This window comes from Trachypithecus francoisi, unplaced genomic scaffold, assembly GCF_009764315.1.
Source record: "Trachypithecus francoisi isolate TF-2019V2 unplaced genomic scaffold, Tfra_2.0 Lachesis_group2, whole genome shotgun sequence".
Taxonomy (NCBI): domain Eukaryota; kingdom Metazoa; phylum Chordata; class Mammalia; order Primates; family Cercopithecidae; genus Trachypithecus; species Trachypithecus francoisi.
Genome location: NW_022681465.1, coordinates 128,329,614 through 128,401,702, shown reverse-complemented (window position 1 = coordinate 128,401,702; position 72,089 = coordinate 128,329,614). Strand labels below are relative to the sequence as shown.

General features: G+C 37.2%; 1 long non-coding RNA gene across 1 annotated transcript; it reads right to left on the bottom strand.

The window, feature by feature from the left end:
* Nucleotides 1-27,994: 27,994 nt before the first annotated feature.
* On the bottom strand, nt 27,995-63,413 carry LOC117064554. The gene is made up of 4 exons (XR_004429527.1): nt 63,331-63,413; nt 46,513-46,649; nt 28,601-28,677; nt 27,995-28,230 (listed from the first exon to the last, which is right to left on the bottom strand). It is a non-coding gene; the product is annotated as an uncharacterized LOC117064554 (long non-coding RNA).
* Between the last annotated feature and the right edge of the window lie 8,676 nt (nt 63,414-72,089).

Below are 72,089 nucleotides of genomic sequence, written 5' to 3'. Positions count from 1 at the left end.
TTTGGGTGCTTACTCGTCAGCCATTATCTGTTTTCCCATTGCTAGCAGAGACTGCCTTACACTATAAAGGTTGAAAACATCAGATTCTCACCTTCTCAGATACCCCCGAAGTTCAGATTTGGGCATATAACACTATCCTGCTCAATGGAATATGAGGGGAATTCTGCTAAGAGGTTCTGAAAATGGTTTTCATTCCTAATTAAAAGACATGTAAGGAAACTGTCCTCGACCTTCGTTTCATATACACCTCATGGGTGTAATTGTATGAGGACATGATGCCTGGAGCTCTAGAAATCATGCAGCAGCCATGATGGGGTGGTCCTAATAATAAAAGTTAAATCACCAAGAATGGTCGTTCACTAATGGATATAGAAAGCATCATCCTTCAAAGGCATCATTGAGCTGCTGAATTAGCTAATCCTAAAATCTGTCCCCACATCTAGACTTTTTATTAAATGGATAATAAATATCCTCATGGTTTCAGCTTCTTTTAGTTTTACCTTATGTTAGAGTGAAGAGCACCATAACTATATTATGTCAAATTATGCTACTCCATTAATTTGTTCTTTCTCACTCCAACTTATGTTTGTCTACCTAAACCTGATCTATATATTAATCATAGTTCAATGACATTTTCAACACCTGAAAACCTCATTCCAAGGGAAGAGAGTCCTACTCTAGTTCATTAACCTTTATTACCTATAGCATTAGTTCAAACATCTCCCAGCCCATCAGAATCATTTAGGAACTTAAAATATCCAGCTTCCCAGGCTCTACTTCAGACTTATTAAATCAGTCTCTGAAAGAAAAAAATCGGGAAATTTGCATTTTTAACAAGATACTTGGATGACTGTTGTTGTAGTCCTCTATATTTAGGAAGCACTGATCTACATTGCATTAATACTTAGTCTGCAGGCTCATTTTCTAAACTCATAACCAGGGATTTGTTAGTTTCTAGAGGACAGAAACTAAGCCTTGGGGGTGATGATATGTTTCTGTTTTTCTAGCATATTTTCTATCTTCTGAGGTAATATTACTTAAAGAATAGCCCACATCCATGACAGGTGTAGAGATTATTTTAGTTGGGGAATTTTATGAAATGGATAAATGTGATACGCTTAATTTAAAAATACTGCCTAGAATCCAATTTCAAAGTAATTTTTTTTTTGAGACGGAGTCTCGCTCTGTCGCCCAGGCTGGAGTGCAGTGGCCGGATCTCAGCTCACTGCAAGCTCCGCCTCCCGGGTTCACACCATTCTCCTGCCTCAGCCTCCCGAGTGGCTGGGACTACAGGCGCCCGCCACCTCGCCCGGCTAGTTTTTTGTATTTTTTAGTAGAGACGGGGTTTCACCTGTTAGCCAGGATGGTCTCGATCTCCTGACCTCGTGATCCACTTGTCTCGGCCTCCCAAAGTGCTGGGATTACAGGCTTGAGCCACCACGCCCAGCCCAAAGTAATTTTTAAGAAGCAGTGGGGGTAAAATCACCTACAGGAAACTAAGTAAAAGAGTCCTGTAAGAATCCTTTGTTCCATTAGACACCAGGAATTCTTCCGATTTTATTTTTATATTTTCATTCTGTTTATTTTATATAATGGTAACTTAGACAAAAATAGTATGTAAAAAGGGTGGAGGTGGAACTCAAATGGCTAAATATTGGAGAAGATTGTTCTGTGGGATTGTAGCAAATAGATAAAGTCTTAATTTTTGTTGCTGTGATGGTAATCTCTTTAGAAAAAAATCGAAAGAAAATATATCTTTCTACTTGCTTTAGTGCCTGGCACTAAGTGTTGCACAGAATAAGAAATGCATTAGTAAGAAGAGAAATAAAACCACACATTTTCTGCCCTGGACAGTGGGGAGTGCATCTCATTCACACATTCAGTTCTTCATTCACTCAACAAGTATTCACTGAGCATCCACTATACAGCAAGAACTTTTCTACTGGCCATTTGGATGCTGCAGTGATTAAGCAATAAAACCTGGACATTTTCATTTTTACTAAGTAATATGGTTCGGATGTTTATGCCTTCCAAACCTCATGCTGAAATTGATCCCCAGTGTTAGAGGTGGGGCCTGATGATGAGTGGTTTTTGGGTCATGGGGACAGATTCCTCATGAATGGTTTGGTGCCCTCCCCGTGGCAATACGTGAGTTCTCACTCTCTTAATTCACTGGAGACCTGGTTGTTTAAAGGAGCCTGGCTTCTCCTCCTCTCTCTCTCACCATGTGATACACCAGTTCCCTCTTTGCCTTACACCATGATTGGAAGCTTCCTGAGGTCCACACCAGACCCAGATGCTGGCACCACACTACCTATACAGCCTGCAGAAGCATTAGCCAAAATAAACCTCATTTATTTATAAATTATCCAGTCTCAGGTATTCCTTTATAGCAAGCATGTCCAACCCACAGCCCATGGGCCACATGCGGCCCAGGATGACTTTGACTGTGGCCCAACACAAATTCATAAACTTTCATAAAACATGAGTTTTTTGCAATTTTTTTATCTCATCAGCTATCATTAGTGTTAGTGCATTTTATGTGCGGTCCAAGACAATTTTTCTTCTTCCAGTGTAGCCCACGGAAGCCAAAAGGTTGGACACCACTGCTTTATAGCAATGCAAACAGACTAACACACCAAGCCACTTAGATGATTGTGACAATCCTTCAGATTTCAGAAGCACCAGTCAATATTACATAGGTATTTCATTCATGTTCATTAACACTCATATATTTTCCATGCGGGAGAATATAGACAATAAACAAATTATTAAATAATGCATGCTATAACAAATAATGATAAACACTATACAGAAAAATATATCAAAGTAGTAGCAACTTAGGACAAGTGATATTATTTTACATCCAGTAACAAGAAAAGGTTCCACTAAGGTAACAGTTGAGCAAGACCTGCAGAAAGGAAGTAGTAAGTCATGGGATATCTGGGAGAAGGGTGTTCCAGAAAGAAGAATCAAGGAAGTCCCTGGAGCAAGAGCTTAACTGGGATATTTAAGAGACAGCAAGGAGAACAGTATCACTGGGAAGCTGAGTGACAAGGAAAAGAGTAGAGAATCAGGTTAAAGAAGCAGTGGAGGGGCTGATCTTGAAAACCTAGTAAGCTATTGAAAAGTCTTTAGTATTTATTCTGGATGAAAAGAGAAGCCAGTTGAAGAATCTGAGAACGGCATGATCTCATTTATGTTTAAAAAATATATTCTGGCTGCTGTGTTGAGTGTAGACCATAGAAGAAGTGTGGAAGCAGGAAGATGAGTTGGATGATGAAAGCAGTGATGTGGGCAGGTTGAAGTATGATGGTCATGATGAAAGGGAAAAGAAAGAGATCAATTCTCTGTGTATGCTGACAATAGAGCCAATAGGATTTCCTGAAGGCTTAGAAGTGGAATTTTGAAAAAACAAAGGAATAAAGGATAACCGCATGGTTTTTTGTTTTGTTCTTTTGTTTTGCTTACTTTGGGGCTTTTTTATGTGTTTTTGTATTTTGTTTTGTCTTGTCTGAGCAACTGGAAGGAAAGAATTTCCATTTATTAAAGTAAGAATGACTCTTAGAAGAGTAATGTTGGAAAAGAAAGGGCAAAATTGGAGTTCACTTTAGTATCTATAATATTAAGTTTAATATGTCTACAGTTCATCAAAGTGGAATGACAAGTAGACATCTGAATATATGAGTCTGGAGATGAGGAAAGAGGTCAAGAGCGGGACAAATTTTGGAGTTGTTAATATTTAGAAGATATTAAAGTCATGAGATCTAAAAGATTCACAAAGTAGGGCAGTCTGGATAAAGAAAAGTCAATGGTGTAAAGATTTAGCCCTGAAGCAACACAAATAAGCTGGGGAGATAAGGAGAAACTAGCAAAGACTGAAAGAAAGAGCCCAATGAGGTACAAAAAGAACCAAGAAAATTGGTATCCGCAAAACTAAGTTGAAAATTAGGGCATGAACACTGGTGTTAAACGATCTGAAAGGTCAAATGAAATAAGAACTAGGGACTGAATATTACATTAAATAAAAGGAAAATCACTGATGATCTTGACAAGCACAATTATGACAGATTGAGGGGGGAAAGGCCAAGAGTGAATGAGAGGAGTGATCTTGGGCACAGCCGATAGAGATAGGTATTTCTAGAAGTTTTGTTATAGAGTTCCTGAAGAATGGGATAGGAGTGAGAGGAGGAAATACAACTAAGACATTTATTTAATGGGTAATTCTCCATCATGTGATTGTGCTGATCAAAAATTCCAGTGGAAAAATTGATTTACAGGAGAGAGAAGAATGTCTACATAATATCCTTGAAAAATCACAGGAAAATGGGAGGTAATGTACCAGAAGAAGTGTTAGTCTCAGGTAGGAAAACAGACAGTTTTCCCATAGTCAAAGAAAGGATGTCAAGATAAGTAGATAAAGATGCAAGTGGCTCATGTATGTAGTAGCAACAAATGTACTAGACTCTATCAGACTTCAAAAATCCTAAAAATCTGCATTTTATTTAACAAGAAAGAAAAATATATCATGATTTTGTTTTTACACTAATAGCCTTTATTAGAGGATTTTAGTTGGATCCAAGTACTAAACATGGTTTCACAAAGGTATTCTGACTCAATTAGTTGGAAAGGAAAAGTACAAAAAAGTTAATATTCAGATATGTAATCAATCAAAACCATCTTGCATTCAAATGCCTCCTAATAATAAATGAGGGTCTGAAGTTTGAAAACTTTCTTCCACTTTAGTATATTACTCTTACTATTTTTAATATTGGCCATATGATTAATAATAGCATAACTCAATGATGTATAATTTCCTTCTTAGTTGGTCCAAGCTACAGGATGAGGCAATCAATTGTAGCCCAATATAGTCAATGATGACATATCTTTATCAACGTTCCCAAACAATTTGACTTAACAGTCCCCAAGTTATAATAAATTTGACATTGAAATGATATTTTCAAAGCCTGGAAAAACTGATAATGCTACTAAATGATGCACATCTGGATGGCATCCAAAGGTGATTAACTGCTTACTCTCTTACTTCAGGCCAAAGTCCATGGAACGCTGAAGCATCAAGTTCTTAGATCAGGGTCAGACTTGATTAACACCCAAAATAAATCAATAATATAGGAAAAGTTGAACAAGATTGGCTGTTAAGCCCCTGAGAACAACTGAGGTTTGCATTTCTCATTCTGATGAGCTAACAAAAAAAGAAAAAGAAATACTGAAATTACTCAACCAGTTGCAAAATGCAAGTGTATTTTTCCATAGACTAGAAGTATATATAGCATATTCTCATATGAGAATATATGCCCTATTTCCAATACTCAATAGCACCCCTAAGTGAAAAAAAAAAATCTTTGCCCTATTTAAGACTATCTGATATTTATATGTGTAAATACTACTATCTATATTTATGTACATATATATTATACGGATGTTTATATGAAACCTTCTCACATTTGGCCACAAAATTATGGCTGAACCAAGATCTGCAATTACTTTATTTTTGTTACTTGTTGAGAATCAGTCATTCTTCTGCTTCTGATGTATTATATTATTTGTATCTCTTTCCAAATTAGCAGACACAGAGTCTCCCTAAAAGCAGAACAATTCTTTTTGGCAGTACAAAATTAAATTGCTTACTTCCAAATACTGAAAGCTTTTAGAAGTTGAACCTCAACTTTATCCATCATATGGTAACCTATCCTTCAGTATGGTCAAATGAAAATATAAAATACTTTGCTCTGAAAGGGACAAATGTCATTATGTAATAGGCAAGATTGACATTTTTTGGTACATTACTTGCTGAGTCATTAATAAATAGATAAATCTGCATAAGGTGCATGTCCTTGAAAAACCAACACAGGTAATTTGAAAGAAATGCAAGCACCTGACAATCAGAAGAGATGGTTTTGTAAAGGACAATTGGAGCCTTTCAAGTGTTCTAACCTGCATGAATCATTAATATTTCTTCAATGATTTAGGATACAATTTTTAGTTTTTACTGAAGGCATCATGAGAAGATTTCTAATAGCTGTGCTTAGTGGTTACAATACCACTTCTATTAACCTAAATGAGAATATCTCATTTTATATATGTGCCCACAACCACATCTCGATACTAAACATCAAATGCAAATTTCAACAGATTTTTTTAACATTAACCAGTTTCTCTGTATTAATCTCCGGAGTTACTAAAAACACTTTTACATTTTAAAATACCTGTGTCACAAGGAACAGCAGCAGAGACAACTAGAAATATAATTGGGCCCACTATCATTAGCTGATTTATAATTCCACATGTAAAATATAATAATATACATGCATTAATGGTTCTAACCATAGTTTTCTACCTATGGACCCAAATGTAGCTTTTCTCATTTTTTTCCTAACTAGAAATTTCAGGCTGAATCAGAGCTAGAACTCAAAATAAAGCAGGGAAATTTAGGCAGGAAGTCTTTGAAACAAGCTATTAAAAAGTACCTAATTTTCTTATCCATATTAATAGGAAACAATTCTCTCTATATAATTTCATCTAATACTATAAATGCAAAGTAATGTCATCTGTAAAATAGACTTTCATTAACATTAGAAGCATTTCTTCATGATTCAGGCCCCCCCAGCTCCTTGTTTTTGAGTCAAGATCTCACTCTGTTGCTCAGGCTGGAGTGTAGTTCCATAACTATAGCTCACTAGAACCTCAAACTCCTGGCTCTAGCAATCTTCCCACCTCAGCCTCCTGAGTAGCTGGGACTACAGGCACATGCTACCACGTGTGGCTAATTTAAAAAAAAAAAAAAAATTAGAGATAGGGTCTTTCTGTGTTGCCCAGCCTAGTCTTGAACTATTGGCCTCAAGCAATCTTCCTGCCTCAGCCTCCCAAAGTGCTAGGATTACAGGTGTGAGGTACCACCCCTGGCCAGGATCCACTTCTTCACTCTTTGCATCTTTTTTGTGGTTGGGAAGCACATAAAACGTACAGAATCCTCACCCTTGATTATACGTAAGAACAAGCCCTGTTTATCTGAAATCTATCTTTTTCATCAGGAGGAATGCAATTCCACAACTCGCGAGGAATGCATGGCTTAGATTTCATTATTTATGATTTGTGTTCTGATTATGAGGCAACATTCAGAAAGCAAGATAAATGGAAGTGTTTTTGAGTTTTCATTAGTGACAGCAGCTTGTCATGTCCCTGTAGCAAACCCCAGCAGTTGTTCACACATGGCATAAATGGTAGAAGTTAGTTACCACTCCACAGTTTACCAAAATGTGAACGTTATTTCTTATCCTCTTGCTTTCCACTCTACCCTCCAGTAAGGTTATAGCCATTAAATATTCAGTAGATGACATATTCAACAATTCTATAGACCCAAATATACTCAAACAGTATCTTTCATTAAAAAGTAGGAGTGTTTTATTCCATTTATCAATAATGCATTAAAAATGTGTTTCTATACATTCTAATGGCAATATAGCTTAGTAGAGAAAAACAAGGCGTTAATCATTGAAGACCTGTAGTCTACTCTAAACCACTAAACATTTACTATTGCAATTCTGTCATTTTCCAGCTTCCCTTGCTAGGATATGGGACTGGGACCTGATTACAAATAAGGGCTGTGAGATTTTCATTGAGAGAATGCTAGATACATAGTTACAACAGACAGTCAAGGGCAGCACGCACTTTCCAATTCTATCATCACGACACTCCTCCCCATCGGGGAATAGGCAATGACATAATGAGATAACAAGTTCAATGGAGAATGTCTTTGGGATTGAGTAGGGTCTCGAGGCAGAATTTTAAAAAGTGTGTATCCTGGCAATCCCAGGATTTTTACAGTCTTTTCCTTTCACTTGTTTAAACAGAAGCAAGGATCCATCTATTACCTTCCCAACCTGCCCATCGTGGCAACTTCAGAAACCAGAGTTCACATCTAATTGGCTTATTCATTCTGAGAGCAGAGACACAGAAAGGGAATCTAATTTCATAGCACAAGTTGTGTTTTTATTAACTTGTGCATTGAAGAAAAGTCCAGCCGTTTTTTAAAAATCTATAAATAAGTACAAAGCACAAAGCAGTTCCTTCTCTATGAACACTTTCCTCTGGAAAAAAATTTCATAACTAACTTTCAGCTAAATTACTCACTAGATTAACAAACCCACTCTATTCCCTCTGATAAACTGAGGAAACTGTCTGATATCCATGTCATAATAAAATTATAGGAATCTGTAAGCGATAAGAAAACGAGTGTTTTTCCTCCTCTCACACACTGAACACAGCACACTTCACCTCTGGTCACCAAAGTGTTATGGGGGATTTCTTCCCAACACAATCAATTCTCTAGCACATACCAACTGGTTGTCCTATAATTCACTTCAATTCCAATACTACCTGTCTGGAGATAGCGTCAGGTCTCACATATTAAGAGCTCAGTCCCACAAGACTGCTCCCACTTCAGATGTCATTGTAAGCCACAGGTTGTGACCTGTGCTTCTGACCAGCTAGCTATAAATCAAGGCTCCCATGACCCCCTCCTTGAGTTTGATTATTTTGCTAGAATGGCTCACAGAACTCAGGTAACACTTCCATTGACTGGTTTGTTTAGAGGTTATAACAAACGATACAGATGAACAGCCAGATGAAAGAGGTGCAGAGGGCAAGGCGTGTGGCAGAAGCAAGGAGCTTCCATGCTCTTTCTGGGCACCTCACACTCCAGGAACCTCCACATGTTCAGCAATCTGGAAGCTCTTGAGCTCTTCAAACCTAGTCCTTTTGGGGTTTTATCAATGCTTCCTTATGTAGATAAGATTGATTAGATCATGTGCCATTGGTGAATGACTAATCTTCAGCTCCTATCCACTCCAAGAAGGTTGGGGTGTTGGGCTGAAAGATCCAACCCTCTAATTCTGCCTTTCTCTCTGGTGACCAGCCTCTATTATGAAGCTATATAGGGGCCCCCAGGCACCAATCATCTCATTCGTGTTCAAAAAGATGTCACTTTGGATGTTTCAAGAGTTTTAGGCACTGTGTGCTAGGAACAAGAAGCAGAGACCAAAGACATTTTTCTTATTGTATCACAATATCACGGCATCCTCCTAGCACCCTACCCAATTATGGACCCACCAGTTGGGCTGTAAGAGTCAGTTGTGTTTGTTTGTTCCTATTGCCTTTCTACCAGCTGCACTTGTTGAGGTAATTAAAACATTTTATTGACTATTACGTAAACCACTGAAATAAGAGTTCAAAAAGAATGAAAAGCTGTTTTGCTATGAAAACTAAATTGGATGTTTCAAAAACATGTTCTAAATGTGACCACTATCAAAAATTGCCATTTAATTTGGTGTGAATGAGGTGGAGGCATTACATCCTCAAAAGTCTAGATGGAGAGTGGAAGCTGGCAGCTCCACAAAGATTTTAACATTCTGACCCTTTTTGAAGAACTAGAATCTGGAAACAGGATGTGAGAGAAAAAGCATCATGGGTGTAGTTTAGCCACGAAAAAAGATGCAGAATGTCAATCATCGAGGCTCATCTCAAAGGAAGGCCTCAAATTATTTTAATGAAATTGACAAAGGAATAGAAAGTGTCGCATTCTTAGGATGGTTCAACTTACAATTTTTTGACTTTCCAACGGATTTTCTGGGTATTAAATGCATTTCAACTTACGATACTTTCAATTTACCTTAAGTTTATTAGGACTTAGCTCCACTTTAAGTTGAGTGTATGCGCTTCATTTTTTTATGATTCCCTTGCCAAATAACTCTGTCAATTAATCCACCACCCATTGCTCCTAATTGCCTCGAGTAGGAGGGCTTCTTTTGTTTTCCTAATCTAACCATGTTTCACTTTCTCCTGATGCTCATTTTGCTTCTCCCAAGCCAAATCCGACTGAATTGTATTTATTAAGAAATCTCCCTATAGCAGGACTGAAAATGCTGGCAAGTAAAAAGGCTGAAAGGCTTTGCACTCTAACAGGGAGTAGTGATAAATTCTATCAACCTGAATGAATCAAGGTTTCATCTGGCTTCCATTTACTTTTTTTTTAATTATCCTACTTTAAGTTCGGGGATACATGTGCAGAACGTGCAGGTTTCTCACATTGGTATGCACGTGCCAATGGTGGTTTGCTGTACCTATCAACCCATCATCTACATTAGGTATTTCTCCTAATGCAATTCCTCCCTTAGCCCCAACCCCCTGACAGGCCCCAGTGTGTGATTTTCCCCTCCCTGTGCCCACGTGTTCTCATTGTTCAACTCCCACTTACGAGTGAGAACATGCGGTGTGTGGTTTTCTGTTCTTGTATTAGTTTGCTGAGAATGATGACTTCCAGCTTTATCCATGTCCCTGCAAAGGACATGAACTCATCCTTTTTATGGCTGCATAGTATTCCATGGTGTATATGTGCCACATTTTGTAGCCAAGTTGTTCATCCAGATGTAATTTATGGCATTTTAAACTGAGTCTAGAAGTTAACAACTTTAAAATAATGCACCTCATACTGAGTTTAATCAGGGTTTATTAAAAGATGGGTGATTTATACATTTTTGTCCTTCATGTATCATCCTTTAAAAACAAGTTTACCAGGAATTGAATAAAAACTTTCATGGCACTCTCAATATTTTCTGAATTGTCAGTTTAAAAAAAAAAAAAAAAAAAAAGCTTGTCAGAACTTAAATGGTTAAAAAAGATTCACCAGCTTACCTATAACTCCTCCTCAGGCACAATATCAGCAGAAAGCACATTTCTCTTCACTCTGAAATTGTAGAAAGTGACACCGTTGTGAAGCCTCTGGGACTCCTCACTAAACATGAATATTCAGCACCAAGGACAGAAACTTTGGCACATCAAATTAAATGTAACCTTAAGAAGGCTTATCATTTTAAAGTCATTTGCATCTTATTCCCCCAGATTTCCCTTCCTAACTGTCTAAGATGACTCGGCATCTCAACCCAGTCAGCATTCATTTCACATACCTGAGGCGGAAGGAAAGAGAATAGCTCTCTGGCTGAAGCTCTAGAATGAGGAGTTTGGGCCAGTCACCTGCAACAGCCATGCAAGCAACCACCAAATATTCGGTATTAAATCAACCAAGGCTATTAGGAGCAAGCCTTGCATACTATTCAAGTCCTTTGAGGGTAAGAATGTATTAGAAAGTTTCAGCTAGAATTCTTTGATTGCAAATATCAGAAACTCAAGTTAAGCAACAGCAGGAATATATTGTTTCACTTATCCTAGAGGTGGGGGGGGTGGCAGTGAGGTGGCCTCAGGCACAGATAGTTGACAGATTCAAACAATGTCATCATGTATCTCACTCCTTGCCTAATCTCTACTTTTCTAGTTAACCTGCACTGTATAAATACAGAGATGATGTGTATATGGTCCTCAGAACCTGCAAATTCAGTAACAACAGCACCCCTGAGTGTCTATGTCAGTTATTTGACTATATCACCCCTATTTGCTTTACATGCCCATGCTTTGGTAGGAAACTCAGGACCACATACTTTATTTTATTTTATTTTATTTTTTTGAGGGAGTCTTTCTCTGTCACCCAGGCTGGAGTGCAGTGGCGCAATCTTGGTTCAAGCGATTCTTCTGCCTCAGACTCCTGAGTAGCTGAGATTACAGGTGCGCACCACCATGCTTGGCTAATTTCTGTATTTTAACAGAGATGGGGTTTCACCAGATTGTTCAGGCTTGTCTCAAATTCCTGACCTTAAATGATCTGCCCACCTCAGCCTCCCAAAGTGCTGAGATTACAGGCTTGAGCCACTGTGCCCGGCCAGGACCACATATTTAAGAACCCTTTCAGAATTGCAGGATGTGGGGTCCAGGCCCTGTGGCTCACACCTATAATCCCAGCACTTTAGGAGGCTGAGGCAAGAGGATCACTTGAGGCCAGGAATTCGAGATCAGCTTGGATAACATGGTGAAGCTCCTTCTCTCCTAAAAAATATGTACAAAAATTAGCCAGGTGTGGTGGCGCATGCCTGTAATCCCAGATACTTGGGAGCCTGAGGCAAAAGAATTGCTTGAACCCGGGTGGTGGAGGTTGCAGTGAGCCAAGATCAGAGCATACTGCCTTCCAACCTAGGCAACAGAGCTAAACCCTGTCTCAAAAGAAAAAAAAAAAAAAAAGAATTGCAGGATGTAGGGGAAAAAAAGACAGTTCATAAAATGAACAGATGCAGAACAGATCAAAAAATAAACAAAAAAGTAGCCAACATCCACATATATCCCTTATCACAGTGAACAGGGGAGGTAGGTAGGGAGGGTATATGTGGGGTAATGGAAAGGATGCAAGTTTTGCAGGCAGAGTTCTGTCTTTGAAAACTGTTTCCACCACCTACAAGCTGTGACTGCCTGAGTCACTTTTTTTAGCCTGTTTTCCCATCCACAAAGCAAGTCCTACCGTGGAGGGTTATTTCAAGAATCAGATGTCCTCCTTGTGAAGCACCTAGCATGGGGCTTCCCATATAGTACATGGTCAGTAAAAGACAGTTCTTATTATTTGGGTGGAGCAAAAGAGCCAAGGTTAATGTTAAATCTCAACCAAAAAGAAGCAGAGAGTTGGAAAGATATTTAAAACATAAATTTATCCTCTTTTATAGCAAGTAAATAAATTACCATAATTTCTTTTAAACCTTTCAAATTAGAATTAGCATTAACTGGCTGGGCACAGTGGCTCACATCTGTAATCCCAGCACTTTGGGAGGCACAGGTGAGAAGATCACTTGAGGTCAGGGGTTCAAGACCAGCCTGGCCAACATGGTGAAACCCCACCTCTACTAAAAATACAAAAATTAGCCAGGCGTGGTGGCACATGCTTGTAATCCCAGCTACTTAGGAGGCTGAGGCATGAGAATCACTTAAACCCAGGAGGCAGAGGTTGCAGTGAGCCGAGATGATGCCACTGCACTCCAGCCTGGGCTACAGAGCAAGACTCTGTATTAAAAAAAAAAAAAAAAAAATAGCATTAACTTATAAAATATGTTGTATTTCATATAAGAATCTTTTTTTTTTTTTGAGATAGGGTATCTCTCTATCACCCAGGGTGAAGTGCAGTGGCAAGATCATAGCTCACTGCAGCCTCAAACTCCTGGGCTCAGGCACTCTTCCCCATCCCAGCCCCCCAAGTAGCAAGGACTGTAGGTGCACACTAGCACACCTGGTTAATTCTTTTATTTTCTTGTAGAGAAAGGGTCTTGCTATGTTGCCCAGGTTGGTCTCAAACTCCTGACCTCAAGTGATCCTCCCACCTCGGTCTCCCAAAGTGCTGGGATTACAGGCATGAGCCACTGAACTGGGCCTTAATATACTGTTATATGGTGTTTGTTGAAGTATTACAGTGGCTCATTTACAAACAAAGCATGTGCTCAGGGTGTGCAGTTGCAATAAATATGTTGGGAATGTTTTCAGTCTCAATATTCACAGCAATATTTAATACACTGAATAATTAGCACAAATCAAAATGGGATAAGTATGTTTCTAAAACCAGCACTAAGTTCAGGAAAGAGCAAAGCCTTAAGGGTATGAAGTGAAAGGCTATTTAGTATTTTAAATCCCATTTCTGACTCTCACACTAACCCCCTGTAACCCTGACTGACTTCTCAGTGCTCCTCTAGCTGCGAAAGAGGAAGCTGCTGGGCCCCAATCACCTCCAAAAGATTGTTTGTGTTTGAGAACACGGCATGGAAAAAGAAAAAAAATTATTTCAATTCTGAAATTTCACTCACCTCTCAGGACAATTTCAGTAAGTGAACACTTAGTATGTATCTATCCCTTTTATTATACACAAAGATTATATAGGTTTTAATGTATAACACCAAATTTATTAAATAGCTAGATTTCATAGTTAATGTAGGAATTCAAGCTCACAGAATCACAGAATAATACAGCCAGAGGTAACCCTAAAATTGAACTACTCCAATATCTTTATTTTATAGATGAGGAGAATAAGGATAGAGTTCATATTTTCTAGGCATAAGTACAGAGAACTTTCATTTTACCATCCCACATAAGCAGGAAGTTGTTAAAGGTTTAAAAGTAACTTTTAAAGCAGTATTAGTTCTTTCAACTATAAAGAGACAAAGAATATAAATAAGAAAACAAATATGTAGGAGAAAGCACTGAACACAGATACACAGGTTAGGGTCTAGAAACTGGTTGAAAAGATTCAGAAAAACCATCAACCAAAGAGATGAATAGGACAGGAGGAGAAAGACAGCCTCTGAGACTTTTCACTTTATAACTTCTGCATCTCACAAAGATTGCACATGACTATCTCCAGAGTAGAGTCAGACAGACAGAGTAGGACAGAGTAGAGTCAGACAGACAGAGGGGGAACTAAATACTAGAATTACATGAAAAATTTCACCATACTAACCAATGTAAAGTTACTAAATTAGCATTTGATAAGGAAAATGTTAAAGAAAATGTCATCATATCATATAGCTGTTTTGGGCAACTATGAGCAAGTTCTAAACAAAGAAAAGGCAACTACTAGTGGGCAACACGTGCCAAATGCCTAGAAAGCCAACAAATTGATTGTGTTCAATGACAGAAATTTTCAAGAACACAACAGCTGCCAAAATGTGACTGGATTGAACAGGACTTTGGGATGGTGGAGAGAGGAGTTCACCAAATCCTCTTCTCAAAAAGCAATGATAAAACTGAACAAAATTGTCCAACACTAAGATTTCAGGATTCTGGAATAGACCAAAGGTACAATTTCTTTAGAAATGGACCAAAGGCATAAAGCAAAATAAGACATTTAGATTCAAGAATAAAAAAAGAAAACTAAACCCTGGATAATAACAGTGGGAATCTGTGGGGTTTTAGCCTGAAGCTGCTCCCTACCTGTCCTTCCCAGCACCCAATAGCTTAGTAGCTCTATAAGGTTGGCGGCAAGCTGTGAAACCAGCAGCTTTATTGCCCAAGGAGGGGATGTCTTAATTTGGAGCAAAGGTCAGAAAAAGAAACCCACGGTCCTGGGCTCTGTCAGAAACAGCAGCCATAGTGATGTTAAAGGAACAGGGAAAACCAAAGGTCACAGCTCTCCTGATGTAATGATCCTGGATGGGTCTAGTAACAAACTGGCAGACTAGCCAGAAATTTAACAGGAAGATGCAGGGGATGAGTGAGCCTTGATAAGCAATTACACATCCCTGGTAGTCTGGAAGGTTGTGCGTGAGGCCATGCACCCATGCAGAGGTGAAACAAGCAGACTGAGCAGAAAGTAAAAGCCAGGGAAGACTTACAAATTGACTGAATTCTGAATGCATCCCCCAAACCACAGATACATCCATTAGTAAAAAGTGGAACTGTTACTGGCTTGAGATGATTAAACATGACCTCTGACCAATCACTGGCCCAATACCAAGTTATGCTCACCCAAGGTTACCCCTAGAAAGCCAGATTAAACAAAAAAGAAAGAAAGAAAATCACTCAGAAGAGACAGCAGCGTCCACTGAGAGGGAGACAGGTTTCACAGAATTAGCACAGGCAACTCACTAAATAAACAAAATAGCAGCAGCAAAAAACCCCAGCTAGGGAAACATCCGAATCCAGAGTTGCTACAGTATGCCAAAAATGTCCAGTTTTCAACAAGAAAAAAGTGACATCTGACAAGAAATGTGAAATTTTGACTGCTAGGAATGAAAAAAAAAAAAAAAAATACACTGAAACTGTTTCTAAAAGTTTCCAAATGTTTAACTTAGCAGAAAAAGACTAACAGACAATGATCATAAATATGCTCTAAATACTAAAAGAACCATGTTTATAAGAATTAAAGGAAATTATAACAATGACACATTAGAGAATCTCAATAAAGTGACTAAAATGAATGAATTGATGATAGATAATAGATACCCACACACATACATACAGTGAGGGTAAGTATAATTCTTGTCACTTGCAAATATCATACATTGAAATCACACCTAGTAAGCTAAAACAAATTCTATGAGTCCTTGATATTCCTTACAGTACGGGACAGTTCAGTTAGTCCTCTAACAATTTCAGCTCATGAGTTGAAGATTTGGGAACTGAGCTGAATAAAAGAGACAAGTGAGGCAAGAGGATTTAAAGAGAAACTAAAAACATAAGTCCCAATATATGGCATATAGTAATAAGATCAAGATGACACATAGATACTATATTTTATATTATTTCATATAAATAATGTGTAAGGTAGATGATACTTGGATTAAATCATACATGTTGATATCTCCTCATCCTATATATTTCCATGAGAGACACCTAACAACCAAAAATAATCTTAAAGAACAGTTCTAAGGGCAGAAAAATTAAATATGCACACTACGTATTTTTCTTTCAGTCATAACCAAGAGACTGATAAACTGTGAAGTTTTTGAAATCATTGTTTCCCCACATAAAGTGCTACAAAAATCCTTTTCCCACCATCACAATAACACTTTACCTTTGTTTTTTTTAAGATGAGTACTTTTTTTTCTTCTTTCTGAAGACTGGCTAACACTGAAGAAAGTATGTTTTTCTTGTACCCTACATGAATTCAGAGAAAATTATATTTTTTAAGATTTATTGATACTGGTATAACAACCACAAAACTTAAAATATTTTTATAGTAGGCACCGGGGAGTCCAGAATGCTTGGAAACTACAACCTAATTGGCAGGGTTGTAGATCACAGAGTGTCAATAAGAGCAAAGGTTCCCTGAAAAGCAAACTTCAAAAAGCTAGTGAAAACTGTCTCCTAATTAGCAACTTCAGTTGCTTATGGGATATGGGTTGTTATGGAAACTGGAGTAAGAAAGAAAAATTGGGAGACTGAAAAATATTGTCATTATGGGCAGGAGCTCATCCATAAACTCTTTTTTTTTTTTTTTTTTGAGACAGAGTCTCTCTGTCGCCCAGGCTGGAGTGCAGTGGCAGGATCCCAGCTCACTGCAACCTCCATCCCCCGGGTTCGAGCGATTCTCCTGCCTCAGCCTCCCAAGTAGCTAGTATTACAGGCATGAGCCATCACAGCCCAACTAATTTTTGTATTTTTAGTAGAGACAGGGTTTCACTATGTCGGACAGGCTTGTCTTGAACTTTGGACCTCAAGCAATCTGCCCGCCTCGGCCTCCCAAAGTGCTGAGATTACAGGTGTGAGCCACTGTGCCTGACCATCTATAAACTCTTTATAAAACCTTTCTTCTTCGAGTTATCAAGTTGCCAGCTTGATCGATCTCACGTTATCATCAAATTCAAAATGTCTTTCAAGTTGTAGGAGTGAGTCTGATCTCTAGTCCAGAATTCTTAAGAGCCTGAGTTACAGGATATTGGGGAAAGTTTTTTGGTATTAGTAACAGATTGATCTTATTTAACAAGCTTAGGGGATTACAAAGATCTTGCTGTACATGCTAGTACATACATCACATGCCTCATAGGCCTCTTTTTTTTTTTTTTTTTTTGAGACGGAGTCTTGCTCTGTCGCCCAGGCTGGAGTGCAGTGGCCAGATCTCAGCTCACTACAAGCTCCGCCTCCCGGGTTCACGCCATTCTCCTGCCTCAGCCTCCCAAGTAGCTGGGACTACAGGCGCCTGCCACCTCGCCCGGCTAGTTTTTTGTGTTTTTTAGTAGAGACGGGGTTTCACCATGTTAGCCAGGATGGTCTCGATCTCCTGACCTCGTGATCCGCCCGTCTCGGCCTCCCAAAGTGCTGGGATTACAGGCTTGAGCCACCGCGCCCGGCCCTCATAGGCCTCTTAATTCTCCACCCAAGGGTGTCTTTTACTATTATAATGAGCATAAGTCAGCCTAAAGACACTAATCATGGTTTTCGGCACTTGGGTGAATTTGAAGATTTTCCCTTCTGCTCTTTTACCTCCTTGCTGCAAAGTGTTCTAACCATGAGCCCAAAATGCAGTTCATACACTGCGGAGCAGATGGTTATCTCCATCTATTTGGCAGGTTTGCTCCCCTTTATCTACTTCAAGTGGAGGCATGTCTCACAGAAACCTTGTATTTCTCAATAAGCGTGTCTCCTCTCAGCACAGGTAAAGAAGTGCAAGCCTCTGTGTTCATCTAAATTATATCTAGTCTGCAATTTCACGACATCAAAAATGACTTACTTGTTTTTCACTATAGCATATTACTTCCTGGTGTTTTCACCAGGTGTTTTTAGATGTCAGTGTTACTATTATTATCATTTTTGAATGACTGTTTTTCAAATCATGAAGGTAGTTATAAGATATATATATATAAGATATGGCCGGGCGCGGTGGCTCAAGCCTGTAATCCCAGCACTTTGGGAGGCCGAGACGGGCGGATCACGAGGTCAGGAGATCGAGACCATCCTGGCGAACACGGTGAAACCCCGTCTCTACTAAAAATACAAAAACTAGCCGGGCGAGGTGGCGGGCGCCTGTAGTCCCAGCTACTCGGGAGGCTGAGGCAGGAGAATGGCGTGAACCCGGGAGGCGGAGCTTGCAGTGAGCTGAGATCCGGCCACTGCACTCCAGCCCGGGAGACAGAGTGAGACTCCGTCTCAAAAAAAAAAAAAAAGATATATGTAAGATACATAAGATATATATAAGATATATAAGCAACAAGGCATTTGCGTTTATTTCAATCTTTTTGGCTACCTAGGAAAAACAATACTTTAGTCCAAAGAGGTTTGGGGTCAATAGACTTAAACAGAAATCTAGACGTTGTCACTAACCAGCTATGAACATTGGGCAATTTCCTTTACCCTGAGACTGCTAAATACAAAATCTTGGCAAAAATTCTGGAAGAAAAAAAAAACCCATAGATTACAAATAAAATTAAGGCCAAGTATTGAAAAAAATAAACGAAAATTCTGGAAGAACATAGCATGGTTGTGGCCCCATGACATTTCTTAGAAATCCTACATTTTAAGTAGTGGGAAGTTGAAAGTAAAAATAAGCCGTTTTAACAGATTTGCCCCTGAAATTATCAATAGTCAGGTAATTTGTAGAACAAGTTTATTACTAAGTGGACTTGTTACTTGAGTGACCTTCAGGTATCAAAAAGTCACAGAAATGTTATCTCACAGGCACTAAGAGTCATTTTTCATGTCTGTCTGTTTTTAAAGTTTAAACAATTAACAGTACTCAAGAGACAGGGACTCATGAAAGATGACAGTCTATCGGCACTTCTCAACAAGGATTCCAGGAGAGCATTAAGCCTTGATGGCCCAAGACATCCATCATATTTAAGGAATTAACTTATCTCCTGTGTATATAGAATATTACTAGCATACCATCCTTGGGAAAACTGAGAAAAGAGTAGCCCGATCATGGCTTAATTTTCTCACAGATCACCAGTAAATGAAAGCTGATAGCTACGGGGTTGAAGGACCTAGGATTTAGTCACATTTTCTTGACAAGCCCTATAAATGCTCTACTCTCTGTCCCAAGGATCATCTTGATATCTATGATAGATAATAAACAAGGTCATACATACCTTACTAGGCAATTTTGGGTTTTCACCAACATTTTATTTTTTTATTTTTTATTTTTTTTGAGATGGAGTCTCACTCTGTTGCCCAGACTGGAGTGCAGTGGAGCGATCTCGGCTCACTGCAAGCTCTGCCTCCCAGGTTCACGCCATCCTCCTGCCTCAGCCTCCCAAGTACCTGGGACTACAGGTGCCTGCCACCACACCTGGCTAATTTTTGTATTTTTAGTAGAGATGAGGTTTCACCATGTTATCCAAGATGGTCTCGATCTCCTGACCTCGTGATCCGTCTGCCTTGGCCTCCCAAAGTGCTGGGATTACAGGTGTGAGCCACCACACCCGGCCACCCATTTTATTCTTTAAAAGATTTAGACTAACAGAGTTATTTAGCATTTTGAGTTGTGTGTTTTATTTAGCAAGTGAGTAAAAATATTGGAATACTGAAGTATTTGCATAAAAAAGGAAATGATTGTGTTTTGTAATCTCTATTTTATTTCCTATTAAAGTTTTCTATGTAAAAAAACTGTCTATGGAGTGTGAATTACAGACAGACTAGGATGAGGCTACAAAGAACCCACAGAATCGTCACAGCTCTGGAGTCAGACACCTACCAGCTGTGAAACTTGGGGCAATGATTTAATTCTCTGAGTTTTAGTTCATGTGTAAAATGAGTATAAGTAATAACTTCCTTCATAAGGCTGATGAAATGATTAAATGCAATAAACCTGGTTAAGTGTTTAGAAGAAACTCATTAAACAACAGTAGATATTATGTCTTCTTACTGTTACATCTAATTCTCAAAGTCTTCCAGAAGGAAGAACTACCCTGCTTTAAATGGAGCATACCTACCAATCAGAGTCCCAAGTGAGTAGGATATCTGGAAGATAGGAATTGGCTTAGAAATGGAGAAAGTAATTGGGAATATCTTTTGGCTTTTCAGTAAGTCACAGAGTCAAATAATTCAAAGATTTAAAACGATTAAGAGTCACTGCTCTTATCATCCCTTGCTAGAAAAATAATGTGATTTAATAATGCATGAATTTCTGAAATAATGATTCAAATCTAAGTAGAAGGACTGGAGGACATGGGTTTCCAGAGAATAAAGAATTGGATGTTCAAGAAAATTTCATTGGTAATTAGGGAAATGCAAATAAAGTATCAATAAGATATTTTTTACACACAGTTGGTAAAAAGTAAAACTAAATAATAAATGTCTATATTTGACAATGGTATGGAGACCAAAACTGTCACACTGGGGGAAGTAGAAATTGGTGCAGCCTTTTTAGAGGGTAATTTGGCATCTATTCTACATATGCATGTCTTTTTTACTCAGAATTCCACGTCTATGAATCTATGCTACAGGATTCTGACATGTTCAAAGATAAACATTCTAAAATATTATTATTTCTTTTTGTAATTAAAATGAAACAAAAATTTCACCAATAGGAAAATATGTATATTAATCATGATTATGCTATGCTATAGATGCAATGCAGCCATTTTAAATCATGAAACAATTTCTATATGCTGATTTGGATAGTCATCCCAGATATATCACTAATTGAAAAAGAAAAGAAGAAATAAAGCAAGTTCCAAAACAATCTTCAGAGTACGATATTATTTATTTATATACATATATGTATATATAGCATTGGGAATCATGTGTGTGCACATGTGTGTACAAATGCACCTATCCACATGAATGATTTACGCACCCTATCCACATGAATGATTTAAATATGTGAAATAGTAGAGTGTAAAAATTATTAACTCCCGTTTCACAACCTTCAGTCAATCCGTTCCCTTCTCCAAAGAGAATCACTATCATCTGTTTGGTATATATCTTGCTCTTTCTCTCCCTCTCTCTCTCTCTCTCTGTGTGTGTATCATATATATACACATATATACACATATATATGGCATTTCCAATGCTATATATATCATATATATGTTATATTATAATATATAATATGTATATGCTATACAGAAATTGCTTCCACTAAACCAAGAACTCCTTGAGGCCAGAGGCTATATGTATTTTAATATTCTCTCAATACCAGGCAACTCACACTGATTTACAGACTGCTAGTATTAAATTATTGGTTCATGATTTAAATTTGTTGAATTTAAATTGAGGACATTCATTTTGTATATATAATATATATATTATAAATATGCTATATTCCCAATGCTATTAATAATTTTTATACTGAAGTACTTCACATATTTAAATTTCCCATCAAGCACACATTACTATTGTGATTACAAATATTTTAAATCACTAAACATGGTGGCTGTTGCCTGTAATCCCAACATTTTAGGAGGCTGAGGCAGGAGGATTGCTTGAGCCCAGGAGTTCAAGACCAGCCCGGGTAACATAGAGAGGCTCCATTTCTACAAAAAAATAAAATTTTATCCAGGCAGGTGGTGCATGCCTGTAGCTACTGGGGAGGCTGAGGCAGGAAGATCACTATAGTCTGGGAAGCCAAAGCTGCAGTGAACCATGGTCACACCACTACACTCCAGTCTGGGCAATAAAGAGAGATTTTTGTCTCCAAAAAACAAAAAGAAGTATTTTAAATAATTGCTAATGAATTTAATATCTGTCTTTGTCATTTGGTCAAGGTACAGCCCTGGAGGTTTGATCTAATAATCAAAACTTCTTCTTGATTAATCATCTACTATAAATTAATCAGGTAGCAAAAATAGAGCTAAAGCAAAAAATAAGAGAAATGCTAGGAGAGTCATAAAAACTACAAAATGAATGTCCTCAATTTAAATTCAACACATTTAAATTGTGAACAAACAGACTTAATACTAGTAGCGTGTAAATCAGTGTGAGTTGCCTGGCATTGAGAGAATATTGAAATACGTATAGCCTCTAGCCTCAAGGAGTTCTCAGTTTAGTGGAAGCAATTTCTGTATAGGCAGATCATTTCAATATTCCGACATAAACTCTGTGCTTAAGGGTATGTTCAAAAGCTTATAAAAACAATAAGAAGGAGTCCCAGAAAGGAAGTCTGGATAATGTTTGCTACTAGACTCTAAGGATTAATCTTAGAACTGAGGCTGTCATCCATCTGACTGCAAATAAACCAAATCAAAAAAATAAACAAACAGGCAGTGACTTCTTAATAACTGTCCTATATATTTTAATTTATTGTTTTCCTTAAGAAGTTAAAAATTAGGTATCTATGCCAATACCATGTTATATTTTAGTTTACTATGAACAAACTAGAAGATTTAGGATTGCATCATTTATTTATTACTGAATTCCCACCAATACTAGCCACCGACAATTATCTAATCATGCATAATATACAGAGTACCTATGTGTATATCATTGCATTTTATCCTTACAACTTTTGTGTTAGGCAGAAAGAATTTTCCCCATTGTACAGATTAGGAAATAGACATTCAGAGATATTAAAATAGACTGTTCTTAGACAGTGCAATTATGCCATAAATGGGGCATTTTTCTCTACCCTGAAGAAGATTCTAGATTTGCAAATACCATATTTAACAATTAGGCAAAATATAACAAAGTGTTCCTGTTTTCTCCACTATTAACTGCAGGACCTTTTTAGACCATGCTGATTTGATTTACAGTAATTATCACAGTAACAAGAATAGAACATATTGTAAAATAAGGGGAAAATATCAACCTAAACTTTCCTTAGAACTCCTAGAAGTGCTCAAAATGGCACCTTATACTATTCAGATCAGAGTTCTCTTCCTGTAATTGTTTTCTCCATCCAAAACATTTTTAGTAATTTAATTCTTCGTGTCCATGACTTAGTTCAGTAAGATACTGCTTCAGCAACGAGACTTCCAGGAAATTCGGCACAAATAGCTTATTTTTTAAAAGGATGTTATTGAAATCATACAATTGACACTCCAAGAATATGTTTGCTTCAGGTATGTCTTGATCCAGCAGTTCAATGACACAAAGACCTAGACTCCCTTCATCTACCGATTCCACTCTCCCAGAGTACAAAATGGTTACCAGCAGTTCCAGACCACAGGCTTGCAGGTTCAAATCCAGTAGGCAAAGTCCACATATCTCTTTCCTTAGCTGCTCACATAAGTTTTGTTGCGCCTTATTGGCTCTTACTGAGTGACATACTTATTCCTGAACTTTGGAAGAGTTTAGGAGAAAAGTGATACTTTGGTTAGGTCTAAATCTCAAGTCAACCTTTTGAACTGGGAATAAGTCAATGTCATGCAAAGTACACAAAATAAGAGAAAAAGGAGTGGATCCCAGAGGAAAATCAGTATACCCTTACCAGAAAAAGCTTAATAAATTATGGTTCATGAAAACGAGTCATTTATGACAATTTCTTATAGATCTGATATTAATAATCTAAGTACAATTTTATATTGACTGAAGGCTGAGAATTTGTTTTGTGGCACAAAATTATATAAGGGTAAGGAAAGGTGCTGTTGATTAACCTTCCTGGAGAAGAGACTCTGAAATAGAAATGTGCAGGCATGAAGTTCATTAGGAAGTGATTTCAGTATCAACATTTGTAAGAGAGTGAAAGAAGTGAGCAGTGGAAAAAGTTGAACTCTGAGAAAGCTGGCCACAGACAATCCCTTGGAGATCTCTGAAACTAGCCTACTCTTCCAATAGTCTAGTCTTCTACGTTGTCCTGAATTGAGGCAAGGGGACCAGGCCCTTACCCTCTTGCTTTGTAATTGGATGTAGATTACTCCTGAAGAGCAAATGTAAATTTGGGTGAGGCAAAGGCCTCCTGCTGAGGGCATTTTGGGGGACGAACTCAGCTGTGCCCTGTCGGCAGTTAACACTTCCAGAAGCCAGGGGAATAAGTGCCTTGAAACTAAAGTGAGTGATCTGGGCAGCACTCCACCACATTCATGGGTCTACCCCTTGTTCCACCCATATCCATCAGTAGTAATTAAGTCCACCACATCCTGGAATACTTCCTCCAGGATTTGGTCATTCTCTTTCCTGGGGACACATACAAGTGAAAGGTTAGTGGGATAAATGACAGTCCCTCCACCACTGCAGCTCTTCTTGGTGTCTCAACTGATATTCATCATCTCTTTCTTCTGTTGCCAATCCTAGATTTCCCCCACACTCAGTTAGCACCTCTGCCAGTCTAAGCCGCAGGATGTAAGCCCCTGCTTACCACAGCATTTTTATACTGTAGTTGCTGCACTTGTCGATTGATGATCACAAGTGGGCAGAGGTGTACCAAGAAACACCTAGTGGATCCTCTGGTGTTCACTGAAGGACAATAGTCCTATCCTCTTCTGATGATGAGGGTCAATTGTCACTGCTACATGCCTCCTTTACTTGCCTTCTGATTTCTTGGCACAAAGATTCTAAAGTGTTTTAAACCTCAGCCATAAAATTTAACAGGATCCTTGCTGTCTCTCCTGGTGAAAGCACTCTCCCTCTGGGAGTCATAATCTCTAGACTCATACAGCCCAAAGTTGTGGAGATAAGAAAGACAAATTCTATAACAGAATCACTGAAAGTGATAGGAAACTGGTCAATTCCTTCTACCACTTCTTTGTTTCCCAGACTTACGTAGTCTAGAATATTTATTAGGGATACAGCGAATTATAATGATTATTGATTAAGGACATATAAAATGTTCTATGCCCTGACTAAGCTGCTCATTTATCACTCTGCCACTCTGGCAGGCCAGTATTTTCTGGATGGTGTGGTATAAGATAGAACAGTGGATATCATAGCTATGTGCTCACAGTTACACTTTGTTTGCTGTAAAGTGGATTCTTTTGTATGATGATGCATTATGTTAAATTCTATATCCATGGACCAAATACTTCTAACCCCTTGGATAGTGGAGCTAGCCTGAGCCCTACGAACAGGAAAACCTATATCATCACCAAAATCAATTCCAATTCCAGTCTACATGAATCTCTTCTCACTCCAGGGTGAGAGGTGTCCAATATAATTAAATGGCTAGTTAGTCTTGAGGAATGGTGTCATATTAAGGGCTCAGCATTTGTCTATTGCTGGCAGGTTACACCGAAATAGTGTCACAGCTGGATTAACATAGGTGAGCTGAAACCCAAGCTGTGGGCTCATGAATAGCCTTTGTCTTTGCCAGCATGGCTATTCCAGCACCAGAGTGGCTAATTTGACATCAGCTGTTCAAAGTACGTTGTCTATTTAGTTGCTTAGTGCCACTGCTGCACAGGCTCTTTCTTGTCTATATTCATGTATAAAACAAAGGACTTCTAATTTCAGTCAGGATAAAGTCTGAGACTGAATCGCTACTCCCACCTGAAACAACCAAAAAAAGAACTGAAAAATAGTAAGTAAAAATAGTAAAATAATAAAACAGTAAAATAGCAAAAAAACAGTAAAAATACTAAGGCTTTTACACTATTTTCACTATAAACAGAATGGTATTTAAGTGTTAACTGTGATAACTTAAACATTTGTATTTTGAATTCTAAATCAACCCCTAAAATAGCAAAGAATTACAGAATAATAAAAAATAAAATTAATCCAAATGAAAGTAGAAAAAGAGGAAAATGAAACAAAGAACACACGGGCATATAGAAGATAAACAGCAAGAGAAAAGATCTAAACTTAACCATATCAATAATCACATCAAATGTAAATGCTCTAAAGTCTTCATTAAATGGCAGAGATTGTAAATCAGATAAAAAAGGAAGCTGCGGCCGGGCGCGGTGGCTCAAGCCTGTAATCCCAGCACTTTGGGAGGCCGAGATGGGTGGATCACGAGGTCAGGAGATCGAGACCATCCTGGCTAACACGGTGAAACCCCGTCTCTACTAAAATACAAAAAAAACTAGCGGGCGAGGTGGCGGGCGCCTGTAGTCCCACTACTAGGGAGGCTGAGGCAGGAGAATGGCGTAAACCCAGGAGGCGGAGCTTGCCGTGAGCTGAGATCCGGCCACTGCACTCCAGTCCGGGCGACAGAGCGAGACTCCGCCTCAAAAAAAAAAAAAAAAAAAAAAAAAAAAAAAAAAAAAAGGAAGCTGCAACTATTTGTACAAGAATTCACTTTAAATATATAAACAAAAATTGATTAAAAAGTAAATGGATGAAAAAAGATATGCCTTGCCAACACTAACCAAAAGAAAGTTGATTAGATATATTAATTTTGGCATCATCTTCAAGTATTGTGTTTTGCTAGCTTTTAATGGGATGGAATGAGCTATTTCTTTTTTTTTTTTTTTTTTGAGACAGAGTTTTGCTCTTGTTGCCCAGACTGGAGCGTAATGGCACAATCTCCACTCACTGCAACCTCCGCCTCCCAGGTTCAAGGCATTCTCCTGTATAAGCCTCCAGAGTAGCTGGGATTACAGGTATGCACCACCATGCTCAGTTAATTTTTGTATTATTAGTAGAGATGGGGTTTTACCAAGTTGGCCAGGCTGGTCTCGAACTCCCGACCTCAGGTGATCCACCCGCCTTGGCCTCCCAAAGTGCTGCTGGGATTATAGGTGTCAGCTACCTCACCTAGCCAGAATGAGCTAATTCTATAGGCCCAGAAGTTTCACGGAAATCAGAAGGTTTTTTTTGTTTTGTTTTGCTTTTGAGACAGAGTCTCACTCTGTCGCCCAGGCTGGAGTACAATGGCATGATCTCTGCTCACTGCAACCTCTGCCTCCTGGGTTTAAGCAATTCTCCTGCCTCAGCCTCCCGAGTAGCTGGGATTACAGGCACCCACCACCACGCCTGGCTAATTTTTGTATTTTCAGTAGAGATGAGGTTTCACCATGTTGGCCAGGCTGGTCTCGAACTCCTGACCTCACGTGATCCACTTGCCTCGGCCTCCCAAAGTGCTGGGATTTCAGATGTGAGCCACTGCGCACAGCCAGAAATCGGAAGTTTTAAGTTGCAGGTACTTTGACTCAAATGTCCCCAGCCCAAATTCAGCATTCCATTCCTTCTCAGCCGAGATTCTTACCTTGAATGGCAGAATTGCTGGCCTTGAGAACTCAAATTCTCTGCTGTCAGGAAGCCCAGTTCAGGTCCTGATATTCAGCACTCTCCTTTCTCTGGCTTTGAGAAATTAGAATTTCTTTATATCTTACTACTGAGGTCCTTTGGCTTTCACAGATGTCACTGATCAATCACCCTCAGCCTTTTGCTGTCTGTCTCCACTGTATCAAGGACACTCAGCAAGAGACATTCAGTTCCACAGACCTTATGATTACTATTTCCCCAAAACCTGTTAAATACTGGAAAATATTGAATCTTGTAGTTTATTTCCTTCTACCAGCATCTGATCTTGGTTTACTACCAATGGAAGTTTGAATAACTGGACTGCTATATCATGCCACAAGCTATTTACATTCCACATACCACCAGTAATGGTGTCCTTATTGTCAGTTGCCTTGCACGTAACTGTCTCCAGGATCTCATTTAAGAGTACAACCGTCATTTAGAATTTGCTGATACCAACTGTCCTAGGTCAGGTTTCCTAGGAAACAGACTCTGAGATTAAGGTTTTCAAGTGGTTTATTAAGAAATACTTTCAAAATAAAATCCAAGAGCAGTGATGGGAAAGATAGAGTCCTGGATAAAACGAGAACTTGAACTGTGATGGAGTTGTGACAGAGACCTCAGTTGATACCATGGGGTCCTCTGTAGTTGGAATGTACCAAATAAAAGCAAGGGGGCCAAGCCCTTATGCCCCACATTGGCCTGCCTTTGGATAGGATGTTCCTGAAAAGGAGACATACTCTTGGGCAAGAAGACTCGCCTTAGGTGAAAGTAATTCCTTGGTAGGCACTCAGCTGTGAGCTGTCAATAAAATAGAAAATAATGTAAACATGTGTACTATAAATCTTAATTCAATTTTTAAAATAACAGCTAAATGAATGAGTGCTTTGATGTTAAATGTAGCAAATGCCAAGGAAAAGGGGAAGAACAGGCAAGAAATTTGGGTAGCACACCATAAATCTACCACAAAAAGCAACATGAAATGAAAGGGGGAAATAACATAGTTAATTTTTTTTTCTCGTCTTAGTGTTCCATGAGGTAGATTATAAGAAAAAGTTCCACTATTAACTCATTTACTTGGGGGAAGGGAGACGATAGGAAAAAACAGTTCAGTGGAAATTTTGGGCACCTTTTCCAAAAGATTCTTAAAAAACAGATCTCCTTCACTTACAGTTGTCAAATAGTCACACACATATTATAGATGCACAGTCTTTTTATTTCTTCAGGTTGACAGATGGACACATCAATCTATCAGGGATGGAAAAGAAAAGGCCAAGGGAACAATGAATCTAGCTGTTACTTATTTTCAAAACAAACAAGACGATTTGCCAAGTGCTAATCTGCTTAATTTTCATCATGAGCCCAACTCTTCTATTTCATTCTCATGGGACCCATCCACATTGGAGAATTTGTCTACTTAATGCAACAATGATCAATCAAAGTCCATTTTTATGTAGACAAAAAAAAAAGTCCAGGTTTTTCCAGAATCTCACGTGGGATAAGTATTACTGGACCACAACTGTCTTCTGCCTCCCCTTAATTCAAATGCTCTTATAAAGAAGTTCTCTTTTAGAGTTAATATGAGAAAGACCTATCCAAAAGCGAAGAGTTAATAACAGACAGACCTGTCTCAAAGCAAAGAAATGTCCAAACACCAAATGTATCCGTTTCATTTTCCTGACTAAAACTAGTTTTACTTCAAATGTATTTCAAACACGACTCATCAAGAACTCACCTTATACATTCTCACATAGTACCTGACACAGTCGTAAGAAGCCATCCCCATACGACTATCACAGTTTCCGACTACACCTCCAAAGTAAGTTTTAACAAAGTACATGCTACGAAACCCATGTCAACGGAGCACCACATTTTGAAAAAGACTAAAAACAGAAACAATATCTGCCTTTATAGTCCAAATAATTATTGTAGAACTCTGATTTTTGGGTTCCTAACATCAGAGTGGTGAGATAACTAAAACACTCATAGATGAAAGATTATGCACCCTCTTGGCCGATATTTCAAGGCTGTTTTCAGTACAGCAAATGAATGCCTGCATTTGCTGCCTCATTTTACAAGAATTAAAATTGGTGACAAAAATACATTTAACAACTACTTTTAAACATATTTTAATGACAATAAGTAACTGGTTAGATATATACTTTGTGTGCTACAATCTAAAACTTCATTTTGTATTTTAATTGGATACTTTATCAGCTAATCTAAATATTTTGCATTATACAGAAATCTCAAACATTGAGAAACTATGGTTAATTAAATTATCTGATTAGCTAAATATTAAGGCAGAAAATCTTTTAATGCAACAATTTCTGAATACACTCAATAGATACCTAGCATAATTTAATTTTTCTTAGTGGCTCAGAATCTTATGAGGCTTCAATAATACTTTGACCAGCAATAATATTATACTGTAAATGTAGATGGTCAACATTATGTTGTTTTATGGATATAAAGGAGTAGGCTTATGTATTTTTTATCTTCTAAAAAGAAGACAGAGAAATGATTTTGAGTATTCCACTAAATCTATGTAATATATATTGATAAAGAACATGTACAAGCCCAGCCAATCAAAGGCATTAAAGTTACCAAGAGAAGCACCCATCTGTTATCTAAAATGACAAGAGCTTGTCGCAAATATTCATAATATCATAAACTAGAAGGTAAAGGTAATATTACTTGCAATAGCATAGTCATGCTGGTTCTATTTTTCCCAGCCGTAGAATATTCTGTAGACTGTGGTAATAACTGTAAACAGCTGTTAGATCTTTAAAAAAAAACAACAACAACAACAACAAATTTGAACTAAAAGGTCTACATTATCTTTCTCTTCCCAGTATTTATGCTTTCCTAAAGTGAGGCCATTTAGTATAAGAAGTTTGTATTAAACCACCCACCTCTCTATTCATTTTTAATCCAGAACCAGCTAGGAAATGTCAGATTCCCTTCATATTTATCCCATACATAGTTCTCAGTTCCTCGCCCCATATATGTTTCCTAGTCCCTTGTCTAGCCATCTGTGTTATCTAACAACTATTTCTATCTCCCTAACAGAGCATTCAGCAAAGATGGCAGGAACTAAGGTAGAAAAGTAAGTCATTGGTGTGAATTTCTCAAAAGATAGCTCTGTGTGACATGGGAGTGAGAATATATGCAATTGTTCATGGAAATATTTTTTAAAATTCTAAAATTTGTGGGAACCACAAAAGACCCCAAATAGCCAAAGCAATCTTCAACAAAAAGAACAAAACTGGAGGCATCATTTCAAAAGCTACCACAAATCTATAGTAACCAAAATAGCCTGGTATTTGTAGACAAACAGACACACAAACTGATGGAATAAAATAGCCCAGAAATAAATCCAAATGTGAAGGATCAATTGATTTTCAACAAAGATGTCAAGAACATACAATGGGAAAAGAACAGTCTGTTCAATAAATGGTACTGGGTAAACTGCATATACACATGGAAAACAATGAAATTAGACTTTCTTCTCACACCATACACAAAAATTGACTCAAAATGATTAAAGAATTAAATGTGAGATTCAAAACTGTAGAACTGCTAGAAGAAAACATAGCAAAAAAAGCTCCATGGCACTGGTTGGGGCATGATTTTTGAATACGATCCCAAATGCACAGGCAACAAAAGGAAAAATAGACAAACGGTATTATATTGAACTAACAAGCTTCTGCACAGGCAATGAAACAATCAACAAAGCGAAGCGCTCACATAAAGAGTGGGAGAATACATTTGCAAACCATACACATCACAAGGAGTTAATATCCAAAATATATAAGGACTTCAAACAACTCAATAGTGAGAAAACAACCTGATGTTTTTTAATGAGCAAAAGGCATGAATACAAATTTCTCAAAAGAAGATAAACTAATAGCCAACAGGTATACATAAAAAAAAAAATGTTCAACATCACTAATCGCCAGGGAAAAAGCAAATTAAAACCACATAAGATACCACCTCACACCTGTTAGAATGGCCATTATCAAAAAGACAAAAGATTCTGGATATTAGCTCTTTGTCAGATGCATAGACTGCAAAAATTTTCTCCCATTCTGTAGGTTGCCTGTTCACTCTGATGAGAATTTCTTTTGCTGTGCAGAAGCTCTTTAGTCTAATTAGATCCCATTTGTCAAACAAATTTACAAGAAAAAAAAAATCAAAAAATGGGCAAAGGATATGAACAGACACTTCTCCAGAGAAGAAATTTATGTAGCCAATAGACATATGAAAAAATGCTCATCATCACTGGTCATTATAGAAATACAAATCAAAATCACAATGAGATACCATCTCATGCCAATTAAAATGGTGATCATTAAAAAGTCAGGAAACTAAAGCTTTTACACTGTTGGTGGGAGTGTAAATTAGTTCAACCATTATGGAAGACAGTGTGGCAATCCTCAAGGATCTAGAACTAGAAATACCATTTGACCCAGCCATCCCATTACTGGGCATATACCCAAAGGATTACAAATCATTCTATGATAAAGACACATGCACACGTATGTTTATTATGGCACTATTCACAATAGCAAAGACTTGGAAACCAACCCAAATGTCCATCAATGATAGACTGGATTAACAAAATGTGGCACATATACACCATGGAATACTATGCAGCCATAAAAAAAGGATGAGTTCATGTCCTTTGCAGGGACATGGATGAGCTGGAAACCATCATTCTCAGCAAACTATCACAAGGACAGAAAAGTAAACACTGCATGTTCTCACTCATAAGTGGAAGTTGAACAATGAGAACACATGGACACAGGGAGGGGAACATGGCACACCGGGGCCTGTCAGGGGGTAGGGGACTGGGGGAGGGATAACATTAGAAGAAATACCTAAAGTAGGTGACAGGTTGATGGGTGCAGCAAACCACCATGGCACGTGTATACCTATGTAACAAAACTGCACGTTCTGCACAGGTAACCCAGAACTCAAAGTATAATAAAAAATAATAATACAAAGACAAATGATAACAAGAGTTGGCAAAAATGCAGAAAAAAGCAAATCCTTGCACATTGTTGATAGGAATGTAAATTAGTATAGCCATTGTAAAAAACAGTACAGAGATTCCAGAAAAAATTACAAATAAAACTACCATACAAATGTTCCATAAATCACACCACTGGGTATATATCCAAAGAATATAAAATCAGAATGTCAAAATTACACCTGCACTACCATGTTCATTGCAGCACTATTAACAATAGCCAAGATATGAAATCAACCTAAGTGTCCATCAACGGATGAGTGGATAAAGAAAATGTAGTGTGCATACACAATGGAATACTATACAGCCTTAAAAAAATGAAGAAATTCCTGCCATTTGCAACAGCCTGAATGAACTTAAGAGGACATTACATTCCATTAAATAAGGCAGGACCAAAGAGACAAATACCACATGATCTCATTTACATATGAAATCTAAAACCATGGAATTCACAAAAGCAGAGAGTAAAGTGATGGGTATCAAAAATTGGTGGAGTGGCAGTGTGGGTTGGGGTCAGGCAGAGTTGTCCACAGGACATCAAATTTCAATTAGACAGGAAGAATAAATTAGAGGGATCCATCGTACATCATGACAACTCTAGCTAATAATATATTTTATACTTAAAAATTGCTGAGAGAGTACATTTTAAGTATCCTCACTGCAAAAAAAAAAAAAAAAAAAAAGGTAAGTATGTGAGATAATGCATTTGGTAAATAGCTGGATTTAGCCATTCCTCAATGCATGCATATATCACAAAATCATGTTTCCCCTCATAACTATATGCAATTTAACTTGTGAATTAAATGAGTGATTTTTTAAAAAATAATTGATGTGGTAATATATGACAAATGTTGCTATCAGTAAAATATTAAACTTTTTTTAAAAATATATGAAGTCTAATAAGTCAGGTTTGGATGTAATGAAGTTAACTCACAAGAATTGACTTGACTGGGTTTCTTAAAGTATGAACCCCACAAGAACAACACCCTCTTCCAAAGACCTTTTCCACTAACTGCACCAAACAAAACAAACATAGTCTTTCTCTTTTCCAGAGTCCATTTCTTATATAGCAGCCAGATTTCTCCCTACACTATTCACAACTCTCCCACCCCAATTTTATTTGATCATTTTATTCTCTGAGCCAGTAATCAGTAAGATTCTAATTACTTTTCATCCTTTTTTGAGGCACGCATTCATCCATTAATCTTCAGTAATAATGTCACTTAGAAAAGTCCTTTTATATTTCATACATCCTAGAGCTCATTTTGAAATTCTTGGCTATTTGCATACATGATTCTTGAGCTGGCTGCTAAAATGTTGCGAGACACAGTGGACAAGATATAGAAGTACATATTCATATCTGATCCCACTTTCCCCCACTCTGGGATAAGCAGTAAGCTTATGAATTGTTCACTAAAACTGATAGATAAAGATTCCTTCAGTAGTATGTGCCCAAAATAATTTCACACACACACACACACACAAATTGGTTAACAGTTGTAGGTGGTTAATATTTGTATTAGTTTGGCTTAACTTTAAATGTATGAAATAAATTTTATATATATATATATATATATATATAGGATATATATATATATAAGGATATATATATATAAGGATATATATATATATAAGGATATATATATATATATCCTTCCCCAAAGCAAGATGAAGTACAATAGGCAATTAAAGTATGGTCTTGGTTTGGGGCACTCAACTTTGAATTTTCACACTCTTGTAAATTTGCTGTGCTGAGAATCTTTTTCTTCCTGTTTAACATTCAGGACAAAAGCAATGTACATGTCTATAGGCCTATTTGTCAAGAAATAAAAGTAATAAATGAGAGACACATTTGAATAACAAGAGTGAACTAGACATGAGAAAATAGAACAGGCCTAGGCAGCTTCAATTCTCCATCTTAAAATTACTCACTATTGTTGAGAATAATAGAATATCAAAAGAAGAAATTCAAAACTCAAATTAATTCTTATCCTCCCAGGAGAAGCTGCCTGCCTGATTCTGATCTGTCTTTCATGCGTTGTTCTCACTCAAACTTACAATTTCAAGGGCTAGAGTGTCATTCCAATAAGCAAAGAGGCACTGGCATTAATAAGAGTTATATTTAGAAATCCTTCTACTGTGAGATAGAATATAATATTAAACTTGTGAATTTTAAGGTCATGACAAGGACACACTGACTAGCTAAAGTTTCAAAATTATGTAAATTAGCTCCTTTGGTAATCACAGGCTCTACAAATGTTCTGTCCAAATTAAAAGGGACAAGTTTGTTCATTCTTCCTGCAAATAAGGAGCATCAGGATGGACACGTTATATTCTGGTAACAAACCATCCCAAAATCTCAAAGAGACTTTTACAAACAAAGGTCTGTTTCTTTCTCATCCCACATGGCCACGATTTTACTCTTGGTACCAGCTGACAGAGCAGCAACCATCCTAAATATTGCTGATCATTATGACAATGGGAAAAAATAGTCTAAGACTGCGTTACATCAGTAATTAACTGTTTCTGTCTAGAAGTGCCTGTCACTTCTCTCACAACTTATTGGCTGAAACAAACCATGTGACCCCACACAATTGTAATGGGATAAGGAAGTACAATCTCTCCAGGTATCTAAAGGAAAATAAGATGACAACCAGAGCAGTAAACACAACAACAACAATGGGCTTCTTTTCTCTCTAGCTTTCAGTTAGCATCCATCACTGAGAAACACAGGGGGAAATCAGACGGAGGCAGAAGAGTGGAGGCCCCACTCCCTTTAGGATGGTGTTGCTGCTGGCTGGCTGCATGCCCCAGCTAGGGTTCAAAGTCCTATCAGGTAGCCCACACCGCATCCATTTCCTGTCTTTCCAGAGAAGTAGTCAAACCCTCTCTAGTTCCTTCAGGTCTAACAATAACTCCCTAATGTTTCCAGTCCCAGGGTACTGAAGTATTCCCTGTGGTTTTCCTAATTGTTGTGGACTGAATTGTGTCCTCTTAGCATTCCTGTGTTGAAGCCCTACCCCCACAGTGTGATGGTATCAGGAAATGGGGCCTTTGGGGGGATAATTAGGTTTAGAAAAGGTCTTGAGGGTAGTATCTTCATTAGGGAATTACTGCCCCTAAAAGAAGAAACACCAGATATCTCTCTCTCTCTCTCTCTCCTCTCTTCTCTTTCTCTCTCTCTCTCTCCCCCTTTTTTCTCTCTCAATTCTGTCTCTTGACTCTCTCTTTCTCTCATTCTCCCTGTCTCCCCCCATTTCTCTTCTTGCTGTTTGAGAATATAGTAAGAAGGCAGCCATCTGCAAGTCAGAAGTTGGCCCTCATTAAGAATCTAGCCATGCTGGCACCCTGACCTCAGAGTTCCAACTTCCAGAACTGCGAGAAATAAATTTCTTTTGTTTAAGCCACCCAGTCTTTGGCATTTTCTTATGGCAGCCTGACAGACTAAGACATTGATCCCACCTATACTCTTAGAATAATCCCTTTATTAAACTCTTCTCAAATTACCTAATATGAATATGCCATCTCTTTCCTGCTGAGATCCTTACTAATGCAATATGTATTTTTAATTTTCCGTTGTTTGCACCTATAATTTATCTCAAACTTGTAATTTCCTATATACATGACAGCTTAATTATGACTTAGAAAATTAGAACAAACTTCTGTTTAAAAGGGAGAAATGTTTAAGTAAATGTACCATTTATGTTTTATTCAAGGCATTGTAAAGTAGAAGCCACAATACAGCATAACCATTCAGGGAACAGAACTTGGGTTTAGGCAGACCTGGAGTTTAGTCGCATCTCTGCACATTGTAGCAAAGTTATTTGGCCATGTTACTTAACTTCTCTAATGCTCTTACCCCTTACCTGTCAAATAAGAATTATCATTTGCCTTATAACCAAGTTACAGAGTTGTAATGGCCCAAAACCTGGAGCAAAGAAAAGCTATTACTATTACTCACTTACCAAAAATGCTTTTTTGGTATTGCTATTTTTTGTGATATTGCTACTACTGGAAGCTTCTCGAAACCTGAGCATACCTATGAGTGCCAATTCTCACAACCATCACAGTCTATGGGACTTTTACATTAAGGGGAATAGAGAAGCACCCATCACCAAGATCTAAAAGCAACATGAGCTAAGGCCAGGAGGCATCCTGCATTTGCCTACAGAACATTATCTTCCACAGCAAAGCTAATCAAAGCTTTATTATCTTTAATGAAGTTCTCATATTAAAGGCAGGACACTTGATATAATTTATCTTAATCAATTTTTAATGCTTAGAGGAAGTTGTTTGACAAATTATTTGTTCTGCCTGCACATTCTCTCTTTATCATTTTTCTTGCCTGCCACTACATTAAACATAGACATGACCTACAGAGCGGGGTGAAAAAAACTAACAAGCATTAAGCCCCTACTTCAGCAACTAACAGGAGACTTATTCACACAAGACATCACTTAATTTTTCTTTAGCAACACAGATTTTTCCATGGCTCAGTCAATAAGTATCTCACAGGAAAGTCAAACTGGGCTCTGGAGTCTCCATGTATTAGGAGCCTTTGCAATAGGTAAAAAAACTTCTCGGCAGGCACACTAAATAGTGAAAGGTCTGAAAACCAACAACTGTGGTCAGGCAATCAGAAATTTCTGCTTCCTAAATCCCATGCCCAAAAATAATTTCTAATAAATTGCTACTTACAAATGACCTTGAAAGTATCTAATCAACCTGTAATTGCAAGATGAAAGTGTTAGGAAAATGAGTTATATAACCTTAATCAACTTCCTTAACCTTTTTAGTTTTAGACTCCTCATTAAAATGGGGGAAATAATAGTACAAAGGGCAAGGGCTGCTGAAAAGAATGAAATACAATAAGGCATGCAAAGTATAGCATCTGATATAGAAGAAAATAATAACTGTTAGGTATTTTATTATTGTGATATTTGATATCCTTTCTAGCTATGAAATATTAGGATCCACTGCCATTTAGAAAATTTGATCCATCTTGCAATAGAAAGAGGTTATTCTTGTCATACAACTACTCTTAGAGTTTAAGGCTTTCCTCTGATCATCTGCATCCCAAAAAGATTTGACACTTTCCAGTTGTCAAGGCCATCCCAGGCAGGTGAAGATGACTAGCTTGTTAAAATTCCATATCAATAAGCCAAACAGCTTTTTCTGATTTCTGGTTCATTGCAGTATGGAATATAATAGAAATAAGATGTGGTTAATATTAGGTGTCAAATTGATTGGATGGAAGGATGCCTAGATAGCTGGTAAAGTATTGTTTCTGGGTATGTCTGGAAGGGTGTTGCCAGAGGAGACTGACATTTGAGTCAGCGGACTGGGAGAGACAGACCCACTCTCAATGTGGGTGGGCACCATCCAATTGGCTGCCAGTGAGGCAAGAACAAAGTATGCAGAAGAAGGTGGAAGAAGCTGGCTTGCTGAGTCTCCTGGCTTTCATCTTTCTTCCATGTACATGCTTTTTGTCCATTCCTCCTGCCCTTAGACACCAGACTCCAGGTTCTTTGGCCTTTGGGCTCTTGGACGTATACCAGTGGTTTGTCAGAGGCTCTTGGGCCTTCTGCCAACAGACTGAAGGCTGCACTGTTGGCTTCCCTACTTTTGAGGCATTTGGACTCCAACCAAGCCACTACTGGCTTCTTTCTTCCTCCGCTTGCAGATGGCCTATCATGGGGCTTCACCTTGTGATCATGTGAGCCAATTCTCCTTAATAAACTCCCTTTCACAAATGTCCTGTTAGTTCTGTCCCTCTAGAGAACCCTAATACATAAGGTGACCTTTACCCTAGGTGGCCTTGAGAGCCCCAGGAGACCAGGTTTTAAATATTAAACCTCAAATATCTACTAATTTGTTTCAAGGGTTCACTTTAACTGTGAATTTATAATCTTAAAAAAAGAAAAAGGAATAAGGAAACAAGAAAAGAAGTTCTTATTCATGTTTTAAGGTTTGTTAGTTTTCTTTCTTTTATAATTTCTTTTATGACTCAAAGTATGCCTTTAAAACGGGGAGGGAGCATTATTCAAATGTCCTTACCATCATTATCAATTCATCTACAAATATCCTACCATACAAGGCAATATTTCTAAAGGGCATCCATGCCAGAGAGCTGGTCATCATTACTGGGGGAGCTAGTCAAAAGGAAGGTATGTTCATGGAGTCAAACATTTCACAGGCCATTGTTTCTTCCCAGTCAGGGCCCAAAATGTAAGAAATAAAGCAAATGGAACTCTAGCCCTATGAAATATTTTTCTGCTTAGTTGATTTCCTTGGAAAAAAGAGAGAGGTCTTACAGCAGAAATAGCCATTTTTACTCAGAAATTGTTGCCACATTAGCTTAAGAGGGTGAAGCGTATCATATAAAAGTGCAATTCAACCCAATTTGGCATGCCACTCCAGATACTCCACTTCTATACTGAAGTCCAAAGCTGGGTGAAATTTGAGTTTTCTTTTTTTTTTTTTTTTTGAGACAGACTCACTGCACCTCCGACTCCCTGGTTCAAGCGATTCTCCTGCCTCAGCCTACCGAATAGCTGGGATTACAGGCACGCATCATCATGCCCAGCTAAGTTTTGTATTTTTAGTAGAGATGGGGTTTCACCATGTTGACCAGGCTGGTCTCAATCTTCTTGACCAGGCTGGTCTCAATCTTCTGGCCTCGTGATCCACCCACCTTGGCCTCCCAAAGTGCTGGGATTACAGACATGAGCCACCACACCCGGCCAATTTGAGCTTTCTTATAGGATTAGAATTTTTTTTTTTTAAGGTTTAATACTGATTATTTTTCCAGAATAAATTTTCATAAAACAATCTCGCTATTACAGCATGGGCAGATGCCTCCTCCCTTGTATCCATCCTCATCTGGAGTTGACAATCAGAGAATCCACAAAGTAGTCACTGACTACCTACCAAAGACTATAAAATAAAAGGGCCCATAAAGTGTACTTTAAAACACCTTCAAACACTCCTGAATACAAATTGTTCTACATGGTGACTTTCTTGAACTCTTCAAAAGTGAATGTCATGAAAACCAAAAACAGACATACACCAAAAAAATAAAGCAAGCAAGACAGTAAGAACATAAGCACCGAAAAAAGAAAGAAGAAAGATTGAGGCACAGCCATTATAATGGCTAAATTTTTTTAAAAACGTAGCTTACCAAGTATGTTGGCAAGAAGGAACTGGAACTCTCTCCACTGCTGGTAAAAATGTAAAATGCTACAACCACTTTGGAAAACAGCTTTGCAGTTTCTTAAAATGTTAAACATATACCTACTATATGATTCAGCCATTCCAATCCAGAAATAGACTCAAGACAAAAAAAAAAGCAAATGTCTATACAAAGACATGCCCACAAATAGTCACAGCAACTTTATTTGGTAAAGCCAAATCATGGAAACAACCCAGATGGGTATCAGCAGGTAAATGGATAAACACATTGTGATATATCCACAAGATGAAATGCTGTGCAGCAACAAAACGATGAACTATTGACACATGCAAAACATGGAGGAATCTCAAAATAGTTACACTGAGGAAAAGAAGCCAGACACAAAATAGTACATACTGTATGATTCCCTTTACATGAAAATCTACAAAATTCAAATTATCTCTAGTGACAGAAAGATCAGTGGTTGCCGGAGGATGAAGGAGGAAAACAGAGTGAGGGCAACGGAGAAAGTTTACAAAGGGGAACCAAAAAGCTTTGGGGGTGACATATACATTCATTGCCTTGATTGTGATGATAGTTTCACGATGTATACATATTTAAACTTCTCAAATTATACACTTAAAAATATGCAGTTTTACGTCAACTATACCTCACTTTAACATGTAAAAAAAGATGGAGGGACTTCTCTAGATTAAAAGAGGTTAAAATTCATCCAAATATGTGAACATCGGACCCTTCTTTTAGAAAAATCGCATAAGATAATTGCAGGACAATTGAGGAAACTTACATATGAATTGCATAAGTGATATGGTACTTGGGTTATTTCTTCTAAGATGTAACAACAGTACTGTGGGGAAGTTTTTTCCTTTTTATTCTGTTATAGCAGCCCAAACTGACTAAGACATCATTCCTATTTTGCAGACAAAAAACTAACACAAAGATTAACTAGCTTGCTCAGAGTTATATAGGATAATTGGAAGGGCAGGTACTTATACCAGGACAGTGTGAGTCTAGAGCTGGTACTCAAGTCTGAGCTCCCAATGTCTCTGAGTTATATAGGATAATTGGAAGAGCAGGTACTTATACCAGGGCAGTGTGAGTCTAGAGCTGGTACTCAAGTCTGAGCTCCCAATGTCTATGAAGGCCAGGCAAGAAAATAATGAGCAGCTGGCGCCTGTGACAAACTGGTACATTCAATTCCCGCTCCTCAGCCAATATTGTCACGTGTTTGGACTATTCAAAAAAAAAAAAAGCCAGAAATTTGAATTTAAAGGCAAAATTTCTTGGTTGCTTTTGTTTGATTATTTGTTTACATTGGAGAAATTTCATTTTTTAAATATAATACTGATAAGAAGTAGACAATTTGAAAGAGAAATTCTGTCCATAAGCCATCAATTTATAATCTATATCAAAACTATTAAAGCCCTTTCGCACTGCTGCATTAAGAAATATATTGAGAATTTCCAAGAAATTCTATCTTTATGGAATCCACGATCCAAGCCAAAAGTTAAAATATCTACCCCTATCCACGAGCCCCTGTTCCATGATATTTCTGAAACTAGAAACTTCTATCATGCCAAAACACCAGATGGGTAACAGGTTTTGTGGAATGCACAAGCAGTACACACAGAACTTTGAGCATTCTTTCTCTCTCCACCATTTCACCAGGTCGCTGTGTCTATAGTACACAGAGGGGACACAGAACACAGACAAGACAATGTTAACAAGGGAATCCTTCTCTAACTTCTGTCCCCAATCAACCTCACCTTGTCAACTTTCAAGAAGAAAAGGCAGATATGACAAAGATAATAGCATCCACTTCCTCTACTCAGTGCCACCAATGGACACTACAAATGCTGATAGCACCATACTTCATTTAGTTCCCTGCGCAGGATTGGGGGTTTCTGAGAATCTCATTGCCGGCATACTCTTGCTCTGCTGTTTTCTCTTGAGGACCACTTCCCTTTCTTCACCTCATCATTGGGCTCAGGTCCTCCCTAATGGGCTTTCATTCTAAGCCTAAGGAAAAGGGAAAGAGGGGAGTAAAAGAGCAGAAAAATTCCCCTAGTGTGTGTACGACACATGCAATCCTCTACAAGGCAACATTTCTGTGCCAGCAACCCCAGAGGCAGGTGTAATAAGTTAGTGCCAAGGAGAAATCAAGGTCATAATAATAGTACTATTTAAGCACTTATTATACACTAGGTATTGGATAAGATACTCTCTAAACATCATCCCTAGAGCTCTAAGGAAAACTCTTAGGGCCATCTCAAAGATGGAGAAACTGAGACTCAGAATAAGTTTACCTGTCTCAGTCTAGGGTTCACCTTTTATAAATGCCATACCAGGGACTACAATCCAGACCTCATGAGCTTTTTCCATCATAACACTCTGTCTCTAGGAGCAAAGATTTATGATGAAGAAGAAAGAATCGGGTTAGAAAAACAACTAAAACAAATTCCAAAACAGAAAAGCACACCTCCCTATTGTAATCTTCAGCCACCAGCTCTCCAAGACTAGAGCTTTGTTTCTCACCATCTCACCATCAGAATTACGTTGGGGAGCTCACTTAAAATACCAATTCCTGGGTCCTACCCTAGACTTAAAGAATCCACATCTCTAGGGTGGGGAACCAGGGATGTGCATTTTTAATTGCAATGCCACAGTGGATTTTAATCAGTGATTCTTCAACTGACCACTGAATTTGATGATTCAGAAAAGGAGGAAGGTAGAGTCTAACAATCTCTACCAGCTATTCAAAGATAAAAAAGAAACTTTAAAGTAATAACCTACGAAGGAGCTTTTGCTGCCAGACACACAATTTTTAATTTTTTTGAGGCAAACACTTATTACCAACAAACATCTCAAGAAAATCTAGTCCATTTATTTTACTTGTTTTGACATCTGCAGATAATGACAAGCTACAGGGAAAAGTGGGTTTCAGGACTGCAGCAATTAGTTAATTTGTGACTGATTATTAAAAAATAATATATGTAGCTCTGTGTTTCTCCAGAGGTGAGAGTTACAAATTACTATGTTTGTTCCCGTTGCCACTGCCACTGCTGATGTTATTGTTTTTAAAGAATTGCAGCCTCCATATATTTGTGATTATTAATAGTTTGAGGTTTTTCAGGTTGCCATAGCCACCTCAGTTCCCTTCTGCCGGCAGGACATGGTGCACTGGCAGTTAGAATTGTGAAGGAATCCACGTATGTAAATGTAAGCTGGGAAGAAGCTCAAGCTGGAAACAGCCTCTTTCCTTCCCACAATTCCCAGTTTTAATCGCTAGTGACCAAAATGCATATGCTTCCAGCCCACTAGCCATCTCAAACTCAGCATAGTTATCCTCATACATCTATCATCCATAACCCTGGTAACCAATCCTTCACTGTGCTTTTTTGAACCTTTATACACACATTCTGACTCAGTCCTTCCGGCAATACTTCCTCCATCTTCTCTCCTACACTGAAACATGGCTCTTCCCTGATTGTGATGATACTGAACTCCTAAGTGTATGCAGATCCTGGTGATCATTTTCTTTTGTAACCCATCCCTCACCCCACCATCCCTACAGGTAGGTGGGCACCAGCCTCAATGTTTATGATTCCTCCACTGTTTGACCATTCCCTTTCAGGGACTCCTCCTTTTATTAACCTCCTCCATCTAATTTTGCCATGCCTTTCTGATCTCAATCTTTGTCTTCTAAACTCTGTGGGACCCCCAAGCTTTCCTATGGATCCCATCTCCTATCACCCCCTTAAGGAACTACACAGAGATTAGATGCCAGCCTCAGCTACTTTACCTCCTCTACTCTAAAGCTGTTGATTCAGCTGCATCTCTTGTTAAGTTCTAACCACAGGCCAGATCAAATGCTTCCACCATAGCGATAAGTTTTCTACATTTTTAAGTTGACTGACATTGTCTCTGGATCAACAAAGCATGTGAAGCTGTAGAATACAGTGCTTAGGAATGTGGTCGTTGGATTGAACTGTGCAGGTAAAGTCCTGACTTTTCCACTTTGTACCTCTGTGGTTCAGGACAAGTGATCTAACCTTAAGACTTCAGTTTCCTCACCCCTAAAATGATAACAGTAATAACATCTATTTCACGGAATCATTATGAAGATGGAAGAGATAACTTCTGGGTATAATTCAGACTAGTTGAAGGGAAGAGAAAACATAACTCAGACTAGCATAAGCAACAAAAGTGTATTACTGGCCCACTAATCTCAAAGTCCAGAGAAAAGAGAGTCTTCAGGCTGGGTTTGATTTCAGAGGCTAAGCCACAGATTCAAGAACTGTTTTCTTTTTTTGTCCCTCTGTTCAGCCTTCTGTGGAGTCAGCAGGCTTGCTTTCCCTCACAGGTAGAAGGAGCTTCTTCATCCAAAGCAAAGGAATGAACAAAATGATCACTGCAAAAAGTTCTCCCAAAATAGTGAGAGAGCGTTTACAGTCATTCTCAGAAAATCTCTCATGGCCTGTAGTCCAGATGTGAATGGCTCTTCCCATTCACATGAGAAATGTCTCTTCCCATTCACATTCACAAAGTCCCATTCTTGAACCATTGCCTGGGGCAAGGGAATTCCTTGCACTGATTGGCTGAGACCTGCTCACCCTAGCACAGAGAAAGGGATTACAAATCCTGGAAAGCATCTTTCCATCTATAAGCTGCACAGTAGGTATAAGATAAGGAAAAAGAGGCAGTTGGATGTTGGGAGGAGAGGATGACATAATATTCACAATGGATGGTCAAGTCCTTCACTAATGGTGGGAAACTAGTAAACACTGTGCTAAAATCAGCAGTGATTACTACATCATTTTTACCTTTGATGACTACTTCTCATTCTTCTTTATATTATCATTTACTGTCAAACACCGCATGTTCTCACTCATAAGTGGTAGCTGAACAATGAGAACACATGGACACAGGAAGGGGAACATCACACACCAGGGCCTGGTCACGGAGTGGGGGAGCTAGGGGAGGGTTAGCATTAGGAGAAATAACTAATGTAGATGACGGGTTGATGGGTGCAGCAAACCACCATGGCATGTATATACCTCTGTAACAAATCTGCACATTCTGTACATACATCCCAGAACTTAAAGTATAATTTTTAAAAAGTTAAAAAAAAGATTGCTCTCCATACCCTGTGCAATGATTACTGATCTTTTCACCACTAACATATACTAACATGAACTTTTTACCACTAACGTACACACCTCAAATTCTGTACCTAGCAGTGTCCATACAAGAAACCTACCTTTGATACATGCTTGTTGGATAAATGAACAGACTGTAAAAGTGATCCTATCCAATGTCAAAGTCTCTTTCTGGCAAGAATTACAGATCACTCTCGATTATTTTATGCTCTTCAGTACAGAAAAATGTAATACATTTTTAAAAGTCTTTTTTATACAAAAGAATATTACTAACGCATCACTGATTACACAGGCACAGAGAGCAAGTATGTCTTTGGTATTTTCTGTCTGTTCAGTAAACGCTTATCCTTTACTACAATTACATGCAATTTCTTCTTTTATAGCTTTCTTTCACTATTATTTCGGAGCTACATGATTCCATTTGACCAGACTAGATGCACTATGAAGAATAACATGAGACATATAATTTGTTTTGGTCAGTGTACCCTCATAATAAAAGCTAAAAGATCTTCAAATGAACAAATTCTAAGACCCCATAATTTTCAAAACCACAAATTATCAGAAAATCTCCAATATTATACAGTGTAAAGTGATAAAATATTTACATAGGAAAAGACTTCCCTGTTAAGATTAATCTTTGAAATGTCTCATTTTCCATAAAAAATATTTAATCATCTTATACCAATATAAAGACATATATTCCTTATTCTGCCCAATTTTTTAAATAAATGACATTATTTCTAAACAATTTTATTTTAGTGCTTTTGAAAAGTAGATGATATTAGCAATTCTGCAATAATTTAACTAGCAAAGGCATTGCTGTAATTGTTAGACAGATGTGGTAAAGGGCTCTATATGGGAGTTATTTCTTGTTTTTAATTCCTGGTATTTCTTTTAAAGCCTGCATGATTCTAGACTTTTTTAAAATATAATATTAAACTTGGAAATGTCTTTGAGAGAAGAAAAGTGTGTGTGGGAGACTACAAAACAGACTGGCCGTCTCAGAGTAAAATGAGAGAAAATGTGGACACTCTGTCTTTTAACGGAAAGCTGTAGCAGTGCAGAACCTTTGCTTCTTGTCTGTAGAGACCATGCAGTGAATTTTAAGAGTAGAAGCTGACGAAATAGTAAAACAAGAAATGTTTAGAGAATATAAACTAGTCAGACCATCTGAACTTCATGAAAAAAGCAATACATTTTTAAAAGCATAATAATAGCACATGTGCCCAATCTAGGTAACACTACATATAGAAAGCTATATTACACATTATACATCTAATAATCCATATGCATGACCAGTCACATTTTTATTTCACATGTCTCCTAAAATTGCCACTTGGGTTTATCTCTAGCCACAAGCTTTTCACTATCCAATACAAACCAAAGTCTCAGAAAATAATGAAACAAGATGAAGGAGAGCTCATGCACTGGACAATAGTATATCCCCACAGAATTTGATGCCTGATCCAACTCAATGAAGTAGATATTGTTACCTGAGGCCAAGATGTTAAATAATTTTGTTCTATGCTTCTGAGTATTGGGAATCGGGTCCCAAAGACACTGATGGCATTGTAATGTGAGATCTAACCAATAAATCTCTTTCCCAAAGCAAAATCCAGCAGAGAACGTGGGCACCATTGATCTCACAAAGCCAACTAAATAGCCAAAAGGTTGAGCAATGTAAGTTATTCTATTACCTCTGTTGAATTTGGGTGATGAGTCACTCGGGTGAAGCTTTTGATATTTCCTCAGTGATCAGACTGCTTGATGGTACAGCCAAAATTCATTTAAATCCGTATTCCCTGCAGCCTCCACTCTGGCTTCTTTAGCGACCCTAAGTACAAAAAGAGAGATGCAACCAGTACAATGGCAGGGCCTTCTTGATAATGATTATAAAACCACTTATTTCCAGGAGATGCACATGCAAATAGGCTTACAAAGAGATGCTCAATCTCACTCATTATTCAAGAATAATAAATTAAGGCAAAAATTAAATGCTATTTTTACCTTAAAATTTAAACAATATGAGAATTTGAGAAAAAATTTCTCACATATGGGAGGATATATTGATGCACTCTTGTTGTTGAATCTAAATTTTAAACATGCATACATTTTGAAACAGTAATTCCCATTTTTATAAACTTAACCCTAGATAAGTGTTCAGAGATGCATACAGATGATATTACAGTGTTGAATAAGGAAGTAGCTAAATTAATTATAGTAAATCCATGCAGTGGAATGTCATGAGGATCTAGAAAGAATGAGGTAAATCTATATATATTGATATGGAAATTATCCCAATGATATTGCAAAATGAAGAAAAATAGTTTGATATTAGCAATCGCTCTCACATGATTTCCATTTCCATTCTATGATTCTCACTTGTGAAAACAGTATATACATATTTTTTTCCTTGTGTACATAGAAATTTCTGGAAGTATAAAATAGCAATAAGTCTGTGGAGTGGAACACTAAGGTAGCAGGGGCAGGGTGAAGTCAATGTGGATACAATAGGACCTTACCTTCCCACCTATTCTTTCTTTATTTGACAAAAAATGTTTACAAGAGAAGGGCAGGAGATTCTCATCTCTCTTATCTTGCCTGTGTGAAGGTGAAATTGGATGGTAAGTGTCCAGTATAAAGAGCCTGTCAGACACCAGGAACTCAGTGAATACTGGGTCCCCTATTAAAACATGACCGAGTGTGCACAAACATACACACACGCATACAACCTACCCCCTTCCACCAGCTTCTAAAACCTGATAACATAGTATATGTCTTCCATCACGGAATGTCTCCATTTCTTCAAGGTATTCTTATTTCAAAGGAGGAACGGAGAGACGGACTAGGACGAGAGTTAATTTGGCCATTGTTGTCACTCGATAGCTAGCTTATATTTTTCAAAAGAGAAAGAATCTTGTGTTTTATTTTACATTTCTAAAACAGAGAGAAATAAAATCTTCCTAGGTGCTATCTGTGACTTAGGCAAATGCTGCATCCTGCTCCCCTCTTCAATCAATCTTGAGAGAACAACTGGGGTGGGAACTTTTAAAATATACCTCTGCTGTGATTGAAAACTGCAAGAATAATGAAACTTTAAGCATAATAATGTTGAAAAAACACACAGTGAATTGTGGGGATTCTGACAGTCAGTGAGATTTACAACTCCTTTTCTCTCTCCCAAAACACAGAAACAACAAAAAACTACCTTCGGTCAGTGTTCTCCAAAACAGATGTCGCTCTCACACACCAGCAATAAAGAAATTTTGAGCAAGCTGTCACAAAGTCACATACATCACACCATTTTACTAATACTAATAATACCAAATATAAAAATAGAAATTAAAACAGATGACATTTAAAATACACAGAAAATCAAATTTCTAGTATTTTTTCCCATATCCAATGGGTTCCTGTTCCAAATAACTCATTAAGAAATAACTATCGTGCTGTCTCTTACACAATTATAAAAGTCACATCCCTAAAATATTACAACTTAATCTACTCAACCAGCGAAAACTTTTGAGACAACTTTTACTGCTAAAATGCCTCCTTAGAAAGCGTAGTGAAACAAAATTAATTTGAGGAAATTAATTATTATTCTTTCAATTTGGAGGGGCTGGATACTATTGTGAGTGCTCTCTAGATGCTAAGCATTGTCAAGAGCCTTAAAAAATTTTGACTTTTAATTTTTCCAACCACTCTGGGTGGTTGACCTTATTCCATCTTACAGTTACAGAAACTGAGAATTAAAGCAGCCCAAGATTAACTAGTTAGAAACTGGTAAGATATCATATCGGAATCTTACTTTAACTCATTCCAAATCCAAACACTTAATCAGTCTATTTACTGCTTAGAAAAGGAAAACATTATGTGTAAAAAAAATGTGTAATGTGGTTACAGAATCTGAAATTATGAAATATTATGTGGTCAAAAAGATAAGCAGTTTGAGAGCTGGGTCTTCTCTCATTCCATATCTGCGAGCTTTATCACTTAAAGAAAGATTTTTCTGTAGCTAACAATAAAATAGGACTCCACCTGTATTTAGCACCAGGTACACTATCCCTTAAGAACTTTGGTAGGAAAGGTTTGCAAGCTTGTCCAACCTGCAGCCTGTGGGCTGCATGTGACCCAGGACAGTTTTGAATGCAACCCAACACAAATTGGTAAACTTTCTTAAAACATTATAAGATTGTTTGTGATTGTTAATGTTAGCGTATTTTATGTGTGGTCAAAGACAATTCTTCTTCCATTGTGGCCCAGGGAAGCAAAAGATTGGACACCCTTGGTTTAGGAAAAACATTTTCCACAAATTTAAAGTTGTCTCTTCATAACTTTCTATTACTTTATTTAAAGTGAAAATAAAACCCACATAGATTTTTTTAAAATTAAATCTGTGTGTATGATTTGTGTGAGAATTCTTTTTTAAATAATTTACTCTGTGGCACTGGTTCTCAATGGGGGAAGATTTTGGCTTCCAAGGACATTTGGCAATGTCTTGAGACAGTTTTGGCTGTCACCACCAGGGTAGGGATGCTCCTGGCATCTAGTGGGTAGAGGCCAGGGATGTTGTTAAATGCTCTACAGTGCACAGGATGGTCCTCTACAACAAATAATTATCCTTCCCCAAATGCCAATAAACATCCTTCCCCAATTGTGCCAGGTTGAGAAACCTCACTCTAAGGAAATAATCAATGATATTGTCAAAAATAAATATCCAGATGTGTTCATCACAGCACTATTTGTGATTGTTTAATAATGAGATATTAAATACAGTACATTTATTTGTTAGAACACTGTAGCCATTTAAAATTACGTTGGCCGGGCACGGTGGCTCATGCCTGTAATCCCAGCACTTTGCAAGGCTTAGCTGAGCAGATCACCAGGTCAAGAGATCGAGACTATCCTGGCCAACATGGTGAAACCCTGTCTCTACTAAAAATACCAAAAATTAGCTGGGCATGGTGGCACGTGCCTGTAGTCCCACCTACTCAAGAGGCTGAGGCAGGAGAATCACTTGAACCCGGAAGGCGGAGGTTGCAGTGAGCCAAGGTAGTGTCACTGCAATCCAGCCTGGGTGACAGAGTGAGACATCATCTCAAAAAAAATAAAATAAAATGATGTTGCAGAAGAATATTTAACAACATGAAGAAATGTACATGAATTTACATGTCCTAAATTAGTATGTTTGGTATGGTTATAGTATTATAAAAGTATATATTTACTTACATACATCATGGAAAATATTTTGAAAGAATATTGACCAAAATATTCATAATGTCTGTTGCTGAAAGGAGATCCTATAAAATAATATCCATGATCAATGTCATTAAAAATATTGACACACTTATCCTGAGGAGGAAAAGCACAGTGGATCTAAGCTATCATCTCAAAATCAAAGCCTTCTCGACATATAACATTTTGTAACCTCTCTTTTCAGAACATGTCAGTGGAAGAGTTTTATTTCCTGACATTAAGTTCCTTAATGATAGAAGAGGGGAGCAGCAGGTGTTTCTCACCAGGTGCCTTCGTGATGGAAGCAGATAGAGTTCACTGGAATATTTTTGTTCAAAGCCAAAATAGCACCTACTATTCTCATGCCTTGTCTTTAAAAGGCTTCATTGTTACACTATGATTCAAAAGTAAAATTACTCTCTTGCACCCACTCCAAGAACAGTACGATCATGACACTCTGCAAACTTAATAGATGTTTGAAACATCATGAACATCACATATCCCCATATCAGAATGTTGTATGAGTAGGAGGCATTATGATATCATCTGCTGTGCAGCCTTTTAACTTCCTATTGCAATTCAGAAATATTATTGGTGTCCCTCCAGAAACACATCCTTTATTTTAGTGACCAATAGCCTCATTGTGAATAAGCCAAAAAAGAAAATAAAATGAAAGGGCAATAAGTCTTCACAAATACTACAATGTTATATAAACCAAAAAAAAAAAAAAAAAAAAACCTGATAAGAGAAAGTTTGCTCACCAATATACTTGAACTTCTTATCTGCACCAGCCAGAGAAAGGAAACAGGAAGAGGTGAGGGATAAAGGGAGAGAGGAAAAGAGGACTATCTATTATTTACAAAGGAGCAAAGATTATATAAAATAAAATGTCCTTGCTTATATTCATCTAAAAGAGGTCCAAATAGCTTACAGTTACCCATGGTACAAAGACCATTTCTTCTATTCTGAAATATTAAATAAGAACAATAATTTCTTAGTGGCTCCAGAAAAGAGAAAGTACTTTTGTTATAATTGTTCATCCATTACATTACATATTATGTAAAATCATTGAAAGCACATTCACTATCTGACTCAAGATCATAAAATAATCACATGTACATGCCTTTATTTCCTTCCTAAAATCTTAGGGAAATACCAAAAAACACATATTTTTTTAAACACTAACAAACTCTGGAAAATAGAAAATCATTTCATCAGTGAGCCAAACTTTGAAGAAATTTCTGAAAAGCAGAGAGCAAATAGAATAAAATTGACAGAAGAGTGAGTCCAAGTAAGAGAGACAATCAAAGAGAAACAAAAGAGAGGGGCACTACAGAGCCACTTTTCCCAGTGGTGAGACAACAAAACTCCAAGTTTAGAGTCAACAAGAACTGGAAGGAGCAGCAGGACATGAAGCAGCCCTCAAGGTAATTAACGAGTGGGCCAGTTTCCAGCCAACATCTGTGTGTACAGACAGGCTGATTGTAACATGCATCCCAGATAGAACATAGTGAAAAACAGTTCTCTAAACCTATGCTGTCCAATATGGTAACACACGAGTGGCTAGTGGCTTCCGTATTAGACAGAACAGCCACAGAACATTTCTATTATAGCAGAAAATTTGATTACATGCCACTACTCTAAACAAAGTGGGAGGTCTGGTGATAGTAGCAAGAGTAGAGAAGGACACACAGGAGAGGAACTGAAAAAGGAATTTTCCTGTCCTAATCACAGGGCCTAGAAATGAAGCAGAAATGAGCTGAGTGCGGACATACAGAGGGGAAAAGGCAGCGCTGTGCAAAACTAAAATGAATTTTTTTTTCCTCTTCAAGTAAAAGGCAGCAAGAATTACAGTAGTTAAGAGGATGGCCTCTGGAGCCTGAATGACTAGTGGTATTCATATTTATAGTTATACAGCCTTAACACATTAAATGCATAAGGTAGAACAAGTGAATTAAAGCCCTTGGTACATGTTTTCTTATCTGTTATATCAAATAATAGTCTCTACCTCACAGAATTGTGGGAGTATTAGTTAATTTATATAAAACACCCAACAAGTGTTTGCTATTGCGATTGCTATATTACCACAATAAATTATTCTATACTCAGAGCAAAGCCACCCTTAATTTGACAGAAGTAGAGAGCATGAGATTGGTACCCACCCTCCATGCATCCTAAGAAGATAACCTATGCCCTGTACACATTATTTACAAAGAGTTAGCTGGTAGTTAGTCCTCCCGATCCTGTGACAGTCCTGTTTCTTAAACAAGCTAACAAAACTGTGGAGGACTCACGTGCCATCTAGTCTTTTAATCAACTTTATCTTTTATGTATAAATTTGAAAAAAAACAAACTCCAGACATCTGAGGACAACAAGAACATGAAAGAGAAAGATAAAAATAAACATTAAAACTAACTTTAGAGGAAATAGGCATTATATAAGCAACATAAGATAAAAAAAAAAAAAACAGACTTTGACACTTAAGATATTTTGTAAGTAAAACAACAAAGCACTATCTTAAAAGGTAATCAATATTGTACTGGAAATTGAAGACATGATTGCAAAAGAAAAAAGAAAAAAATGCAGAATGTCAAGAGAAGACAAGTAGTAGAATACTTATATCTTGTTTTCAGAAAGATACAAGTATTAAACACTTTTAAAGTTTTAGAAAACTAGGTTAAAATGTATTCATTAAAATTTAAGAGGAACTACTAAAATTAATGTGATCTAAAACAATAAAATGACAATAAGGAAAAAATTTACTTAGTAAAATATAAGACAGAAGAAAAGGAAATATAGGTAAACAGAAACATTAAGTATGAAGGAAATAATAACCCTCTATGTGTCAGGAATCACTATATATGTAACCAAACTATATTCTTCTAACAAGAAAATATATATATAATTAAGTTTTATATAGCTATATGCTATATAAAAAAAAAAGGTTGACTACAAGGTGTGCACAAAGGTATACCTATAAGTGCAAACAAAATGAAAGCAAGTATGGTAAAACAAATATTAGATATAGAATTCAAGGCAGAAGGTATTAAATGAACTAGAGCAAGCTGTTTCATTTTAGTAAAAATTACATTACACCCAAAAAGCAAACAAACAGGAAAAAGAAAATTTATGCTCCTAATAACACAAAGTAAAGATATATAAATGAATAAACACTAAAAATATAAGCACTCATAAACATTATAATAATGTTGAGACTTCATATACTTAATTTAAAATGACATATCAAGTAATCAAATATTGCAAAAGGTCATAAAATACTTCAGTAAAAATAAGTTTCTTATATCTAAGAAATAGAGCATATATAATCTTTTTGAATGCCCTTAAAACATTTACAAAAATTAATCATATTTTTGAACTCTTACTGAAGCCATAATTTGCAAGAAGTAGAGATCATTTTGCCGTTACCTCATAATATAATAGAAATTAATAATCTTTTAATATTGGTAAAGGAAAAATAAATTTTCCATAAAAAAGTAGATCTCCCATACAGAATTTCAAATAACTTATGTAGACACTGCCCCACCAAGGAGCTTAACTCTCCACCATTTAAGTGTAAGCTGCACTTAGTGACTTGCTTACGAAGAACAAGAGTATGAGGACAAAGGACATTATTTTTCAAAACTATCAAAATTCAAATAAAGTGTAGAAATCTATTAACAGTAATGTACTGATGTTGGTTCCTTAGTTGTAACAAATGTACCACAGTAATGTAAAATGTTAACAATAGGAAAAACATACTATTCTGGGAAAAAAGAACCATTCGGGTACATAGGCATAGTCTGAGCCATAGTATCAATTGGGTTTCTAGGCTTTATTGTATGAGCTCACCATATATTTACAGTTGGAATAGATGTGGATACACGAGCCTATTTTACCTCTGCCACTATAATCATTGCAATCCCAACTGGCGTTAAAGTCTTTAGCTGACTTGCCACGCTACACGGAGGAAATATTAAGTGATCAGCCGCAATACTCTGAGCCCTAGGCTTTATTTTCCTCTTTACCGTAGGAGGTCTGACCTAATTTACTCTGACTAATTTAGCCGCGTACCAGCGGCTAGTACGCCCCTTAAATTGTCTGCCTGAGAAAACTTGATGCTGGCCGGGCGCGGTGGCTCAAGCCTGTAATCCCAGCACTTTGGGAGGCCGAGATGGGCAGATCACGAGGTCAGGAAATCGAGATCATCCTGGCTAACACGGTGAAACACCGTCTCTACTAAAAAAAAAAAAAAAAAAAAAAAAAAAACAACAAACTAGCCGGGCGAGGTGGCGGGCGTCTGTAGTCTCAGCTACTCGGGAGGCTGAGGCAGGAGAATGGCGTGAACCCGGCAGGGGGAGCTTGCAGTGAGCTGAGATCTGGCCACTGCACCCCAGTCTGGGTGACAGAGCGAGACTCCGTCTCAAAAAAAAAAAAAAAAGAGTATGGAAAGGAAGAAAAGGTAAATTTACACTGGAGATCCTGACAAGTGCTACCTCAGTCAGATTTTAACATGATACAAGAAGAATGGCACTTCATCTCTGTGATTTTCTTTCCTTCCTGCATGTTAATCATGGAAAAAAAATACTTCAAACCCAAAATAAGGGATATGCTACAAACAACAACAACAAAATAACCTGACTGACCTCAAAGCTATTAAAGTTATTAAAAATTAGAAGACTGAGAAACTCTCACAAACCAGACGAAGCCAAAGAGACATGTAAAGTGATATCTTGGATGGGATCCTGGAACAGACAAAGGACATTATTTTTCAAAACTATCAAAATTCAAATAAAGTGTAGAAATCTATTAACAGTAATGTACTGATGTTGGTTCCTTAGTTGTAACAAATGTACCACAGTAATGTAAAATGTTAACAATAGGAAAAACTGGGTGAGGTGTATATGAGAACTCTCTGTACTATCTTTGCAATATTTCTGTAAATCTAAAAGTATTTTGAAATAAAAATTTTATTTAAATAAAATTAATTTTAAAATATAGCAAAATCAGTTCAAGAAAGAAAGACCTATTTGATTTCATTCATATGAAATTCTAGCAAATGCAAAGCTATAGAACTAAAACATCAGAACAACGCTTGCCTCCGGAAGTGTAATGGATCGAGTGGGACAGGGCATGAGGAAACGTTATGGGATCATGATAATATTCCATATCTTGATTTGGATTTGGATTACACAGCAATATTCATTTGTCAAAATTCAGTGAAGACACACTTAAGAGTTGGGCATTTCATTGCATATAACTTTTAAATTGTGGCCAGGCGCGGTGGCTCATGCCAATAAACCCAGCACTTTGGGAGGCTGAGGTGGGCAGATCACTTGAGGTCAGGAGTTCAAGACCAACTTGGTCAACATGGCAAAACCCCATCTCTACTAAAAGTACAAAAATTAGCTGGGCATGGTAGCATACACCTGTAATCCCAGCTACTAGGTAGGCTAAGGCAGGAGAATTGCTTGAACCCAGCGGGCGGAGGTTGCAGTGAGTCAAAATTGTGCCACTGCACTCCAGCCTGGGCCACGGAGCGAGACTCTATCTCAATAAATAAATAAATAAATAAACATGTAAATGAATATTGAACTGTAGTTAATGATATGCATGATGAAATATGTAGAGAGAAATATACTGAAATCTGCAATTTACTTTGAAATTTATGCAAAAAATAATATGGCTTAATGCATAGATAGAGCAATGAGTAGGCAAATAGCTGTGTAGTAAGCAAGTACAATAAAATGTTAATGGTAGAATTTAGGTGATGGGAATATGTGTGTTTATTCGCAAATATTTCCAAATCATGTGTGTTCATAATAAAATATTATAAAAACAGAAATTAAGGACAATTTAGAATTAAACTACGCTAACCATCAAAAACTATGCTGGTAAAGTAAAGGAAAAAGATCATTAAAAGTTCAAGGAATTAAGAGAGCAGATGTTGAAGGACAGTAACTGGATTTGCCAAGCATGATAATAGGCACTGAAGTCATAAGAAAGACAGTGCAATAAGGTAGGGACATTATGGGGAAAAGAGATTATGCATTTCCAGAAGGAGCAGGGGTTTTTATAAGAAAGACAGGGTTCTGGTCTAGAAGAGGTAATACAGAATGAGTATACAAATCCTACCATGTACTTGAGGTACATGGAGCAGGAGGCAAGAGGAAAATACAGTCTTTTTTTAAGAGCATTGAACCCACAGAATACACAGGTTTCGATCACAATAAGAAAAGAACATGATGCAAAGAAGAGAGGAGACACAGGACACTTTACTGATCAACAGTGCAGGTCCAGAAGATACAGGAAGCTTTGGGATTCTAACAACGAGGTGTTGGCAATGTACAGACTGCTCTACAGATGACAAAAATGGGGGTGATAATGAAAATCCAGGAAGATTTTGCCTTACTAGAGATTACTAAAGTAAATACAGATGTGTGGCATCGTGAAATTAACCCTTAGTCTCGTAGAAGAAAGAGAGTGATCAGATACAGTATTGTGGACTGAAATGTTCAGGGAAAAAATTCAAACCTCACTCCTCTCTCAGACAGCATCTAAGGATACAGCTAAAAAGAAGCTGAAGAGGCCAGGCGCGGTGGCTCATGCCTGTAATCCCAGCATTTTGGGAGGCTGAAGTGGGCGGATCATGAGGTCAGGAGTTCGAGACCAGCATGGTCAATATAGTGAAACCCCGTCTCTACTAAAAATACAAAAATGAGCCAGACGTGGTGGCAGGTGCCTGTAGTCCCAGCTACTCAGGAGGCTGAGGCAGGAGAATGGCTAGAACTCCAGGAGGTGGAGGTTGCAATGAGCCAAGATCAAGCCACTGCACTCCAGCCTGGGTGACAGTGAGACTCCCTCTCCAAAAAAAAAAAATGGCATGCATTTTTTAAAATCAGAAAATAATAGAAAACTAATCAAATTTCAAAAATGTAGACTAATAAAATGGAAGCCTGGTTCTTTGTAAAAATTAACAGAATTACTTACTTCTGGAACCCATTATCAAAAAATGAAAAAAGAAAACGTCGAATAACCATTATTAATCATGAAAAAGAAAACGTAACTGGAAATTCAAAGTATTTCTGGTTTTCATTTTTGAAAAATGCCAAATATGTACAAAGATAGAAAGAACAGAACAATAAAACTTAATGTACCCATTAACCAGCTTCAGTAATTACTATGGCTTATTTTGTTCATTGCTATCTGCCATCCACTCCCTGCAGCCTGTATTATTTTGAAGCATATGTCAGACATCAAACCATTTCAGCTGTAAATATTCCATGTGTATCACTAAAAGGTAGTATCTCTTTTTAAAGACAACACTATATCATCATCACAGATTCAGTGTTCATATTTAAGTTTTCATATTTTTTAGTTCTTATAATTTTCTTGGTTTGTTTAAACCAGAATCCAAATAAGAGCCATACATGACAATTGGTTGATATTCTTCTAGGTCTCTTCTAATGTATAGCTTTCCCTTCTCTCTTTAGCTCTTGCTTTTCCCCTATAAATTTTGTTCTTGTTGTTGTTGTTGTTGTTCTTGAAGAAATGGTGTCTTTTATCCTGTGGTTTGCTTACAGTTTGGATTTTGTTGATTATATCCTGCAGTGCTGTTTAACATATTCTTATATATTCTTCATTTGCTGAATATTAGTAGTTACATCTAGATGGTTCATAAGATTCAAATTCCATTATTTGATAAGACAACTTCATAGATGACATTGTGAACTTCCATCAAGAGCTAACCATTTCTGTTTCTGTGATGTAGCAGCCATTGATAATCATTGCCTAGCCAATTAATTCATTGGGGTGAAAAAATGACATTTTATTTATATTACCAGAAAAATTATCAGAAAACAATCTGTACAGCCTCATGCCAATAAATCAAAAACTCTAAATAAAATAAAAACTTCTCTTGGAACATGTTTTATGAATATTGAATCTGCAATCAGTAAAAAACTTTAACAAACTACTTACCATACAAAGAATTAAAAAGATAATTATGAAACACTCATGTTTTAGGGACACATTTTCCTAAACTTTCAAGGAACAGATAATTCCTTTGTCATAAATTGTCTCAGACCATAGAAAAAGATGAAAAACTTCACAGTTCATTTTATGAAGCAATACTAATTTGGATATGAAACTCATTGAGTATAATAAAAAGGAAATTATAAATCAGTTTCATTTGTGAGGATTAAAAAATATTAACAAAGTGAATCCAGCAATATATTACAATAATTTAACATAATAACCAACTGGAGTAGAACCAGAAGTGCAGACATGGCTTAACATTGGAAAACAATTTCGGTAAAACAAAAACAGATGGCTATCCTCCCTCACTTCAATTATTTGACATTGTTCTGGGGGTTCCAACTGGCACAATAAATATGTAAAGTTGTTTAGTATTTGAAGATGATATGATTGTATGTAAGAAAAAATCCAAGATTCCAAATGAAAAACTTGTTACCAAAAAAAGCAAATACAACTAAGTAGGCTGGATATAAAATTAATATACAAAAATTGATGGCTTTAATATCGAAAAACAATAACTACTTCTAATGAATAATGGAATAAAGTACCAAAAAATCAATAGCAATAAAAAGTAAATCTCCAAGAATAAATATTGTAAGTAAATAATTAACAAGATCTAAATAACAAACAGATTTAAATACTCTTGAGGGATCTAAAATGATAAATAAATCAAAGTATAACATATTCCTAGATAGGAAGACTCAACATTAATAGAAATGTTATTTCTCCTTAATCTATAAATGTAGGGAAATCTTAACTACAAGATTTATATGACATAATAAACACACAAGAGTACTAGGAAAAAAAAATCTGGGTTAGAAAAAAAATCAGAGTATAACAGGGACGAGCCCAAAGAGGAATTAAACATTACAAAGCCAAAATAACTAAAACTGTGTGGCAACAGCACATGAAGAGATAATCAAGAAAGTGCAAGAATGAACCCAAAAGCACACAGAAATTTATATTATGGGCACCTCAAAGCAGCAAGGAAAAGGTGACTGATGCAATAAGGAGGGCTGGGACGACTAGATAGCCATTTGGAAAACTGCTTCTGTCTTACACCTAGATAAATTCCAAAAAGATTAAAGATTTTCTGAAATATAAAAGTGTTTGAAAAAGCCATTTGCAAATCCTTTCAAAATTTCAAACTGGGAAAGATGTGTTTATACAATTGGTTGATATTCTTCTAGGTCTCTTCTAATGTATAGGCTTCCCTTCTCTCTTTAGCTCTTGCCTTTCCCCTATAAATTTTGTTGTTGTTGTTGTTGTTGTTGTTGTTGTTGCTGTTGTTGAAGAAATGGTGCCTTTTATCCTGTGGTTTGCTTACAGTCTGGATTTTGTTAATTATATCCATGCATATCCAGCATTGACAGTACCTCTCCTCCAGCACCTTTGCCAAAACAATGTGTGAATTATTTTCACTATACTCATAGGTCAAAACTAATATTTCAACATTGTTTAAATTCATGCTATTTATTTTCAGTTAAGATTCTGCTTTCATTTCGGAAAAAAAAAAGACTATTTTCCATATTTTATGTTGTAAGTATACACAAAGTTTTGATTACGGTAGCAATACTCCCCAAAATGGAGTTAGTCTAAGCTGGGTCCAGAACCCAGTCCTATTGCTTCTTCAATATGTGTCTTTGCAGAAATTAATGTCACTGACCTCGGGCATCTTTACCTACAAAAGAGTACTAGTAATATCTACTTCACAGGGTTTTTGTTGGAAAGAAAATGAGATCGCAATTGTGAAGTTCTGGGCACACAGAGTAGGGACTTCATGTGTGTTAATGTTTTTTATGTCTTTTCTTCCCTTGCCCTCATACCTGGAGAACAGACAGTTCCATTCTTTCAAAGAGCAAGCTGATCTGGATAGCTAAGAGAACCTACTCATTCTACAAATGGTGAAACTGAGGCCATGCAGAGACATTTCTAGAGAAACATCCCACACAGACACGGACAATGACAGTTTCCTCTCTTCCCCCAGACATAGCCAAAACCACAAATCATTGCAAAAACCTCAAACTCCAAACCTCAACAGGGTTTTTGGTTGATTTCCCATGTCCTGTGAAATCCCATATAGCCACAAGATATCCAAGGTAATAATCCAAGTGTTAGAAAACAGCCACTTTTTTTTTTTGTCTAGATTGTGTCCTTTTGAGAACTGCAGAACTAACTGCTTAAGCAAGTTTGGAAGAGTTAATGCTGAGAATGTCTCTTGGACACAGCACAAGGGCTCCACCTTCAGCTTTAGAGTGAAGAGGAATTTCTCAAAAATTCCACTGTCAGAGTCCTAAGAAAGCAGACCTGAAATATAATCTCTTCTCATAAAATTGAAACGACACAACCTTTCACTTTTAAATATTTCAGTCCTGAATATTTATCTACTGCCCACAGGTGAAATGAAGAGTCTTATGATGTGCAATATTGATATTATAATGACAAGATTTAAAAATGTATTACAGTTTCCTTAAATTCTTCAGAACGTACATTTTCATGTCATTTTCTTCATAGTTGCAGTAAAGCCTGATCAGCTCTTTCAATCCAGTTCTCCTATGGTTTCACTCAATTGGATTTAAGTTCTTCTAATAAAGAAAAAGGTTAATTCTTGCCCAGTAGATTTATTTATAAATTACCAGTGGGTTTTGAATATTCCAGTAAATACACTGCAGTTTTTGGAAGAGCATTTCTATATTGACAAAGGGAAGCAAAATTCAGTTCTATTCAAGGATGCTGACTGGACCTTGAACATTAAAATCTACCAGTGGGCAGTGGTAAGGAATACAGCACCTAAACACAAACTTCCAAGAGATTCCCATAATTTCACAGAAAGAAACTCACAAGTCTAAGTTGAATTCTATATAATTACATTACAGAATGGAAGATAACCTTTTTTCAGCTACATATTTTACAGTAATATATTTTTTAAAAGGTGACGAAGTGCCAATTTCTGTACAAATTGTGGCATGTAAGAGGGAAATTAGTCATTTTTCTACATTAAAATTAGTAGATATGGATTATAAGCAAATGTAAATACAGACAGACACAGATTGAATCTTTCAAATTCTGATCATAAGTGTAAACTTGTTGCTAATTTTCACCATCTTTTTTCCTCTATCATGCTCTCAGATTTCTATGTCTTAGTGAAAAGTCATAGATATTCAGGGTTATAGAACTGTGTCCCAGTAAAGAAAACTGGAAAATTAAACTTACGTCTTAAACCCCAGAAAGTTTCTACATGCCTTCTAATGGTTTCTTGAATTCTTATCTTTTTTTCTCATTGGATTGCTTACAAAACTGGAGTCAGAGGTTGCCACAAAGAAATGTGATTTTTTTGTGTCCCAAAGACACTGAAATGAGATTACCACCTCACCAAAGCAAGGACTGAAACCAAGTCTAAACTTCTGTTTTTTTCAACACTCAGTTTTCAAAGTCCTTGCCCGTCTAAAGTTTCTTTTGTAACGGTGGGCAGTTAAAATGTGTAGTGTAATTTCTATGCACTTAGCACCATGATAAGTATTCTTAAAATGTATTCTAATCTTCATAATGACCCAGTGACAGTTGTTTTAGGATTCCTCATTTTATCATTAAGTAACCAAAGCATAAAAAAGTTAAATAAGCCCAAAGTTGTGTTGGTGCACCAGCAGGCCGAAACTCTTACTCCCTATCCTCTCTACATATATCAACCACGACAACCCTGACATTAACCCCATATGTAGGTGACTATCAAAACAAATACTTTTTGAGGCCAGGTGTGATGGCTCAGCACTCAGGGAGTGCTGTAATCTCAGCACTTAGGGAGGCCAAGGAGGGCGGATCACCCGAGATCAGGAGTTCCAGACCAGCCTGGCCAACATGGTGAAACCCCATCTTTACTAAAAATACAAAAATCAGCCAGGCATGGTGGCATGTGCCTGTAATCCCAGCTACTAGGGAGGCTGAGGCAGGAGAATCACTTGAACGCGGGAGGTGGAGGTTGCAGTGAGCCGAGATCGTGCCACTGAACTCCAGCCTGAGTAACAGAGCAAGACTCAAAAAAAGAAAAAAAAAGAAAATACTTTTTGAGCGATTTCTATTTGATAGACATTATGCCTTATGAAAATGAAGCACAGAAATGTTAAGTGAGCTGCCTAAGATACCAGGGCAACTTCACAAAAGTTGGAACTAGAAGTCATCTGCTGAATCTTGACCCTGAAGAGCAAGCAGAAAGATTCAAAGTGAACGGGCTCTGGAATCAGACATGTCTGCATTCAAATCCCAGCTTCACCACAACCAGCTATGTAATCTAGGTTGAGTTACCCAACATTACTATTCCTCAATTTTCTCTTCAGTTAGTTGAAAAGAATAATAGCATGCCAAATTTTTATGAGGATTACAGCTACCATATAAAAAGAATCTGGTACAAAGTATGGATGCACACAAGTTCTTTATCATTTCAGAAGAACTAGGATCTCTTAGGCATTGTCCTCACAGTGAACAATTATTATAGGCATCTTAACTTTATTGACCTTGGCTTTTCCACTTGCCCAAACATAACAAATTTACTACCCTAAAAGAATTAGCTTTGACCATGCCTGTCCCCAAGTATCTAATGAAAATATTGGTGTAGGTACAAAATAAATGCCCTTATTCTTTCCTCTTCCACCTCCTCTCTCTCACTCTGTCTCTCTCTCTCTCACACACACACACACATACACACACACACAGTGTCTCAGTGCAAATAGAACCATCAATAAGATTAAAATGTTTCACTCGATGGAAACAAGAGAAAAAATACAAACTCTAAAGAAAGATGCTGAATTGCCATCTTTCTAAGGATAGAAGAATACCTCATAATGACAAATTGTTAGGCTTATTTATTTTGATTTTTGATTTTTAAAAATTATTATTTTTAAATTATTTTGATTTTTAAAAATTGAAAAATCATGTTAATGCCTTTTAAAACATTCTCCTCTCTAACTTCATGCTTAATGTGAAATACATACACATCATACACCTTATTAGTAAGATATTCATTACTGAACTAATATAAAGGAAAGGTTATTAACCTCCTGAAATACCTTATCAAGATCATTCTTTAGGAGAAAAGTCCTAAACTATGTAAACAATTCAATTTTTCCCTACATCACGGCTCATCCAATTAATGCAGGATCCTTCTTCTCAGTCACTTTGCAAGCCAGGAACCCCCTAAACAGCAACACCCCATCTGGGTCTCACTCAGCCACACTGGCATGCCATAGCTCACCTGTGTTATAGCTTGTACCCATGTTAAGCAGTTCCTGAGCTCTTGCACCATGCCCAAGAAGAATGAGGATACACGGGACACTGAAGGGAGAAGAGGGAAGAGAAGAATTTTATTGAGTAATGAAAATGGCTTTCAGCAGAGAGGGAATGCAGGGGTGCGGGGACATGGTTCCCGTGTGTGGCTGGGTCTGGGGCCCTTTATGGACTCAGAATCTGGAGTGTATGCTGATTGGTCTGTGAGTATGCAAAAAAGGTTAAAGCAAAGACACCATCCAAAGGTGAGCACAACAGTGTAGAAAACCATTTAGGAAAAGGTAGGTATATGTAAAATAGATGAAGGGTGGGGACCAATCAGAGGAAAGCACACCAAACAGGAAGACAAATTCTCAATCTGGTCTGAGGAACTAACTTGTAGCTTGGCTTTCAGGCTTTAAACTCTTTGGCTTGGAGGTGGGGTTTCACTAGAATCCTACCCCTATTTGTCTATGCATTTGGCTGTCTCCTGCTGCTCTCACAATTTTAGAGCTTTGTTGAGGAAAAAGTCAAACTCTGCTGAATCTTGTTATGTAAAATATATGAAGAGATTTATTCTGAGCCAAATGTGAAGACCATAACCCATGACACAGCTATTACCAAGAAAGGGGTCCCGACCCAGACTCCAAGAGAGGGTTCTTGGAGCTTGCACAAGAATTCAGGGTGAATCCACAGAGTAAAGTGAAAGCAAGTTTACTAAGAAAGTAAAGAAATAAAAGAATGGCTGCTCCATAGGCAGAGCAGCCCGAGGGCAGCTGGTTCCCCCTTTTTATGGTTATTTCTTGATTATATGCTAAACAAGGGGTGGATTATTCATAAGTTTTCCAGGAAAGAAATGGGCAGTTCCCAGAACTAAGGGTTCTTCCCCTTTTTAGACCATATAGGGTAACTGCTTGACATTGCCCTGGCATTTGTAAACTGTCATGGCACTGGTGGGAATGTAGCAGTGAGGACGACCTTGAGGTCACTCTTGTTGCCATCTTCATTTTGGTGGGTTTTAGCCAGCTTCTTTACTACAGTCTGTTTTATCAGCAAGGTCTTTAGGACCTGTATCTTGTGCTGACCTCCTACCTCATCCTGTAACTAAAAATGCCTTAACCTCCTGGAAATGCAACCCAGTAGGTCTCAGTCTTATTTTACCCAGCCTCTATTCAAGATGGACTTGCTCTAGTTCAAACACCTCTGACACAGCCTCAGGAGGTTCTGAGAACATATGCCCAAGGTGGTTAGGTCACAGCTTGAATTTATACATTTTAGAGAGACTTAAGACATAAGACATTAATACATGTAAAGTATACATTGGTTCTGCCCCATAAGGAGGGACAGCTTGCAGTGGGGTCTCACAGAACATAGGTAGACTCAAAGATTTTCAGATTGGCAATTGTTTGAAAGAGATAAGTTATTATCTAAAGACCTAGAATCAATAGAGAGGAGTGTTTGGGTTAAGATAAGAGATTGTGGAGACCAAGGTTTTTATTATGTAGATAAAGTCTCATAGGTCGCCACCCCTAGAGGCAATAGATGGCTAATGTTTCCTAGTCAGATCTTTAAAAGGTGCTAGATTCTTAGCTAATCTGTTCAGGATCAGCAAAAGACCTGGAAAGGTAAGGGGATTATCTAAGGAATGTAAATTTCCCGTACAAGAAATAGCTTTGCAGGGTCCTTTCAAAATATGTCAAATAAATGTATTTCGGGGTAAAATACTTTGATTTCTTTCAGGATCTGCTATCTGTCACGTGATGCTATCCTAGAGTCAGATTGGAATTTGGTATCTTACTGTTACTGTCTATTAGTCTTAAGGTGTCTGTTTTAATGTTAATGCTAGTCAGCTGTGCCTGAATTCTAATGGGAAGAGAGCATACTAAGGCATGTCCAACCCCCCTTCCCATGATGGCCTGAACTAGTTTTTCAAGTATCTTTGGAATCCCCATGGCCCAGAGAAGTGATCCATTCAGTCTGTTGGGGAGATTAGTATTTTATTTATGGTTTACAGCTTGAAGAGTCCACTGAGATTATTCAGCCACTGTAGAAACTTCTGGAATATCTGCCTAGCTTTTCCTCCTCTTTTCTGAGAATTAACTTCCCTTAAACACTGGAGTTGATTTCTCAGCCATATTTGTAATTCATGACCCCTCTCTATTTCGTCACAGGTATGGATTCCTGGATCAACATGATAAATCAGGTCAGTCTTGAACTTCAAACATGCTATTTGGCCTCAGGGGTTAAACTAGAAGCTAGAGAAGCCATATTTAATCATATTCATCACAAAGCAGGGGAAGGGAGCATGGGAGAAAAAGAAAATAGACTTAAATCAAGTTTAGCCAAAAACTGTCTCCTTACATATTTTAAGTTTCGCCTAAGGTTTTTCTGTACATCATGAACTATAACAAGTGAAGGTATAAACAGACCGTAGCCTACACTCGTGCTAATCACCAAGTTTTGGCCAATCAAATGTAGCCAACTGTTTGAACAGTGTTCAAATAAGGCAAAAGCTAACCTGTAACCAATCTCGCCATTTTTGAACCTCACTTCCATTTTCTGTGTGTAAATCATTCATTGCTCAATTAAACTCCTTTAAATTGAATTCAGCTGAAGTTTTTCTTTTATCAAGACAAACAGAAAAAAATAAGAAGAGAAAGTACATGGAATGAGAAAGAGATCAGAAGAGAGAAAAAAGAAAGAAAATGTCTTTCTTGCATTCTGACAATTTTCTACTCCCAAGTATTAGTAATTCGTGAGACTCAATCACTTTCTGCCCCTGGTTTACATGTGATGCTCTTAATTATTTTGTAATCCACTTCAGTCACTCTTAAGTTAAAGTTTTTGTTTATGGCAACTGTGAAATTCAATAATTCAAACTTAAAATTCATTCAAACTTAAAACTGTTGGAATTTTAAATTATTCTGAGCCTTGAAAGGAATGTGGCTATGCAACCTGAGTGACACAGAATGCAGCTGCAACTTCTGCCTTTTTTTCTCTAAATAATTAAGACCAAACAACATCAGAGATAAGAACCCTCAGATTACTATCCCTCCTCATAGTGGAGTAATAACATAACCTTCCTTGGAATGTACCAGTCTGTGACCAATTAAGTTGCAGTGGTGTATGCACTAGTCTTGTATGGAAAATGTTATAATTCTGCTAACATCTCTATATAAATGAAACCTTAACTCTCCACTTAGGAACACTGACCCCATTCTCTTGGAGTCTATTTCCAGGTGTCTAGCCTCAGGTTTAGCACTCCAGTAAACTCTATACTTAATCATATTTTCTAAATCTCATTATTTAAGGTTAACACAACCAAATGTTCCCTCACTAAAATATTAGATCAATGCCTTCTTCTATTTTATAAAACAGAGAATGAGACCCAGAAGGGGTCCTGCTCTGCTCATTTTCACCTACATAATTAGCACAACTAAATTCAGTTCCTTTATTTAAACTGAAGTTCTCTTCCTACTATGCTAATTTCTACTGAATGTTCTAAAATACTTAAATGGAAGTATAAGAAACCCAAATATCACACTTCGCAAAAACCTAAGATCCATTAATTGTACGACATACCAAACATTGCAAATTAAACTATGATATGTTGCTAAGATGCAAATGATAGTAAGAGATATTCATATTTCAGATATATTAAAATATGAAATCAAAGGCTCACTTCAGAATCAGGGGAAAATGGTAATAGAATGGATGAACTGAATTTGGGATGGGGCAGGTTGAAATGTATTCATTGTAGTACCATTTGGGGAGGAAATGCTCATAAGTTTTTCAAATAGGAAAATGAATACTGTGATTCTTCCTGTTTTAAAATCCATTGCATATGTGTTGCCAGTAGTGGAGAATCTGAGCCAAGATCAGAGTGCTTAAAAGATGAATGGAAAGGACACTTTCAAATCCTCTTCTTGATTGATGTTGAAGTCCTAACACTAAAGGAATGTGAGAAAAGAGATGGAAAATGTATAAACCCCATTTCCAGTCCTCATGCATCATTCTTTAATCAACGCTATTTATTGAGTCCCCAGTGTTAGGCACCGTTTCAATACGGGGTCTATAGCAGAGAACAAAAGAAGCAAAGTGCTTCATGGAGCTGACATTGTAGTGGAGAAAACAGATGAAAAATAACAAAATGAAATTAAAATGTCACAGAAAAATGTCACGTAGTATACAAGTTCAAGAAAAAGCATAGTAAAGAGTAACTCCCTCATGAAACACACAATACAAAAAGGAGTCTCACATACATGAAATAATTTTTCAAATCCTTTGAGATGGTAGGTGACTAAGTGTCCAGGTAAGTTGTTTGGACATTTAGTATACTAGAATTCAGAGAGGTCCTCTCAAGGCTCTTTTGCCTTGACCTTAGATCTAACAACCCTGTCATTTGTTGCTTTGCATTTGTTACTTAATTCAAAGACCTGGACCTTGACACAAAATGGCTACTCTCTGCTAAATGGTCAATCCAGCAAGTAGGAATCAGTTGCATGTAAACCCTTCCCTTGATTTCCACAGAGTATGTGGGACCACTCACTCTAGCCCTTGTTGCTCTATAACCAAACCTTCAAATATACCCCAAGGCAAGCTTGGAGGCATGAATTTGTGATCCCTGTCTCACAGTCAGTGTCTCCCTGGCCTCCCTCATGTCACACTATGCCTTCCCTCACCGGTAAATACTAACTCTTTCTAGACGGTTGTCCAGAAGGTTTTCTTCATTACTGTTTAGAACAGTACCATGAAATTTCCAGGAGAGTCACCTGAAGCTCAGTCCTATCTCTGCCATCATGCCATCCGCCCAAGGTTTAGCAGGGATTATTTAATTATGAATTGTAGAGAACATTAAAATCTGAATTTCTCAGAGAGCTTGAAGTCCTTTCTAGGAATATTTTTAAATATTTTTTTCATTTAAAAAAAATTATACAAATATTTATTAGTCTTCCAAACCTTCAAGCAATAAAGACAATGAAAAGCATCCCTGTTCCCATAACAGCCTAATCTCCAATCTCCTTAGAGGATTATTTTCAGAAGGAAAATTAAAACTATAAAAAAATCAAATGAAAATTTGAGAACTGGAAAATACACTATTTTAAATCAGCAAAATTTAGTGGATGGGCTTAATAGCGGAATGGAGATGAAATAAGAAAAAGACAGGGAAACTGAAAATGCAGCAATAGAAATTTATGCATCTTGCTATATAGCGATTCTGTGCATTATTTATTAACAAATAAATAAACATAAAGGGAATTTTCTATAGGTATAATGTTCTGCAACCCACTTGTTACTCAGAAATAAACTGTAGATACTATCTTTTTCTCTGAGTAGATAAAGGTGTCATGTTCTTTTTAATGGCTATATATGAGTTTACTGTATGGAACTATGGTAGTATGTAAAACTATCACCATATTGATGAGTTTCTTTCCAATTTTCACATAATGATGCAATAATTAACATATATACACTTACTTGATGCATTAGTGTGTTTCCATAGAAAGTATTCCTGAAATTTGAACTTTTAGGTCAAAAGAAATGCACACATTTTACATTTATCAGGATCTCCATGTTGACTATGAAAAAGACTGTACTAATTTGCATACCACTATCTAAGTGGAGACTGCCTATTTTCCCATATATGCACCCAAATTGGTTATCATTTTCATGTTTGAATATCTGGTCATTGAAAAATGATTACATCATTATAATATTTACTGAAAAATCACGGTATTTCTCACAATACTTATTCCTTTTAAAATTTTAAAATGCACAAATTTTCTCAGCAGCAATAGAAAAAAATTAATTTAAAAAAAATTTTTAACTTCATATTTACCCCTACATGTAGCTTATGTTAATGGTAGAAGATTAAGAAAATAAACACTTAAGGAAAAATGGAATATCAGGGTACATGTGGTGTCAGCCAAATGGAGAACTTGATACAGGTTGTCTACTGTTACAACTAAAAACTGAACAGGTTGCAAAATGCACTATTTGAGATTCTGAAAAGTAAACAATAGCAAATGAATTGAGGACTAAAGTTAAAATTTAAGTGTTGGCAAGCAAAGTAAGATTCCAATCACTAGGAAATTCATAATGACAGTGAAAGTTAAAAGTCTGAGAGAAATACATCTTTCTGGCCAAAGGCATAAGGAAAACAAACTACTGGAAGCTAGATTATGAAAGAAATCCCAAAGGGAAAAGAATTGGAGAATGAGATTCTGTATATTAAGTGACATAAGTCCTGGGTTTACTACCTCCAAGCTGTGCGTGTACAGAACAGACTCAAAGAAATCAACAAAGGCTTTAAGAAGTGAATTGCCATAAAAACCACTGTTCTAGTTAAAGACAAACCCCTAAGATGCACATGTGCCAAGCAGATTCAAAAAGCATAAGACAGTCCTGAAAAACTGAAATGACATTGGAACCACCACCCTACGAAGGAGAATCAGAACTTGTGGTCTGAACCTACCTAGCCAATTGCCTGCTTAAATAATAAAGAAATAAATAACATTCTGCAGAGGATTTAACAGGACCTAGAATCTATCAACATGATATTAAAAATATTCTGGATACAAACCAAAAGCATTCAATGTACAAAGAACCAAAATTATCTAACCAATATCTAAGAAAAATACTCAGCAGATACCAAGCCTGAGATAACCCAGATGTTGGGATTATCAAAGACCTTAAAGTAGCTATTATAAGAATTATCCATTAGATAAAGATAAACACATTGAAATGAATGGATATATAAAAGTTTTCAGAAGCAAAATTAAAACTATAAAAAAGAATCAAATGGAAATTTGAGAACTGAAAAATCAGAAAAATTTACTGGATGGACAAAATAGCATAATGGAGATGAACGAGAAAGAACCAGTGAAATTGAAGATGCAGCAATCGAAATTATGCAATTTAAAGAACAAAGATGAAAAGACTGCAAAAACTAAAAAAGCCTCCAACCTGTGAAACCATATCTCAGGATCTAACATGTTATTGGAGCTGAAGAAAGGAGAAATAAATTGGTGTAGAAAAATGTTGAGGAAGAGCATCAGGATAAATAGCTAATGCATGGGGAGCTTACTACCTAAGTGATGGGTTGATAGGTGCAGCAAACCACCATGGCACACATTTACCTATGTAACAAACCTGCATGTCCTGCACATGTATCCCGGAACTTTAAATTAAAAACAACAAAAAGAAAAAAAATGTTATCAAGAACCCTGACATCCAGAGATAATCAATTTTAATAGTTGATATAGACATTTCAAGGCTTTTTTTTCATATACATAAGTGCACGTGCATGCACACACACACACACACACACTCATATATGCTGGGATACTAGAATATCTGCCCCTGGTAAACTGTTTTTTTTTTTCTTTAATAATATATTGTGAATGCTTTTCTATGTCAATAAATGTGCATCTTGTACAATAATTTTAATGGCTGGTCAATAGCTCATTGTATAATGTAGCCATAGTATTTTATTTTATTTATTTATTTATTTGAGAAGGAGTCTTGCTGTGTTGCCCAGGCTGGAGTGCAGTGGCACGATCTCAGCTCACTGAAATCTCTGCTCCCGGGTTCAAGCGATTCTCCTGCCTCAGCATCCTGATAGCCATAATATTTTAAATTCAATAACCTACCTTTGCTTAGCTTCCTTCCCTTTTTTTAGCCATTATAAAATTCTGCACTCAGTCTTATTCCTAAATCATTTCATATTTCACACCATTATTATTTTCTTCATTCATATTCCTAAAAATAAAATTGCTGTGTGATACAGTTTGGACATTTGTCCCCTCCAAATCTCCTGTTAAAATGTAATGCCCCATGTTGGAGGTGGGAGGTGGGAGGTGATGGATCATAGGGGCAGATCTCTCACAGATGGTTTCGCACCACTCTTGCAGTAATGAGCAAGTTCTTACTCTGAGTTCAAGAGAGATGTGGTTGTTTAAAAGAGTGTGGCACCTCCGCCTGCTTTCTCTTGCTCCCACTCTCCCCATGTGATACGCCAGCTCCCCCTTCACCTTCCACCGTAATTGAAAACTTCCTGAGACCTCACCAGAAGCAAGGCAGATGCCAGCACCATGCTTCCTATACTGCTTGCAGAACCATGAGTGAATTACATCTCTCGTCTTTATAACTTACCCAGTCTCAGATCAAAGACTTACTCTGTGTAAGAGAGTATTCATTTAACCAGTATTTACCCAACAAATATTTATTTAGCATTTAATATAAATTAGGTACTGCTAATATGTGGAAGTACTACTTTCTCTGAACCTTTGCCAAATCTAAGCTTAATCAGCTTGGTCAATCTTGAATGACAATCTTGAATGACAAAACTAAAACATATGCACTCCACTGTTTCTATGGAACAGTGAAAGTTGGTCTTAGTGGTACAGTGATGGTGCAAGATCAAGTCTCCAAAAAGTTCTTTAAGAAAGAAAGGAGACATTAAGTATTAAGAACACAGAAAACATGTTGATTTTTTTCTTGTGTATATTGTTTTTCTTTACTTAAATAATGGAAGTGTCTTTTAGAAGCTACAAAATTGGCTCACATCAGAGCTACCCATTTTCTCTCAATCAGCACAAAGGTGATCCATATACACTGACAGTCCCAATGGACGGATCAGTGCTACAATTGTCTCTATATAATTGGTTATAATTATTGACTCATTTCTACCAAATAACCATTTTTACAAATTTTAATACTGCCTTCTGAATGTTCTATTAAAGGTTA